Source organism: Schistocerca piceifrons, chromosome 5 (genome assembly GCF_021461385.2).
Source record: "Schistocerca piceifrons isolate TAMUIC-IGC-003096 chromosome 5, iqSchPice1.1, whole genome shotgun sequence".
In the NCBI taxonomy this organism is placed as follows: Eukaryota; Metazoa; Arthropoda; class Insecta; order Orthoptera; family Acrididae; genus Schistocerca; species Schistocerca piceifrons.
This window is the reverse complement of record NC_060142.1, coordinates 304,103,219-304,175,307: the sequence shown is the minus strand read 5'-3', so window position 1 is coordinate 304,175,307 and position 72,089 is coordinate 304,103,219.

The window sequence follows — 72,089 nt, the reverse complement described above, 5'->3', positions numbered from 1 at the left end:
AAACATTGTTACAATATTCCTCACCACCTTAGGCAATTGTCAGCGTTTTGGTCACAAATCATAGTTAGTACCACACTTGTGATGTTATTCTACCGTGTTAATAGCCCGATACATCTATAAATAACTGGAGATTCTGCTTCATTAAAATAAAAGGGTATCGGTCTTCTTCTGTACTTACTTAGTAAGTATTTGTAATCCAACCTATGTAATTTCCTTCTTTCTCTACTTCGCTACGTCGTCTTTAACGAAGTCAGGGATCTTATCTTCGTCTACACATCCTGATTAAGGTTTTCAGTAGCCTCCTTAAAGCACTTTGGCCGAAAGCCTAAAGGTTCTTTTGACAAATCAGCATCCGGTATTCTTTTCTGTCATTGTCTAACGAATTATTGTTTCGCCGCTGACAATCTTGGTATCGACAGGTCTCAGACCTTGCCTTTCCATTACCTCATTTTATCATATCTCGTCCCTCTACCATTCCCCCTGTATTCTCATTTAGGAATCAACCCAAAGAATTAGTCGCGACCATTTTTTCTTTGATGTTGGTTTCACGAGCAAATCATCCCAGTCTCTCTAGCCCCGTAAATTTCAGTTTATCACGCCACTTACGCAAGACAAGTTTCGCACATCCTGGTGGCGTCCGGCGTCACCGTGGTTGCATGAACAAGGGTCGCGATTGTGTCAGCGGCATAGCCGGCGCTATTCTTCCCGGCTGCAAAGCTGGGGAGACAAATGTAAAGGCCCTTTGAACTTCAGAGGCGCCCGGAAGGCTGGCGGTCTGCCGACGCCAGTAATAGTTCCGTCACCGTGTCCGATTACAGGCCTGCAGCCCGCGCCCTCGTAAAACTCGCGTTCCACTCTTATGTGACGTCAATTCACGGAATGTAAACTTCACGACGACACGACAGACACAGCTGGAAATACAGTTCGTGGGTAATTTATTTAGTTTCTTTCATAATAGTATCGCCTTTCATCGTTTTCCAGTTCGATGGATTTCCTTGACACTCCTAAAAGTATGGTTCCAATAAAATTTTCTTTTATCTTTCATCAAAAATATGCGTCCATTTACTTGTACTCGACAAGCCATCAGATCGTGTGTGACACAATGTACAGGGAGCTTTTTTGCCTCTTCCTTTTTCATACACGAGAGGTACTTAAGAAGAAAGCTTCATAGAAAACAGGCTGGGACAGAAAAGCAAACTTTTTAGAACTACCTACACAATTTTAAAAACAATCGCAATTGCTGATGACCAGGTGCTGCTTCCAGGCAGCCTACAATTGGCCACGCATCAAATCTCCAGTTCAGTTTTAAATTGCGATCTGCTGTTGTTCTTCGCGAAATTTAAGGTAATGGTACTTCAGGGAAAATATCCAGTGCTCTTGTGTATTGTTGGTGATAATAAAATAATTAAACAGGTTGAGAATGCTTGGTTTCCTATGACCAGGATGAATACCTGAGAAATGCGTTGAACAAGTTCCAACTGATATGTGGCACCGTGACCAGAACGATTACTGACAAAATAAAAGAAAGTTCACACAAATGAAATAGTACAAATTGTGGCAGCTTGTGTAGTATGATTGTGAGGACTGGGCCGTAACAGAAAGGAGAAGAGAGCTATGGTAAAAGAGATAGTGAAATTTATAAGAAAAACGGAATTGAAGAAATTGAATATAAACGAATATATAGAAGAACAGAAACGTAGCAGACCTCTCTTGAATCTTTAGGGTGGTCAGGAACAGTCTGGAAAGCTTGTCAGGGTTTTGCAGTGGCAGAAATAATCGTTAAGAAAAAAATTCGCCCGTGCAACGACATGATTGGCTAACCCCAATGATACATAACTCGGAAACGCCGCAACGTATCGATTTTTTTCCTTAACAATTATTTCTGAGCACAAGTTCGCCTGTAACAACCTTACAAGATGTTCTGACTGTTTCTGAGCACCCTCTATAATATTCAGTCTCTGTCGGTCCATTATGGCCAGGGGACATCGGCTGGTACGTACTTCTCAATTCAATAAACTTTACCAACAGCTGTATACTTTAGGTTAGGTTATTTTATTTCGAACGCAATCAGTTTCGGCAATTCATTTTGCAATCTTCAGTCCCCATACGCTTTTTTCGAATCAACGATCTTATCGTATAGCGCCATAAAACTGGATACCGTGAATCCCAATCGTTCTGTAACTGATTCATACGAAAGGTGTCACCCTTTTGTATGAAACAGTTGCACAACGATTGGGATTCACGCATTGATGCGTTTGAGCTTTGGTGCTGGCGTAGGATGCTACGCATAAAATTGAGCGAAAGGAGAACAAATGTGTCCATTATTGAACAACTCGATATCTCCAAACGCCTTTCTTTTCGAGTCACCGAAAACCTTCAGCAGTTCTTTGGCCATATTGCGAGAAAAGATGCAGAAAATCTAGAGAAAATAATCTTGCAAGGGAAGATCGAGGGCACGAGACCAAGAGGAAGAGCATCGAGCAGGTGGATAGATCAAATCAAGAAGATCTCCGGTCTAACTCTTCAGCAGGCACTAAGGGAAGCTGGCAGCAGTCCGGGATGGAGACGCTTGGTTCATGGGGTCAAGACGCTCAGCAGTGAGCACAACGACTTATGATGGTGATGATTTTAATAATAAAAGTGCTGAAAATGCTATATTTTTAAAGAGATGCTTAAAAATTGAGGTGCGTGTTGTAGTCCGTAAAGTATGGTATATGTCTTGAGGCAGCGTAAGTCACAGCGCGCAAATTATGCAGACTTTCATCCAGTGCTTGATAATGAAAGCACTTAGCGTATTACAACAAACTTTACATATAATTTCAAATCTTTGCGAAACTTTTTCTCGTTGACACCCTTCTTCCTTCCACACGTGTGCGCGAGCACACGCAAGCACTCACACACACACTCTAAATGATGAAAGGGAAAGAAGTTCATCGTTTACTACTTTTTCGCTTTCATGCAGTAAAAAACTGCAGCGTCAGGCATGACGTTTTATTTGGAGAGGATCTCCGCCTTTGCAAGACATCTTTTGTTTTCACCACGTAAATAAGAAGAACTGCGACATTCATAAGACGATTATGACGCTTTAATTTGTTACTTGTTTACTACTAAATTTATTCGCAACACATTTTGCCGTCAGTACTCACATTTACCACATATCATGCAAAATTATATCATTTTACGACACATAGTTCGGGGTGAACTGGCTTTTCTAAGGGGAAGTTCGATTTTTTAAAGAATCAGGGCTGTGGATTTACTTGTGAAAGGGTAAAAGCCTGCAAAACAGACTTGCTGTAAAAATCTTGTGGTTTGGGTAGTTGGACGCGCGTGGAGGAGGTAGGAGGATAATATTGAATTCCTGTGTAAGCTGAACGGCCTGTACCGTCTGTCATGATGATGATGCCGGCTAAAGAGATCGGTGACCTGGCGAACAGCTCTTTTTTAAACCTAGGTGCAGTACTCAAGAACTTGCCGAACACATGTTTTGTGAGGTGCGCTTCCTCAGAATTCTTCCAATAACTCCCAGTCTGTGATCCGCCTTCCCCATGTCTGGATTACGTGATACATCCACCTTACATAACTCTGAACACACTGCTAGATATCTGTTGGTTGGAAACGAAATTTTTGATAAGGTCCTATGGGACCAAACTGCTGAGGTCACCGGTCCCTAGGTTTATACACTACCTGATCTAACTTACGCTTTCGACAACAAACACACCCATGCCCGAGGGAGGACTCGAATCTCCGACGGGGGGCTACGCGCATAACATTTCATTTATTTATGTCGAGATTCAACTGCAAGTCTTTGCATTAAACGGCCGGCCGAAGTGGCCGTGCGGTTCTAGGCGCTGCAGTTTGGAACCGCGAGACCGCTACGGTCGCAGGTTCAAATCCTGCCTCGGGCATGGATCTGTGTGATGTCCTTAGGCTAGTTAGGTTTAACTAGTTCTAAGTTCTAGGGGACTAATGACCTCAGCAGTTGAGTCCCATAGTGCTCAGAGCCATTTTGCATTAAACGCTGAGCATATTGAAATCGCCGCACATTTATCGATTACTTTTGTAACCTACTTTCCAGTGTACAAAGTCAGAGAGATGAAAGTGCTTCCTAACACGTCAGGGATAACATCATCAATAATGACGGTCTTACTACACGTCACCGGAGTATGCTCGACGCTGGATTAGTTTGTGACAATGTCTTCCGTTAAGAACGATGCACTAAGTTCTGTTTTAATCTTCAGATTTCTCTGTTACTTTTCAATGTACTCTTCTCTGCCAACTTTCCTGCCACCACTCTGTTCGTATATTTCCTTAGAGTAGAGGTCCTTAGCATCTGCCGGAAGACACTGGCGCACCGCTTTCAAGATATCATCCACCTTGCATTAGCTCTATACCAGAGTTTGTCAATCGTAGTGGCTGGTGAGTGGAGCCTTGCCAGTCTCTACACAGCCCATGACTACATATTTTCAGTGACCGAGAGATCTGTAAGAACGTGCTGGCCAAGGCAACAGCCGAACAACTTTTATGCCAAGTTAGAGCAGGATAGCACAGGCAGCTTGCTGTCTCGCATTATCTTTCTGAACTACACTCCTGGAAATTGAAATAAGAACACCGTGAATTCATTGTCCCAGGAAGGGGAAACTTTATTGACACATTCCTGGGGTCAGATACATCACATGATCACACTGACAGAACCACAGGCACATAGACACAGGCAACAGAGCATGCACAATGTCGGCACTAGTACAGTGTATATCCACCTTTCGCAGCAATGCAGGCTGCTATTCTCCCATGGAGACGATCGTAGAGATGCTGGATGTAGTCCTGTGGAACGGCTTGCCATGCCATTTCCACCTGGTGCCTCAGTTGGACCAGCGTTCGTGCTGGACGTGCAGACCGCGTGAGACGACGCTTCATCCAGTCCCAAACATGTTCAATGGGAGACAGATCCGGAGATCTTGCTGGCCAGGGTAGTTGACTTACACCTTCTAGAGCACGTTGGGTGGCACGGGATACATGCGGACGTGCATTGTCCTGTTGGAACAGCAAGTTCCCTTGCCGGTCTAGGAATGGTAGAACGATGGGTTCGATGACGGTTTGGATGTACCGTGCACTATTCAGTGTCCCCTCGACGATCACCAGTGGTGTACGACCAGTGTAGGAGATCGCTCCCCACACCATGATGCCGGATGTTGGCCCTGTGTGCCTCGGTCGTATGGAGTCCTGATTGTGGCGCTCACCTGCACGGCGCCAAACACGCATACGACCATCATTGGCACCAAGGCAGAAGCGACTCTCATCGCTGAAGACGACACGTCTCCATTCGTCCCTCCATTCACGCCTGTCGCGATACCACTGGAGGCGGGCTGCACGATGTTGTGGCGTGAGCGGAAGACGGCCTAACGGTGTGCGGGACCGTAGCCCAGCTTCATGGGAACGGTTGCGAATGGTCCTCGCCGATACCCCAGGAGCAACAGTGTCCCTAATTTGCTGGGAAGTGGCGGTGCGGTCCCCTGCGTAGGATCCTACGGTCTTGGCGTGCATCCGTGCGTCGCTGCGGTCCGGTCCCAGGTCGACGGGCACGTGCACCTTCCGCCGACCACTGGCGACAACATCGATGTACTGTGGAGACCTCACGCCCCACGTGTTGAGCAATTCGGCGGTACGTCCACCCGGCCTCCCGCATGCCCACTATACGCCCTCGCTCAAAGTCCGTCAACTGCACATACGGTTCACGTCCACGCTGTCACGGCATGCTACCAGTGTTAAAGACTGCGATGGAGCTCCGTATGCCACGGCAAACTGGCTGACACTGACGGCGGCGGTGCACAAATGCTGCGCAGCTAGCGCCATTCGACGGCCAACACCGCGGTTCCTGGTGTGTCCGCCGTGCCGTGCGTGTGATCATTGCTTGTACAGCCCTGTCGCAGTGTCCGGAGCAAGTATGGTGGGTCTGACACACCGGTGTCAATGTGTTCTTTTTTCCATTTCCAGGAGTGTATAATTTCACTGAGATCACGTACATAGTACGTAGCCACACCATTAACCCTCGCAATACCAGGAGGGGGGGGGGAGAGGGTACTTCATGCACACCTCTTGAAAATATTGTAATATAGTTAGTTTTTTTATATCTTAAAGTTTTGAAAAATGCTTATTATTTTTAATGAATTATTGTACCGGATTCCATGCATGTTTTAAATTTTTCAGGTTCAGGGCCTTACTTACATATCAGTATCTCATTAAAATGTTTGTTTAGAGTAAAAGTCAACAACACTTAACTAAATCTGCATTTTAAATTTTTTTTGTGGTGCTCATGAATCGGTAGTACACATTATTGAAAGTAGGCTGATACGGCTAAGAGTGTGCTGAAAGGTATTTTCAGGTTATGAACGCTACTTGTACATTAATAGCTCATTAAAAAGTATGTTGTTAATATAATTCTGCAACAATTCTTTTTTCAAATTTTTTCAGTGTGGGTATAAAGTACCTCCCTCGTTATTAAGGCGCGTTATGGAAAATGGCTTGGTATTGGTAGCGTTAAAGCGTAGAAATGCTGCAGCCATTATCCACTAGCAATACAAACCAGAGAAGATCGTGTATCATGTTGTGTGCCCAGTAGCACCCACATACCGTCATGCCATATGACAATGACAAGTGCAATCTGGCTACATTCATTCTCCTTGGAGCTTCCACTCGCACTACTTTCATCATAAAGCTGTACACAGAACTGGGACTCCTCTCAAAAGACGACGATGTATCCAGTGTTGTCGTCTGGCACGCTGTTATCGGGGCACACCACTCTCTGCTGCCACTCCAAGTGAAGTGACAACCACGGTTGTAGCACTGACTGCCCGAGGTGTTACAGACTTCTTTTGGACTGTCCATGTCTATACGTGTCCAACTGCAAACAAGTCCATTTCCTGAGTCAAGTCTCGTGATATGGCTGTACATCATGCACGGCCCGGCGAACAATATGCAGTCCTTTAAGGTGTTAGCTGCATGGGGTCGTTCAGCTCTTGCGCGGCGTTGAGCATTTTTCTACCGAACCCATCGATTCTACGCTCATGCTCATAAATTAAGGATAATGCTGATACACGGCGAAACAACGCTCTTGTGGGCGGTTTGCGGGTTTAAATCACCTCGGAGTTTGACCATGTGGTGCATTTGACCTGCGGTCGTCGCTCGGTGGCGCTGGCAGCAGTCCACATAAAAAGAGGTGTGTTGGTGCATGTCAGAGTATGGTGCAGCGAGTAAGCGTGCAGACGTTTTCAGACGTGCTAATGGTGACTGTGTGTTGAGAATGGCTCAAAGAACACATATTGATGACGTTATGAGGGGTAGAATACTATGGAGACTGGAGGCTGGTCAAACACAGCAGGTCGCAGCACGAACCCTCTGTGTGCCACAAAGTGTGATCTCAAGTTATGGCATCGATTCCAGCAGACAGGAAACGTGTCCAGGCGCTACAGTACGGGTCGTCCACAGCGTACAACACCACAAGAAAACCGATATCTCACCATTAGTGCCCGCAGATGGGCATGGAGTACAGCAGGTAGCCTTGCTCGGGACCTTACCGCAGCCACTGGAACAGTTGTCTCCAGACACACAGTCTACAGACGACTGAACAGACATGGTTTATTCGCCTGGAGACCTGCAAGGTGCATTCCACTGATCCCTGGTCACAGGGGACCCTGTAAATCCTTCTGTCAACAACACAGTACATGGTCATTGGAACAGTGGTCCCAGGTTATGTTCACGGACGAGTCCAGGTATAGTCTGAACTGTGAGTCTCGCCGGGTTTTCATCTGGCGTGAACCAGGAACCAGTTACCAACCCCTTAATGTCCTTGAAAGGGACCTGTATGGAGGTCGTGGTTTGATGGTGTGGAGTGGGATTATGATTGGTGCACGTACACGCCTGCATTGACAGAGAAACTGTAACAAAAATGGTTCAAGTGGCTCTGAGCACTATGGGACTTAACATCTGTGGTCATCAGTCCCCCAGAACCGTAGCAGTCCCGCGGTTCCGGACTGAGCGCCTAGAACCGCTAGACCACCGCGGCCGGCGAAACTGTAACAGGTCAAGTGTATCGGGACGTCATTTTGCACCAGTATGTCCGCCTTTTTAGGGGTGCAGTGGGTCCCACCTTCCCCCTGATGGATGATAACGCACGGCCCCACCGAGCTGCCATCGTGGAGGAGTACCTCGAAACAGAAGATATCAGGCGAATGGAGTGGCCTGCCTGTTCTCCAGACCTAAACCCCATCGAGCACGTCTGGGATGCTCTCGGTCGACGTATCGCTGCATTTCTTCAAACCCCTACGACACTTCAGGAGCTCCGACAGGCACGGAGTACAGCAGGTAGCCTTGCTCGGGACCTTACCGCAGCCACTGGAACAGTTGTCTCCAGACACACAGTCTACAGACGACTGAACAGACATGGTTTATTCGCCTGGAGACCCGCAAGGTGCATTCCACTGATCCCTGGTCACAGGGGACCCCGTAAATCCTTCTGTCAACAACACAGTACTTGGTCATTGGAACAGTGGTCCCAGGTTATGTTCACGGACGAGTCCAGGTATAGTCTGAACTGTGAGTCTCGCCGGGTTTTCATCTGGCGTGAACCAGGAACCAGTTACCAACCCCTTAATGTCCTTGAAAGGGACCTGTATGGAGGTCGTGGTTTGATGGTGTGGAGTGGGATTATGACTGGTGCACGTACACGCCTGCATTGACAGAGAAACTGTAACAAAAATGGTTCAAATGGCTCTGAGCACTATGGGACTTAACATCTGTGGTCATCAGTCCCCCAGAACTTAGAACTACTTAAACCTAACTAACCTAAGGACATCACACACATCCATGCCCGAGGCAGGATTCGAACCTGCGACCGTAGCTGTCCCGCGGTTCCGTACTGAGCGCCTAGAACCGCTAGACCACCGCGGCCGGCGAAACTGTAACAGGTCAGGTGTATCGGGACGTCATTTTGCACCAGTATGTCCGCCTTTTTAGGGGTGCAGTGGGTCCCACCTTCCCCCTGATGGATGATAACGCACGGCCCCACCGAGCTGCCATCGTGGAGGAGTACCTCGAAACAGAAGATATCAGGTGAATGGAGTGGCCTGCCTGTTCTCCAGACCTAAACCCCATCGAGCACGTCTGGGATGCTCTCGGTCGACGTATCGCTGCATTTCTTCAAACCCCTACGACACTTCAGGAGCTCCGACAGGCACTGGTGCAGGAATGGGAGGCTGTACCCCAGCAGCTGCTCGACCACCTGATCCAGAGTATGCCAACCCTTTGTGCGGCCTGTGTACGTGTGCACGGGGATCATATCCCATATTGATGTCGGGGTACATGCGCAGGAAACAGTGGCGTTTTGTAGCACATGTGTTTCGGGCGGTTTTCTCAACTTATCACCAATTCCGTGGACTTACAGATCTGTGACGTGTGTGTTCCCCATGTGCCTATGCTATTAGCGCCAGTTTTGTGTAGTGCCACGTTGTGTGGCACCACATTCTGCAATTATCCTTAATTTATGAGCGTGAGTGTATGTTCGCGTGGCAGTTGTGGGATCCTGACCAAAGTGAGTAGCAATATGCATATAACAACAAATCACAGTTTGTATTGGCCACGATCCTGTCGCTGGCCAATTCTAACACTTGCTGGTAGGCGTTTATACTTTTATATGAGGCCCAGCTTGATCTCCTCAAAAACAACGAACATTTAAATGCGATTTCTGAATGAGAAACCAGCTACGTAATCCTTTCTTATGTGATAAAATGTATATGTCGTTACTCCTAGTATTTCTTGCATGCCGCCTTCTTGGTGTTGCATTTTTGATAGTGTAGTATCCATCATCCAGGAGGAATCATTGTAAAACGTAAGAAACTATTCGTTTCAGAGTTTCAGTATCAAGTACAAGTATTCTGTATTCGCCATCCAACTACAGACTCAGTAAAGAATGTAAAGGAGTTATCTCAGTTGTGCGGTATTCGTGCAACATGCCATGACATACCGACAATACTATCGCTGTGTCTTCTGAGGGGAAAAGAGTGGTCTTCTCGCGTGGGGTTCTGAGTTCCAAAGGCGCAAGTCCTCTACGCTAGTAGCTTAAAACGTCACCGCATCGTAGGAAACGACGCGGTTGAGATAACTATTATCTTCCTCACGACATAATATCTTGGCTACAGACAAAGGAAGGAAGTACACCTAAGATTAAAATTTAATGTCCCGTCGACATTGTCGTCATAGAAGTAGCACAAGCTCGGCTTCGGCATAGATGGGGAAGAAATCGACCTTAACCTTTTGAGGAGAACTTTAATGCTTTACAGGATTTGGAGAAACTACAGATATCTTACATATGGATGAGGATTTTAATCTCATTCCTAATCCGCACCTAATTCCTTAACCAATGCACCACCTCACTCGGTAACTGCAAAGCCTGCAAAGCCATACTGGAGCATGTTGTCATTCGTCAACAAAGCATTAGGTATTTGCACTGTATTTGAAGAAAACTAGACATTTGTATGGACAGACCTATTTGTAAACTGTAATTCTCATTAACTCGTGCAAACTAATTTGTTGCACAAAGGACTAGCCCATTGGCGCCTCAGTTTTTTTATCTTATCTTGACGGTCTGCATGTTTTCATTAATGAAGTAACATCCAGTATTCATCAACTTTAATTCCGTGACTTAATTCTCAAGAAATCAGAAAGCATCTTACCACACATTGCACGATATTTACACTAGTATTGCTGACTAAGTCTCGTTATGGTAGAAAACAAATGGTTCAAATGGCTCTGAGCACTATGGGACTCAACTGCTGAGGTCATTAGTCCCCTAGAACTTAGAACTAGTTAAACCTAACTAACCTAAGGACATCACAAACATCCATGCCCGAGGCAGGACTCGAACCTGCGACCGTAGCGGTCTTGCGGTTCCAGACTGCAACGCCTTTAACCCCACGGCCACTTCGGCCGGCGGTAGAAAACACACTGAGTGTTCTTTCTGATTTGTGAACATTATTTTCCAGTACATACAAATGCTACTTTATAAGATTCATGTTAGAAAAAGATACAAAAACAACTCTGTGACTTTTGGATGAGCAATTTTGTACTCTATCAACTGTAGAGCCCAAAGGTCTGCAGTTTAATTCGTTGTCGCTCCCAAGATTTTTTTTTTTTTTCGCTTAACGGTTCTTTCACTTCTGACAATTATTTGTGTGCATGAAGAACGTCAACTGGCTTGGAGTCAGTGTTAAATTTTAGGTCACTCTGTAACTGGCTGGGTAAGCCAGTTCAAAGGTCGGAGGAAGATCAGAACATATCACGTCCATACGACTACACTTAGTTAAGCACTGTCATGTTCTAAGCCGGCCGAAGTGGCCGTGCGGTTCTAGGCGCTGCAGTCTGGGACCGTGGGATCGCTACGGTCGCAGGTTCGAATCCTGCCTCGGGCATGGATGTGTGTGATGTCCTTAGGTTAGTTAGGTTTAACTAGTTCTAAGTTCTAGGGGACTAATGACCTCAGAAGTTGAGTCCCATAGTGCTCAGAGCCCTTTTAACCATTTGTTATGTTCTAAACAATCTTCTGGCTTCAAGAGTCTGTGGTACGCAAATCGGATCAGAATAGAAAGCAGAAAGTCACAGGGAAGTTTAATGAATAACGTAAAGCTGTAATTTTAAGGTGGATGTAGTAAAAAAAGGTGGATGTAGTAAAACGTTTGTATTAGTTTAGTAACAAAAGGAAGATACTTTCCGAATTCCGTTGCTCACCGAGAGTCTAGCAGTTATGATAACGATTTAAGATCTCGTTGATGACCTATTCATCAGAGACAAAGCAGAAGATCTATTGGACAAGGATGATACAGGAAATCACAACTGGCCTATTAAGAAAACGCCCCGGCGTCTACCTCAAGTAATTTAGGCAAACTGTGGAAAAATGATTTAGCGAGGAAATGATTCTTACTGCTCTGAATGGGAGAGTCATGCCGTAAATTTATTGCTGGCCATTAAAACTGCAGCATGACGCAGGCGACGTTCAACAAACGTTAAACTAGGAATATATGAGTTCTGTGGCTGGACGTGCAAATAATTAGCATTTAAATGCAACGGACAGAGTATGTAGAAGCAACGCCATCTACTTTCTGTATACGGGGTGAATTAGGAGGAAAAGTACATGCTTTGAGGAGCGATAGTATCAGTGATTCTGAACAAAAAACCTAGTAATGAACTTATGCCTTTTTCTTAACCATACAGCTATTTGAAAATCACGGTTGTCAGTCGCATTCAAGAAGGGCTCGTGCCTACACTGACACGTCGAAAGTCATGGGATAGCGATTTGTACATATACCTTGGCTACACAGGGTATAAAAGGGCAGTGCATTCGCGGAGCTTTCATTTGTATCATGTGATTTATTTGAAAATTTTCCGACATGATTATTGCCGCACGATGGGAATGAACTGACTTTGAACACGGTATGGTAGGTTGAGTCAGGCGCATGGGACATTCCGTTTCGGAAATCGTTAGGGAATCCAATATTCTGAGATCCACTGCGTCAAGAGTGTGCCGGGAATTCAAAATTTCAGGCATTACCTCTCACTATGGACAACGCAGTGGCCGAGGGCGTTCACTTAACTAGCGGCGTTTGCGTAAAGTTGTTATTGCTAACAGACAAGCAAGGTTGAATCAGTTAGTCCAGTGCGACCGATCCATCGTTCAGTAACCCCTTGATTTAAAAATTCCCGCACTTCCAGATGCCAGTGTGGCGTTACCCCATCATGTTGGTAAATGGAGTCGTTCGAATCAGTCTCCAACTATGGGAAAAGAAAGTTCTCAAACGTACCGAGATATGTGCTTCCTATAACTGTGTTCTCGGCAAAGAAAAATGGACCATTCCCGTGAAACTGCACGAAACACATTACATTTTGGAGAGTCCATCTCATGTTGTACAACTTCATATTGTTCCGTACCCCATATTCTCACATTGTGACAATTTATCTTTCCATTTAAATGGAATGTTGCCTTGTCACTAAACACTAAGCGCGGAAGAAAACTATCGTCCTCCATCTTGTCAAGAACGAAATTACAGGCCTCCACGCGTTGTTGTTTGTCACTTTCACAGAGAGCTTGCAGTAGCTGAATCTTACATGGTTTTATGTGTAAACGTCGACGCAATACACGCCAGACGGACATCGGGGGCATGTTGAGCTGTCGAGCTGCACGGCGAACGGATTTCAGCGGACTCCTTGTGAAACTATGGCGGATGCGTGCGACCTCTGTGTCAGACACTCAGGGACGGCCCGGCGATTTTCCTTTACACAAACAACCTGTGTCTCGGAATTGTTCAGGCCATCGTCTAATGCTCTGTGCTATTGGAGGATCCACACCATACCTAGTACGAAGTCACGCTGAACATTTGTTACTGACCCTTTCTGCGCAAAACGTAGAACACAAAACCCTTTCTGTTGTCCTGAAACCATTTTTACTAGAACTGATGTGGGCGCACGCTGCTGCTACGTAGCTAGAACCTTGTAAAACTTGAGAATTTGCTCTTTCCAACAGTACGTTGTTCACGCACATATCGCAAATAACATAATAGTTATGATTTTTTTTAATCGGATGATTGTTTTTGATACACCCTGTATTTCAGCAGTGGATTTCCAGCGACTTGTTGACTCCATGCCACGTTGAGCTGCTGCACTACGCAGGAAAAAGGAGGCCCGAAACGATGTTAGGAGGTATACCATGACTTTCTTCACCTAAGTGTAGGTATTAATGCGGTACTAAGTTATAAGTACACATTTCAGCCATAATTACAGTAGTTCATAATGGAGTCTATTCTTTCATGGCGACTAACTTAGTACCGAATACGCTAATTGCGTACGATCGGAAGTGCTCCAATCAGCAACTCAGCAGCTATCCACAAGAGCTGCAGAATGTATTCAGTTGACAGTGGGCTTTTTTGAACATCTTTTGTGAGGAAATGCACACAATTAAACAAAACGTTAGCTCACAGTGTTTCCTTTGCTATCATATTTGCTGTCACCTGCATTTGTTTCCATTAGTTTCTTCGGAAACCGACAAGAACAGGACATTTGTTAATATGACTTTTTTTTTCAAAACTACTAGTACTATCATCCCTGAAAGCATGTACCTCTCGTCATGTTTCATCCTGTACAAGAAATGATTAAGCAGCATGTTTCACATTCAAAAATCACTTCAGAATGGTTTATTTTATTTTATTTTATTTTGCTATGTCGCGTGTAACAAAGGGCGAAACCTAGTAACAGGTGTCGGAATTCGTCAGCAAAAGGATCGATACCCATCGAAAGTGTGGTTTATTATTCGTCAGTATTGCTATTCACGTTGGTCGGCGTCCCACGACTGCCATGCGAATATGGAATCGATGGGTTCAGTAGGGCCATACTCAGAGCTATGCAAGATGCCAACAACTCCGAGCAACTAGGGCCCGGGAGGACGTACATGTTGTTCACTTTAAAAAGGTTGTGCAGGGTCGTGGGAGGACATGCACTTGTTTGTAGCCGGACAATCGTGCACACCAATATTCCAACGACCTCCTTAGCAGCACGGATAATCAGCATAACAGCCGTTGGTACGCTTTTTTTGACATGGCAGCAAAGACAGGCTGTTGCTACTCACTAGTATGTAAAGGAATTCAGCACAGTAACTTCAGCTAACATAGTTATTCACAGCGTCCATTACAGTTTCCGTTTCAATTATATAGGCATGCTGCAGAGGGTAGCAGAGTCTTACAATTTTGTGTAGAAGACCAACAGATGGCGTATGAGTCTCTTATTCCCCAACAGAGGAGCGTCGACAGCGGTTCGACAAACAGTGACAGCGACACAGGAGTGACACAACTTAGTCTTTTGAGACGAGTCCCATTTTAGCGTACAGATTTATGTTGGACGCATCGGTACGTAGAGGCTCTGAGGGGAACGAACGCCGCCACATTGCGTTCGTCATTGCCATACAGGCTCAGCACCTAACCTAATCGTATGGACCCATCACGGTCTATTCTGATCTGACATACCTCGACACAGTGTGCGTTCGAGTGTTGGCCTTACCAACACGCTCTCCAGATGTCTCAGATTTTGTCATGTGTAGCCGAGAGACTGGTAAGGCACCACTCGCAAGCCCCTGCAGTTCAGGAACTCTGCCGTAAAGCAGCATGGTATGACGCTCAGTTCAACCTATTATCCAGCCAGTTTAGAACCATTGATTCTTGTTGCTGCTAGAGAAGCGAGCTCTGTGTACTAAATTGTGCCCTCCCCCCGTCTATCCGCAGATCACCTACGAAGTTAATCATGTATTCTTTTTATTTCCTTATGCTGTATACGCCCAATAATTAAAATGTCGTTATTAGACGACTTTCCTATTTTTGCTATTTTATTGGTCTGCGTTGTACTACACTACTTTGTGTGGCGCGAATCTGCAGACGGCACATTTCGAGGCATCTTGTACTCATAAGAAGTTACTCATAGCTTCGGATCTGAAAAGTTTGTGAAAGTGCCAACAACGAATTTCTGTATGATTGCCCTCATAATAACTCCAAGAATATTTTAACCAGGAGAGACAGTAGATATTAAGGCAAGAATGCAGAGTAGAGGGTAAGGTTTGCTGGAATTCTGTGAGGAATATTCGACGGTCATATGAAACACAATTTTTGAAACACATTAACAACACGCTATAAATAGATCTGGTACTAGTAAGAGAATATACAGGAATATGATAAATACCAAGTTATTTGTTTGGGATTCGATGTGGACGGTGTCACATGCATGCTGTGGGTAAATGCACTATAAATTTTAGTATGTAAATCCGCTGATGGAACAAAACTTGACAAAAAGCAACATGAGCACCATTTACTTTGTTAGGCAGGAATGAAGCAACCTACTTTGAAAAGCTGCTCGCATAATTTCTGTCTCTCTCTCTCCCTCTCTCCGTATCTGTCTCTCGGTGTAGTGAAGCAGGTTAAATCACTTAATAAAGGCAAGACGTCCGGTCCAGATACTGGTGAGGCACCTTTCAGAGTAAGCTAATACAATAGCTCCTTACTTAGCAGTCATATCAATCGCTCGTTCGTCGAAAGATTCGTACCTGAAGTCTGGAAAGCTACACAAGTCACAACACTGCTGTAGAAAGTAAACAGAAGTAATCCTCTGTATTACAGTCCCATATCGCTAACGTCGATTTGCTGTAGGATTTTTATCTCAAAGAAAACAATTTATTGACAAACAGCCAACACAGTTTCAGAAAATAGCCATCTTGTGGCCACAAATAACTCTTTATTTTCACGAAGTGTTATCGACAAGGAATGTCAAATTGATTCCTTATTTTTAGATTTCCAAAAGGCTTTCGACACAGTTCCTCAAGAGCGACTTATAATCAAATTGAATGCCTAAGGTCACCGTTCGTAGTAACTGACGGGAAGTCATCGAGTAAAACAGAAATAATATATGGCGCTCCCCAAGAAAGCGTTATAGGCCTTCTGCTGTTCCAGCTCTAGATAAACGATTTAGGAGACAACCTGAGCAGCCCTCTTAGATTGTTTGCAGATGATGTCTAATAAAGTCATCAGATAATCAAAACCAAATGCGAACCGATTTAGACAAGATATCTGCACGGTGCGTAAAGTGGCGATTAACTCTAAATAATGAAGAATGTTAAGTCATCCATGTTGTTGTTGTTGTTGTCTTCAATCCTGAGACTGGTTTGATGCAGCTCTCCATGCTACTCTATCCTGTGCAAGCTTTTTCATCTCCCAGTACCTACTGCAACCTACATCCTTCTGAATCTACTTAGTGTATTCATCTCTTGGTCTCCCTCTACGATTTTTACCCTCCACGCTGCCCTCCAATACTAAATTGGTGATTCCTCGATGCCTCATCACATGTCTTACCAACCGATCCCTTCTTCTAGTCAAGTTGTGCCACAAACTTCTCTTCTCCCCAATCCTATTCAATACTTCTTCATTAGTTATGTGATCTACCCATATAATCTTGAGCATTCTTCTGTAAAGTCATCCATATAAGTATTAAAAGGTATCCGCTAAAATTCGGTTACACGATAATTCTCACAAATCTAGAGGCTGTAAATTCAACTAGATATTTAGAGATTACAATTACGAATAGCTTAAATTGAAACGATCGTATAGATAATTTTGTGGGGAAGGCCAACTAAGACTGCGTTTTACTGGCGGAATACTTAGATTATGCAATGTATCTGCTAAAGAGACTGCCCGCCCTACGCGTGTCCGCCCTTTTCTGGAGTACTGCTGCGTGGTGTGTGGGATTCGCTTCTCACAGGATTGACGGAAGACATCGAACAAGATCAGAGAAGGGCAGCGCGTTTTGTTTTATCGCGAAATAGGGGAGAGAGTGCCATGGATATGAAATACGAATTCGGGTGGCATCCATTAAAACAAAGGCGTTTTTCCTTGCGGCAGGACCTTCTCATAAATTTCAATCACCTAGTTTCTCCTCAGATTGTGAAAATATTTTGTTGATGCCGACCTACATGGGGAGAAACGATTATCGTATTAAAATAAGGGCAATGAGAGCTCGCACGGAAAGATTTAAGTGTTCGTTTTTTCCATTCGCTGTCCGAGAGTGGAACGGTAGAGAAATAGTGTGAAGGTGGTTATATGACACTCGCTGCCAGGCACTTAACTGTGAATTGCAGAGTAATCTTGTAGATGTAAATGTATCTTATTCTCTGCGTCGCATATGTTGGATATACCGAGGCCGTCTATATGCCTAAATTTCATTGCAAGGTTATATCTCCGCAGACTTAAATGTGAACCCGTTTATAGGGTGTCGCTTATAAATGGCAGCGAATGCTGCGGAGCGGCGAGTTGCCGCTGCCGGCTGCCTGGCCTGGTGGCGAGCGGCCAACAGAGGACAATGGTCTCCCAGATGTCAGTTGCGACACTGTGACCACGCATCGCCCACGGGTCGGTGCACATGCCGCAGGAGGCGTCCGCGGAAGCTGCAAGTCCAACACGATCGGGAGTCACTGGACCTTATACTTCCAAACAGTCATTCTCTATTGATGCCACTATGCAGGGTTTCGCTTTAATTTGAGACGATTAAATATTTCGAAAAGACACATCGTACGAAAAAAATTTGCAGATTAAAAGTTCGTGCAGGGTATCCCACTTAAAACCGGTACGGTTCACGCCCGAGATTCAAGTAACAATGAACTAACTAAAAAAGAATAGATAATTGTAACCTTAAAAAAAATTTGGCTACCTGAATGAGATTTTCACTCTGCAGCGGACTGTGCGCTGATATGAAACTTCCTGGCAGATTAAAACTGTGCGGGACCGAGACTCGAACTCCGACCTTTGCCTTTCGCGGGCAAGTGCTCTACCAACTGAGCTACCCAAGAATGACTCACGCCCCCTCCTCACAGCTTCAATTCTGCCAGCAGTACCTCGTCTCCAACCTTCCAAACTTAACAGAAGCCCTCCTGCAGACCAGCACTTGCCCGCGAAAGGCAAAGGTCCCGAGTTTGAGTCTCGGTCCGCCACACAGTTTTAATCTGCCAGGAAGTTTCATTTGGCTACCTGTTTACAAGAGATGCTGGATGTGGTTACCATAGGCATCCAGGCATTTCACAAGCAATCTGACTAGAGATGATTTAACTGGTACGTGAGGAGTATGTGTTTTATGTGGGACACACTGATTAGTACAGGGGACATCAGTCTGTGCTACAACTGGCCACCTAACCACATTTCCTATGTGGGCAGGGTCAGCCTTGCATTTTCAGATGGGAACCCCCTCAATTTTATTGTATATTGAGATTCTGCACCAAAAAATACGTACGGTTTACTCAAACCATAGTTTGCCATTCGTGGTAGATGGCGCTATAATCGATAAATATCAAGTGTGCCCGTTTTTGCACTTGGGACCCGAGGCATTTGATTTTACATGTCATTTACGATGTAAATGTAAACCTTTCTGTCCTAGCCATTGATATTTACGTTCGATACTTACTTTAGTGTTGCAAATTTGATTCTACAGTACATGGTTAGCTGTTTCAACATTTGATTACAAATTACATTTAGTGTGGTCCGGGAACAACGACATGGACGTTATACTTTTCTGTTCCCATCGGGATGTTTGATCTGTGACTCCTCCTACCTCTCACCACGGAAGTGCTTGATTTCGATGAGTGCCCTTGCCTCTTACCAACGGGGTGTTTGATGTCGGTAAGTATCTATGACAGGTGCGCCTGTCACTATCACTTCATGGACATTTCACATTATTCTAGTGGTTGTGGTTTTTATTCCACCAGTAACCGCGTAGCGGCCAGCACAAGAGTCACGGCGGTTGAATGGAAAGACACACAGATCTCAGTCACCCTGATGGCTGGATTCAAGGGCGGCCATCTGCAGCAAGCATACCAATGCTTTGGGGACTCACTACAATGAATTCCGTAGGGAAAAGAAAACTAGGTTACTGTACAAGTAGTTTATTTGCCAGAAATGTCATTGTCTAGCCGTATTATCTGTACTGTGCATGTTGTGTCTAGACAAGACAGCCTAGACACAATGAGAGGAAGCCGAAAGGCACGCGCTAATTTAAAGCAGGATGGCGTGAGGTCTGAAACAGGATACGTAATGAATGCTATAAAGAAAAGTACGTAGCTTCTGGAATACTTAACTTTAATCCATCCTTTTGGTACATCTGGAGATTATGGCGATACAAGTGAGACTCTTTAGATACATGCAATGTTACTAATGGCGCCTTGCTAGGTCGTAGCCACTGACTTAGCTGAAGGCTATTCTAACTATCTGCTCGGCAAAGGAGCGAGGCTTCGTCAGTGTAGTCGCTAGCTACGTCGTCCGTTCAACTGGGGCGAGTGCTAGTCCGTATCTCGAGACCTGCCTTGTGGTGGCGCTCGGTCTGCGATCACACAGTGGCGACACGCGGGTCCGACATGTACTAATGGACCGCGGCCGATTTAAAGCTACCACCTAGCAAGTGTGGTGTCTGGCGGTGACACCACATTCCTCCCCCGCAAATCGGCGAACGGTCGTGTTATAAGGCTTCCGCCCGCCGTGGGGAGGACCCCATGTTGACGTATGCGAGGAGGTGGGGAGCCTAACAACAGGCGAGGCTGTGCCACCCGCACCCGGCCATTCGGTCCGAGGGGATCTAGGAAACGCCTGAAAACCTAGTCCAGGGTGCACGTCAACATGCGGTGTATGCGCCCGTAAAGAGACAGGAGGGGCCGAAGGGTCGACCTCCATTGCGTCGGGGTAGCCGACGCGCGAAGACGTCGTGTGGTCCGGAGCGGGCAAGAGTTCCATGGCGGAGGACAGCTGGCCACGGGAAGCGATCGGCGGCGCGTGACCCAGGGAGGCGCTTGGCGGCTGCAGCGAGGCGTCCACTGCGGGCGGCGCCGGCTGGAGGCGGCGGCGGCGCGTCGCCATGGGGCAAAATGGAATGCAGCGTCGGTAACACCTGGGGCGCTGACCGGACGGCACCGTCGCTGAAAGCAGACGGGGAGCGGCAGAACCCGTGCGACAACAGAGGCGCAGCTGATTGAGATGCCGACGCACCTCACCAGAGGCCCCCAAAACCAAATACATCGCGCGGCCGAGGCAGCGAAGAATGCGCCCTGCGAGCCAACGCCGTGAACCTCGATAGTTGCGATAGAATACAACGTCGCCTTCAAAGTCCAAGTCTACAAAAAGTTTATTGTCCTGCTGACGACAAGAGCGACTGTCTCGTGCAATTTGAACTGATACAGGTACAGCATCACTTGCTAATTGACGTGATTTCCGGCGACGTCGACGCACACTTTGTGTGGGACGAACACAGTCACTGTTAGAGACAGTGGCACTGGACGAAGTGGAATTAACTACATGAATGTCCATGGGCGAAGGTTCACCAGCCTGAGTATTCTTGGTTCGATTCCGGCGCGAAGCAAAGGGCCTGGAATGGTTGTGATTGTCTGATCTAAGCTTTTTCTGGCAAACACTTTGAACATGTCCTTTTTTATTACAGTAAAAACAAATAGCTTGGCGTGACGGGCAATTGTCACGTGAATGTCTAGTTGCACACCGCGGGCATGATTTCACTGCATTTGTATGCTTGCTCGGCACACCTGGTTTAGAGCGTGACGGCAGCTGCGTGGACGTGCGCGAGGGCAGTCGACCGTTCTGTGCAGCGCGCCCGGCAGGCCGGTTAACTTGACACACGGCCGGCGAAGTTTCAAATGATTCCTGTGCAAAGTCAAGTGTGTCTTGTCTATCTAATATGTCTATCACTTGCTGAATGGTGGGATTGACGAGTTTCAAAATCTGTTCCCGTATACGAACATCAGAAACGTTCTGCGCAATTGCATCACGTACCATTGTATCTGAATAAGGGAGTCCACATTCACACTCAAAAGCACAATCCCTGGTAAGGCCTTGCAATGTTGCAACCCACTCCCTATTAGTTTGACCGGCCGTATGTTTTGTACGAAAGAAAGTATACCTTTTTGCAACTACATTAACTGTTTCCTTGAAATAGGCATCTAAAGCAGACAAAATTTCTTCGTAGAACAGAGTTGCTACGTCGCGTCGGGGAAACAATTTCACTATCACACGGTACGTTTGCACCCCTACACACGACAATAAATGAGGCTGCCGCACGTTACCTTGAATTCTGTAGGCAGCGAGATGAAATCCAAACAGGCGTGACCACTCCGTCCATGATTCCCGGGCTGAATCAAAAGGCCGAAACTGGGGCGCAACTGCGTGTTGTGGCTGCGGTAGCGGTGAAGCGGCGGCTGCCGCATCGTTTTGCAGTGCACGTTGACCCTGGACGAGCTGTCCAAGGGCATCCAATAACGCCTGCGTCTGCTGATTCTGCAAGCGATAAAATTCGGACAGTACATCTGGCGAAGCCATGACAAGTAAATGTAAGCAATTAGAAAGAACAAGACCCTTTCCGTTGACTCGTCGCCAAAAATGTTGTGTCTAGACAAGACAGCCTAGACACAATGAGAGGAAGCCGAAAGGCACGCGCTAATTTAAAGCAGGATGGCGTGAGGTCTGAAACAGCATACGTAATGAATGCTATAAAGAAAAGTACGTAGCTTCTGGAATACTTAACTTTAATCCATCCTTTTGGTACATCTGGAGATTGTGGCGATACAAGTGAGACTCTTTAGATACATGCAATGTTACTAATGGCGCCTTGCTAGGTCATAGCCACTGACTTAGCTGAAGGCTATTCTAACTATCTGCTCGGCAAAGGAGCGAGGCTTCGTCGGTGTAGTCGCTAGCTACGTCGTCCGTACAACTGGGGCGAGTGCTAGTCCGTATCTCGAGACCTGCCTTGTGGTGGCACTCGGTCTGCGATTACACAGTGGCGACACGCGGGTCCGACATGTACTAATGGACCGCGGCCGATTTAAAGCTACCACCTAGCAAGTGTGGTGTCTGGCGGTGACACCACAGTGCAATCCCTTTGCAACACACAAGTAGCGACTGAACATCAGTGTCAACCATTAGAACGCAAAGGTTGATATTTACATCGTATACGAAATATACAATGAAATGAGTCGGGTCTTTTTAGCAAAAACAGACACACTTGATATTTGTCGATTACAGCGCCATCATCTACCACTAATGGAAAACAATGGTTTGAGTAAATTCATACGTATTTTTTGGCGTAGAATTCGAACATGCAATAAAGATGTAGCGTTCCCATTTGAAAACACAAAGCTGACCCCTCCCACGAAAATGATGCGGTTAGGTGATGGCCAGTTGTGGTCGCAGATAGATATCGTCTTTACTAATATGAACTTGTCACTAAAACATTTTTTGTACGATGTGTTGTTTTCGAGATATTAGTTGCCTCAAGTTAAAACAAACACCTTATATATTGTATAAAAAGATACACTGAAGAGCCAAAGAAACTGGTACACGTGCCTAATGTCGTGTAGCGCCCCAGCGAGCACGCAGAAGTGCCACAACACGACGTGGCATGGACTCGACTAATGTCTGAAGTAGTGCTGGAGGGAACTGACAGCATGAATCCTGCGGAGCTGTCCATAAATTCTTAAGAGTACGAGAGGGTGGAGATCCATTCTGAACACCACGTTGCAAGGCATCTCAGATATGCTCAATAATGTTCATGTCTGGGGAGTTTGATGGCCACGGAAGTGTTTAAACTTAGAAGAGTGTTCCTGGAGCCACTCTGTAGCAGTTATGGACGTGTGGGGTGTCGCATTGTCCTGCTGGAATTGCTCTAGGCCGTCGGAATGCACAATGTACATGAATGGATGCAAGTGGTCTTACAGGATGCTTACGTACGTGGCACCTGTCAGAGTCGTATCTAGACGTATCATTGGGTCCCATATCATTCCAACCGCACACGCCCCACACCATTCCAGAGCGTCCACCAGTTTGAACAGTCCCCCGCTGACATGCAGAGTCCATGGTTTCACGAGGTTGTCTCCCTACCGGTATACGTCCATCCGCTCGATACAATTTGAAACGAGACTCGTCCGACTAGGCAACAGGTGTCCAGTCATCAACAATCCAATGTCGGTGTTGATGGGCCTAGGTGAGGCGTAAAACTTTGTGTCGTGCTGTCACCAAGGGTATACAAGTGGGCCTTCGGCTCCGAAAGCCCATATCGATTATGTATGGGTGAATGATTCGCACGCTGACACTTGTTGATGGCCCAGCATTGAAATCTGAAGCAATTTGCGGAAATGTTGCACTTGTGTCACGCTGAACGATTCTCTTCAGTCGTCTTTACTCCCGTTCTTGCTGGAACTTTTTTCGGCCGAAGCGATGTCGGAGATTTGATGTTTTACTGGATTCCTGATACTGACGGTACACTCGTGAAATGGTCGTACGGGAAAATACCCACTTCATCTCTACCTCGGACATACTGTGTCCCTTCACTCGTGCGCCGACTATAACACCACATCCAAACTCAATCAAATCTTGATAGCCTGTCATTGTAGTAGCAGTAACCGATCTAACAATTTCACTAGACACTTGTCATACAGGCGTTGCCGACCGCAGCACCATATTCTGCTTGTTTCCAATCTTTGTACTTGTATACGCGTGCCTATACCAGTTTCTTTAGAAGATAAGAAATGTAGTAAAAGATTCACGTTTTTGACGGCGATATTCAGTATGCTCATTTTTGATGGCTGTATTCAGTATACTGCACCATGGAAGGTGGCACAGCGGTAAGACAGTGGATTTGCATGGGAGAGTATGGAGATTCAAATACTCGTCAGGCCATCTAGATTTGTCTTCCGTAGTTGTTTCCGTAAATCGCTCAAAGCGAAATCCACGATGCTGATTTTTAGAAAGTCATGGCCGATTAGTTTCCCTGTCCTTTTTGAAAGCGAGCTCGTGTTCTGTCTCAAATGACCGCGCCACCAACCCAAAACTTCTATCCTTTTTTCAGTATACTGTATAAATGCTGTGTTACGTTTACCTAAGCTTACCGAACAAACTGTTAGTCACCCCTTAACAGCACACCGCTCACTTCGGAAAGCATTAGACATAAAACACGCACCAGCGGTCGTGCGTTCCTGCAGCGCTGACGTGACTCATGGCAGTGAAGCGTTGTGTATGTGCCAGTCTGTTGTAAGGAATATTGGTCGGCAAGAGAACGTGACAGAAAGGCAGAAAGGAGTTGTCATATTTGGACGTGCCCATGACCGCCCGTGGATGAAGTTAACCGATTTATTGCAGTATCTACGCGAACTGTCCTCCGTGTCTACAGGTAATGGTGTACCACTCGCGACCATGTAACACGGAACACGAACAATGGCCGTTAAAAGATTCTAACCGACAGGAATCGGAAACGAGTGTCACGTCGTGTCACTGACAGCCGGTTTCAACCGCCACAGGAGTTGCTGATGTCAGCGAATATATGTCAGTCTGATAAAGTTTATCGTTGTGAACATTGCGAAGGGAACTATATCCAGGAATCGGGTATCTCGCGAAAGGCCATAGATCGCAACACTTCTGTGTCGGACCAAACAATGCAGAAACTATTCCGCAGCTGACTGAACGGGTGAAATGCGGTCCGACAATTCACGAATGTGTTTCTTTTTCAAACGATGCAAGTGTCGACTGCACCGACAGTCCAAAGAGACATGCCGTGGTCATGAACCAAGACTTTTCTTATGTATTTTTAAGAAGAGTATGCTGCAGACACTTACAAGGTGACAGCCGCCTCGTTCATAGAACGAACTGCATACTTCTCGATTTGACGAACACTCAGCATTTGGAGGCCCTTACCCGCCCCTCGAATGGACACTATATATCATGTGATCGTAATCTCTGAGAAAATGTCTAGCTATTGGAAACAATGGAAAAATCTTGTGAAATGTCAATGTTGGAATCGAAACATCAGTGAGTGCCTTTAACTGGCTGAGGCATATCTGAAAAAAAAAAAAAAATTGGAACCTTTTCGTCGCCGAATTGAGGCCATTGTGGAGGGAGGTGCGTGGTGGTGGTGGTGGTGGGGGGGGGGGGGGGAGAGTGGTTTACTTGATTTTAGCGTAATGTCTCCTGGGGGGGGGGGGTTACAAAATTTTTTGTTCGGTGTGCTGATCAAATAAACTGTAGACCCACCTTCACTTTCATTATTTGTGGAAAATGGTAAGAGCTCCTAACGACTTTGTTTGATTTTCTGAAAAAAAAAGAAAATTGAATGTGTCCTGGACAGAGTTAGGAATGTAAAAGAAGGGAACTAGCATTCCGACTTTCCTGGCAGCTTCCAAAACATTTCAATTAAAACATCTTGACATACTCGCGCAATTTTGCTTGTTACTATTAGTACCCATGTCATGTAATAGAATGCATCATGTCAAGTAAAGTAAATTGATACATGACGTCACGTTGTATAACATGACAATGCCAACGTGGCGTTTGTCATGTCGTGCAATATTGCACAACGTGTCATTAAAGCCTAGGATGCATGCATCTCCACTCTAGGATACTTCGCACATTGTAGATGCACCTCCACTCTCGCAAATTTCCTATTATAGAAGCATCTCACTCTCTAGAAGCACATAAATTCGTATCTGTTCTTAAACCCCTCACCATGCATGTAACAGGCTGTAGGTTTGTGGGAGAAATGGTCCCCTCAGGGAAAAAAATCAACCCCCCCCCCACCAAGAAATCAAAACAATGTTTCATGGGCTCCGCAGGAATGAACCTCCTCCTGGAATTTCATGTCCCCCCACAAAAACTTTTTTCGCTATTGCATGAATGCTCTTCAGCCATATGCTGTAGTATATTTTTTCCTATGGCTGGCGAATCTTCTGGAGTTTGGGCACAGGGTCAGGGACTTTATAAATTGCAAGATGTGCCAACTTCAAGCAAAGAGAGCTCACTGCGCTGGGGAAGTAAAGTTGACTAGTAAAAAGGCACGAATATGCCAAGATGCTTTGATTTAAATGTCCCTGAAGCTGCCAAATAAGTCGAAAAGCTAGTTTTCTAACTCTCCCCAGGCCATATTCGCCTTTTTTGTGCTATGGTAAGGGCATTTTACATTCTGGTTCCCCGACTTCAATCTACCAAAATTTTGATATTAGACCGCCATAGCTTGGCAACCAATGCAATCAGCGGTCTCATCAGTTATTCAGAAATACATAATGCGGAACGTACTCTTGGCTGCTACCCTACTGCTATAAAGAATATTGCTATGAAAACTACAGTTAAAGTAAGACGATTCTGCAGCATCCAACAAAGATGCAATTGTGATGTAGGCGACTCGGTATAATCGATATACACCACAACTCCAAGGATAGAGGGCACAACTATTACACCTTGTAGTTTACTGTTTTTATCTAAAATATAAATAAGCTGTACACATACTAACTATCTGTTAATCAGACATTTAAATGAATCAATTTTATGTTATTAGTGTATTTCCTACTTTTATACTTTGACGATGGCGTCATATTATGAACGCTGATTGGCAGTTGTGAAGTAGTGTGACAGGAAGTAGGCGGAGCCTCTGCATATTTAAGCTCGTGCTCAGCACTCATAACCATCAGTTGACTGCGTAGCAGCAAGGAGAGCTCCGCCTACCATCCTAAGGGAGCCATGGGTATAATTAATTTTATTTTATCTTGTTAAATTTTGACATCATTAGACACTTTCATTCTATTTAAAGATTGGTTTCTAGTATTTCCTAAAATTTATCCACAGGTCTGATGATGGTTTTGTAAAAAGAACCGAAACCGGTTACCTATATCATTAAAACATAAATGGTGTGATCAAGTCTGAACTTTAGTCAAAATACAATGCAAATATTTGTTGACTTGGGCGACGACTGATCGAGTATCGATCTTTTTATTGTCTTTTGCACCATATTGCTTGAGTTGGGCATTGTTAGTCTGGCTCCTCTACAGTCACCTGCTTGTTAGGGTTGAGCCTGTCCAATATAGCCTACTATGTCATCAGAGTACGTAAGCCTCATCACCACATGAAGACCACAACCCCGCAGTAGATTTTTTGTTATATTTTTAATTTTTTCATATTTTTTATTGTCTAATATTTTTATGATTTTGTTGTTTTATTTAATATTTTTAAATTTTCTAATTTTGTTCAATTTTTTATTGTTTTTTAATTTTTTTGTTTTATAGATACACATTTAAGCATGAGAATGTATACCTAAAGATATAAAAATAACCTTAAATTCTTAGTACAGTTCACAAAACTGCAGTCTGGAACCGCGAGACCACTACGGTCGCAGGTTCAAATCCTGCCTCGGGCATGGCTGTGTGTGATGTCCTTAGGTTAGTTAGGTTTAACTAGTTCTAAGATCTAGGGGACTAATGACCTCAGAAGTTGAGTCCCATAGTGCTCAGAGCCATTTGAACCATTTTTAGTTCACAAAAAAACAGGAAACATAATACTACGATACCAAACAAAATTTAAATAGTATGAAGCTTATGATAATAATGTATTTAAATAGTTTATATTACGTAGATAAACTTACAATATGACCATAATACAGTTACATAGATAAACTTACGATACGACCATATTACATAGATAGACTTACGATGCGAACAAAAATGTAGAATGGTTGTACAAAAAAAGACGTGGTCACGTGATTTGTATGAAATAGCAGATTCGAAACTTCGGAAGTTGTGCGAATCTCTCCATGCCCACATGCTGCTGTTAAGAAAGGTTGCTTGTTAAATGGGGTCTGGACCTGCTTCTTAAAAGTAGCTGCAGTGTAACTCACAATACCCATGTGACTAACCGCGCGAAAAAACAATACGAAATAATAGACAAAGTTATAATCGGCCATTATAAAATGTGGAGGTTTCTACAATGAATCACGAAGTGCGGGCAACAATGCGCTTGGATAGACTGGCCTTCGACATCCAGTGATTTGATGACCAGCCGGAAGAAGCATACTAAGGCACAGAGAACCAACTGACAGTTCAACTAATTTGACTAATTGATAATGTGTTTGACCTTTTAACTAGTTAAGGCGTTGACCAGTTAACATATAGACCAAATTATGCCCAACTTATTGAGAACCCTACCGATCTATGGTTAAATCTAACTTACCTATAATCTGAATGAACGTATCATTGCGAAATATTTGAAAATTTTCCCGCTTGATGTTGTAAATGAAATGTTACATCTGAAATAAAACAAGAAAAAATGACTGTGTATGAATCATGCACTACATGTTGTAACACCCCACCCGTCACTTATCTGGTTTTGGTGTGTGTTCACCCCAGGTAATTGACTAACAGATCAACAAAGAGTGCAAAACTGCCGCAATATCGGATAACGCAAAGAAAGTAATAAGGCCCTGTGACTCCTGATTGAACTGCGGTGGCAGTGTTGACATTTTATTCAGAATTGATCACTTTTAATTAAAACGGGGTGCACATTGATGTTATATTCAGCTACTGAACACCAGATGCAAATGCTGTACATAAAATTAATTAACAAAGTGACTTGGGATTTCAACTACTTGATTGAAAACAGATGCAGTCGATTAGCACAGATTTATTTTAACTCACGACCTGCAATCATCACATTACATGACTCTGCTAACAGGCAGTGGTAATAAATTGCGTTTGTGTGGAGTAAAGCACAATAAATCAAAAGTAATTCCTATCGACTGACCCAGGCGTAATGCGAAGTGTGAGAAGAATTCTGCAATACATGGCCCATGAAACCCTCATAGAAACTTTATCGACATGATCCAACAAATTAATCAGTGGCTGGAGCAGGTGCAATATCACCGAATTCAGCGTGGTGGGGAGTCGTCGTTACGCGGACGTCGGCCGACCTCGTGGTGCTGCAAGGCTGCGCTCGTCTATTCACTTCTAGCTATCTTGCTCATTACATAGCTGAACGAAAACTTTCTATCCCCAAGCTCAATCATTCCGTTTGCTAAGTCCTAAACTGCAGAGATGCTCACTCTCTCTCAGGCAAGCTGAGTAAAGAACGCCACGTCCGCACGCTAGGCAAGCTGGGAACGGAAAACCACTACGAAGACTTCTCCCAGTCCGCACTTTGCCTCGGTTTCCCCTCCAGCAAAATCACTTACGCCAATTGCAGTGCAAGTCGCGTTAATTATGCGTCGCTTTCCAGCGCCGACCAATGCCTGCTCTGGGAAGTGAACAAATTCCCACAAAATTTCCCTTCCTCTCAACTTCTGCTATTTAGCTCCTCCCAGGCCACCCATCAAGGTTAGTGTCTGCACAAAACACCAATTTTCCCGGAATTCTGACTCCCAGGAGAGTACTTCAAATTCCTTGGTCCTACGTTCCCATCGGAGGCTGGCGTATTTCATTCTGTCGCTCTTCACCTTATTTACTGCAGACCGTGAATTCAGCGTGAAGTTGCTATAGTCACGAACACGCATATTTTGGCCTCTGTTGACCGCTCCACTGTAGCTTTGCGCAGCTTTTTCGCATGTTTCACTGAAAACGGGATGACGGACATTTATCAACAGACGTACAAGTTCTCCGTCTGCTTCCTGGTCACCAGCATGGGGTCAACCACCCACTCACTGCCACTCATCTTAAGGTAGCTGGAGGCCGCACCCCGTTACCGCTTTCTCAGAGCTTGAGCTGCTCTAAGCTGCCTATTGTCGATTCCCTTCGCCTCTCCCCAGCTGGCCATGGTCAATTCTGAATACTTCCCTGGGATAAACTAGCCTCCAGTAAATTGACACGTTTCCACAAAGTTTTCATGTCGTGTGAATTATTTTAAAACCATCACCTGACGTTAATTATTCCAATACGTCCATACTATACCCTCTACAAGATGCATTGTGCCTTGTCAGTCATTTTTGTTCAGCCCTACTGTTCACTCAAAGTGAGTTGGGTGATCTTTAATGACTTCATGTAAGGGGCATAGTTCTTGCCATCTTACAATGTGAACCTGGATGTTTCGCACAACAGATAATAAGCTACTGACAAGTATACATTTTTGTTGTTATCTCACGTCCTAAAATGATTGTCACTGATTATTTAAGGGGTGCAATAATAGAAAAACTGAAAATATAGAAACAGCTGCTAGAAAAGCTCACGTGAGTAATGTTGTCACGAAATGTTGCAACAACGAATTCGAATGAAGTATGAGTATGATTGGCTGAAACAAGCAAAATAAAATTGTACGCATGGCGAAATACTATAAACTTTTCAATCCTATACGGAAACTGATACACTTAAGATGGTTTGGCCCGAAAATAAATTTTATACAAGGTAGTATAGTAGCTTTTGAAGAGAACCCAGTAACATGCTCCATTACACACTATTTGTAATACTAAATGTACGTATTCGTGTGTGTGTGTGTGTGTGTGTGTGTGTGTGTGTGTAGTTTAATGATTATGTTGAGAGAAGAGGGAGGATAAAAACCGATGCCGGCACATTGCCCATTCCTCACGAGTAGCAGCAAGGGGCCTCCAAGCGTAATGTCCCCATCTGGCGGACGGATAACCGTCACCAGTGTGACATGCCCTGCGGAAGGGGTGTTTGGTAAAGCTGGTGATCAGGGACTTAACGCCGCAACCTCTGCTCCACTTGCCGGGCAAATGCTTGCACTGACAATTTTTTCCATCAGGATTTATAAATAAGATGACCTTTTTCCTTATAATTGTTTTTATAGCAATTTTCGGGTTAGTTTAATCTTATGCGTGGTCATGATAATGTTTTACATGTTCGGTCAAACGATATGTCATTTTGTACAGGGCTGGGCAAAATTCTGGTTTGCTACGCGTATTGTTTTGCACGTCCGGTGATTTTTCTATGATATTAAGCCACCAGTGAATAAAATCTGTAATGCAAAAACAACGAAACGATAATTAACTATAACAACCAGTTTATTTTAACTATATCCAAAGGCAGCGCTTAAAATGCAACGCATTTCTACGAAACACTGTTTCATATGCAAACGTGTGATTTTTCGCACGTAAAACCCGAAAGATGAAAGATTTTGCCCGTATCTCGTGGTCGTGCGGTAGCGTTCTCGCTTCCCACGCCCGGGTTCCCGGGTTCGATTCCCGGCGGGGTCAGGGATTTTCTCTGCCTCGTGATGGCTGGGTGTTGTGTGCTGTCCTTAGGTTAGTTAGATTTAAGTAGTTCTAAGTTCTAGGGGACTGATGACCATAGATGTTAAGTCCCATAGTGCTCAGAGCCATTTGAACCGTTTTTTTTTTTTTAAAGATTTTTGCAAACGTGTCCTATAATTATACGGTGAAGGCTTTCAAGACTGGATGTTTCAGCTGCCGAGAGTTCTTTTGGGTTGTATGACCGTGGTCCATGGAACTCTTCTATCCCTGACGTTTCGTCCAAAGCTACGTTGGACATCTTCGGAGGTGCTCCTGGTTGTGCTGAGTCTTGCCGACTGACGAGTCGGACGTCGAGGAACGGCCTAAATACCGTGGAAAGTGGGCGTAGTCTGGATTTCACGTGATAGCAGAGATAAACCTTGTCAAGGATAAAGTATAACTATCTTTGACATACTATGTTCGATAGTTATAGAAACAGCCGGCCGAAGTGGCCGTGCGGTTAAAGGCGCTGCAGTCTGGAACCGCAAGACCGCTACGGTCGCAGGTTCGAATCCTGCCTCGGGCATGGATGTTTGTGATGTCCTTAGGTTAGTTAGGTTTAACTAGTTCTGAGTTCTAGGGGACTAATGACCTCCCATAGTGCTCAGAGCCATTTGAACCATTTTGTTATAGAAACAACCACAGCTAAACCAAGGCCAGGCAGATCTCATGTACAGACAGAGAGGTACTGTTGCGCATTCCGGAAGGTTATAGTACAAAAAGTGCAGGAAATCAGCAGGAGGAATTACTCGTGAGTTCCAAAGTGCTACCGGAAATGAAGTTACCACAATGGCTGTGCAAAGAATGGGTACAGTGGTCGAGCAGCTCCTCACAAGCTACACATTTCTGCAGTCAGGGCTCAGCGATACTTGAAGAGGTGTAAAGAGCGACTCCACTGGACTGTTTATGACTCGAAAGGAGTGATTTTCAGGAATGAATCATGCTATATCCTCTGGCAGTGCGACAGAATCGTTTGTGTTTGGCGAATGCCTGGAGAAGGTGTTACCAGCTATGCTGTATAGTGCCAAAAGTGAAGTATGCAGAAGGTGGTGTTATGATACTGCTGAGATTTTAGTGCTTATGGTAGTCTCCCCTTATTGCGCTTGATAAATCGCTAATTGCGGCAGGATTTGGACCCATTTCACTGCATTGTGTGCTGCATGCAGTAGCGGAACACTTCGGAAACGATGATTTTTTTTGTAGTAACATGAAAACGCAACCTGTCATGAAACAGCATCTGTGAGGCAATGCGTTATTGACAATAACGTTCCTGAAATAAAATGGCTCTGAGCACTATGGGACTTAACATCTGAGGTCATCAGTCCTCTAGAACTTAAAACTACTTAAACCTAACTAACCTTAGGACATCACACACATCCATGCCCGAGGCAGGATTCGAACCTGCGACCGTAGCGGTCGCACGGTTCCAGACTGAAGCGCCTAGAACCGCTCGGCCACACCGGCCGGCTCCTGAAATAGGCTCGCTACCCCAGAGTCCCGACTTGAGCCCAATGGAACACCTTAGGGATGAGCTGGAACGTCGACGTCACTACAGAGTCCAGCGTCCAACATCACTCCCTTTTCTGGTTTTGGCTCTAGAGGAGGAATAGGCTGCTATTCTTGCACAGACATAAAAGTGTCTCCATGACAGTTTAAGCTGTCACAAAGGCGAAGGGTGGACACACCCCAAATTAATGTCCACTGATAGGTTTTCATATACTTTTATCACATAGTCCATCGTGAACAGGAGAGTGACAGCTGCAATACTGAATGATTTTCAATAGCTTACATTCCAAATTTGTAAAGCCACAACAGCAACAGCACATTTTATGTGTTACATGGCTGTCACATATCACTGTGCGATATTGTTTCATTTTTGTGCTACAGGTTTGTGGTTATTGTATTGTGAGTACTGGACATGCAAGCCTGGGAGGAAAACTTTGCGTTTTTCTAGCTGGGAATGTGCACTCCCAGTGTGGTCTCAAGTTCATGTTTGTCTGCAGAAGCTGGTTACTGAATCTCATTAGGAGAGGCGATCATCCCCGGAGAGTTCAGTTGTTTTTGCGGAAGTTCCGCCGTGGCTAACTCCATACTTTTGTTGGCAGATCCAGTGCCTGTCCTCAGTCAGGGCAGTGGACGCCGTGCCGCCACTGCTGTCCCAGAGATAACTGAGCGCGATGTTTTTGTCTTTTCTGTACAAACATCAAACGATGATACACTGTGGCACAACCCGACCAGCGCGGGAAAGTCAGTTGCAAGTTCATCAAGGCAGTGTTGGTCTATATTGTCCCACTCCTCAAAGGCGATTCAGCGTAGATCCCTCAGAGTGGTTGGTGGCTCACGTCTAAGGCGTTCAGCCTGACCGGGTTGCCTGCAAACACGTCTTCGACGATTGTCTGGTTGAAAGCATTTGCGACACTCATCGGTGAAGAGAACGTGATGCCAATCCTGGGCGGTCCATTCGCCACGTTGTTGGATCCATCTGTACCGCGCTGCATGGTGTCGTGGTTGCAAAGATGGAACTCGCCATGGACGTCGGGAGTGAAGTTGCGCATCATGAAGCTTATTGCGCTCAGTTTGAATGGTAACAGGACGTCCTGTGGCTGCACGAAAAGCATTATTCAACGTAGTGGCGTTGCTCTCAGGGTTCCTCCGAGTCATAATCCGTAGGTAGCGGTCATCCACTACAGTATTAGCTCTTGGGCGGCCTGAGCGAGGCATGTCATCGACAGTTCCTGTCTCTCTGTATCTCCTCAATGTCCGAACAACATTGCTTTGGTTCACTCCGAGACGCATGGACACTTCCATTGTTGAGTGCCCTTCCTGGCACGAAGTAACAATGCGGACGCGAAGGAACCACCGTACTGACCTAGGCATGGTTGAACTACAGACAACACGAGCCGTGTACTCCTTCCTGGTGGAATGGCTGGAACTGATTGGCTGTCGTACCCCCTCCGTGTAACAGGCGCTGCTTATGCATGGTTGTTTACATCTTTGGGCAGGTTTAGGGATATATCTGAAAAGCCAAAGGGACTGTGTCTGTGATACAATAGCCACAGTCAACGTCTGTCTTCAGGAGTTCTGGGAATCGGGGTGATGTAAAACTTTTTTTGATGTGTGCATAATCAGCGAAAAACGCTGGCGAATCTTGACGATACATGTTTTTGTTCTCTTTCAGGAGCGTCAGGGAAGCAACTTGTTAAGATAACAAGATGTAACGTATTGTTGCTCTAAATTTTTTTTCACTTTGTCGCATGGTACTAGTGAAAGTTGTGGGATGTTGTCTACTGTGAAGTTGTTAGCTGTAATACTATGAAACAACACAAAGCCAGGGTATAGTTCAAGTGGAAATCTAAACAACCATCTCAGGACAATAAACAAATCTACATCACACAGGACTAGTGAGCGTAATGGTCGTTCCCTTCTCTGAATTTTTAAGCTACTGATCATTGAACTTGGTCGCTGTGACTATAAGAAAAAATTGCCACACTGATAACAGCAGTTCAGCAATACAACACATTGTATTTTCTGTTTGTGTGTCACGTAAACAGAGAAAATTTGTATGAAAGTAAAGGATTTTGAAATCAGTGAGTCAAAACTACCCGAAACAAATAACTTTGCTTGCCCATAATGATTCGTAAAATTAACTGAGAGCAAAGTTATCTAAAAGCTCAAATAAAATTACAAAATGACGTTAACACTGTGAGGAGGTAACAAATTTTGTGGAATATTGCATGGTGAAAATGCAACAAGATCCGCTCATCTGAGCAGCTTACGAATTAAAAGTTAATGAGACAAAAGCAATCCATAAATATAACCATTTAAGCAAAACAAAGTACATGGAGAAGTAAGTAAGTAGCGAGGTGCTCGGAATATGGATCGTGCTACTGCAACGCTTACATTTTTCCAAAATCAGCCAGCAGGCAGCAATCAACACCAGACGGTGACTGGTAGATCGATCCCGGCATCTTAGTTCAAAGCCGTTAACTGCTAACTTTCGGAGAAAAAAAAAAATCTCCTCATGAGGAGGACAAATCAATGCTATCGTCAAAGCGATGAACAAGAATATCACGTATTTTACGAAAAGTATGGGGACACAGCAGAAACTTGCCACTCTTGATGTACTAAACGCATATATAAAATGAGGAGGTTGGCACTGGCCTGGAGCAGTGTGTCCTCATTTGATCGGCCTCTACGCGCCAAACAACACGGCAAGAGCAAATCATTCGATTGAATAAACCAACGTTTTGTAGTGAAGGCAACAGACTTTCTCAAACTGGTCAGGTGGCACCATAACATCTCATCCTTCGATGTACATAGAGAAAAGGCATGCTCAGTTATACTCTGGGGATGGCATTGGTGGCACAACATCTGCTGTACGAGTGAGAATAGACACCGTCTCTGCCAACAGAAGTACAGACCAAGCCGTGGCCCAATTTCAATGAAATAGAAAGCACAATGGGAGAATACCTTCCCAGCTAGAAAAACGCCAAGCTTTGCTCCCAGACAATGTCCAGCACTTATTATAAAATAGCCAGAAAACACTAGTGCAAAAATATAACGATAATGCATAACAATATGTGACAGTGATATCACCTCACTGCTTCACACCCCTCTTTCAAAAAGAAAATAAATCTTACCAGATCCCAGTGCTCATTTGTGACATTATTTAGGCATCCCAAAAATGAACTAACTCAATTTCCGGAATCAGAAAACGACTCCTAGTAGTCTTCCATTAGGTTATAGCAAATGGCAAGGCAACATATTGTCTGTTTGATTTGTAATAGCTTTATCAAGTGAGAATAAACATGGTACCTCAAGCATGTATGGTTAGTATAATATGTGGTAGTAAAATAAAAGTACAGTAGGAGGAATCTCCGTAGCACGCGGCACAAATGTAGTATTCATAGAATTGTCTTTTAGCGTGGGTTTACAGTACAGGCTTGATAATAGGAGTATATTCTTAAGCGACTTAATTGGTAAAAGTACAGGTGAAATTGAACTTAGAACTACTTTTCTCACAGCAGGATGTCAAGGTTACAGTAACAGAGTTGCTTGTCTGCATAAATATGATACAAGGTTGATTTATCTTTAGTGACTTTGCAACAGAATGACAGGCTATGAACTTGTTGGTTTACGACAACCTATTAGCTTATGCCCTCTTATGAAGTATTTAGCGTCCCTTCGCTAGAAAAAGTCTGTTAAATTGTTTTACGATTTACAAGCTATATAATATATTATATGAGTGCAAAAGACAAAATGAACGCAGTTATCTCAAAAATGATCCTAGTGGCACCTGAATGGGCCAAATACTTTTTTTGTCTAGCATCTGTAACCTGGTGAGTAGTAGCTGTGAGCATATGTTCTCTCACCAAATAGAGATGTCTGCTATATGTTTATAATTCAAAAAGAATGAGCGAAAAAATTATTTACAGCTCTTGTATTTCTCAAGATTTTTTAAAATAGATTAACTAGGTTTGTACATAGAATTGTTCTGCACAGTTGATTTTACGTGGATCTAATATGCAGATTAAAATTAAAAACGTTTCTTACTCTGAGGCACAACTCATTTGCACCATTATGTCGTGCATTGATCTCTCCTTTCAAAGGATGGCTACTTCTGCGGCCTACAGTTCATCGATGCCCGATGTTTGCTGACACTTATAATCTGCTGGCTGACACTGCGTGAACAACACACGCTTGCCAGCGGCCCCCTGTAGCTTAGCACTTGGAGCGGTCGCTGACTTGTGCCATCCCAATGGGAGGGAATTCCTCCACTCTATCTGCTGGAGCCGGCCGAAGTGGCCGTGCGGTTAAAGGCGCTGCAGTCTGGAACCGCAAGACCGCTACGGTCGCAGGTTCGAATCCTGCCTCGGGCATGGATGTTTGTGATGTCCTTAGGTTAGTTAGGTTTAACTAGTTCTAAGTTCTAGGGGACTAATGACCTCAGCAGTTGAGTCCCATAGTGCTCAGAGCCAAGCCATTTATCTGCTGGATGATCCTCTTTTCCCGTCGGCACAGCCCATCTGCTTCTGTAACACTCGTAAGATTCTTCAGCAAGTTTTGTATCTGTACACAACATTACAATGGCATGTGATAATCCTGACATGAAATTTTCTTCTTGAGTGAACATTTAGAGTGAATGTCAATGTGCAGCTGTGAAAAATTTGATAAAAGAACTTAAACTTGATGTCTGTTGTTAATATACTTTATCACAAAACAAAGCAAAGCAAAACATTGTTTCCACAGTAAAATTAAGGTGCAGATCTAATGCAGACAATCTCATTAATCAATGTTAAGAAACCCCTGTTACCCCCAAATATGAAATATTTAACAACCTTCCAGTGCTCTCCCATAGATCTATCTGTGTGATGATCTTAGAGAAATGCGTACTATACGTAGCAAGTTCAGAACGGGTGGTATAATCGAAACTGAGCAACACATTTTAGCCCTACGGGCGGGCGAACGCATAGAAGTGATACAGTAGAATACAAAATCCCTAGTTCTCTATTGGCAAAAGCTGGCGTCTGACAAATCCACAAAACTTCTTGACAGATACCCCAGAGCATAATTTGCAGCTGGTGGTAAGCCAAAACAGACACCTCCTGATATCTTATACACTGTGTCTCATGACTACGCAGAACATAAAATCCATAAATCCTCCTCATGCCGCTTACAAAAAGTCAGCCTACCTGCCACAAAACAAATCGCTGGATCCTTCAAAACTCGAATGCAAGTGGCAGAAACTAATGGTTTCGCCAAAGAAAAATTGCACGTATCACAACAAAACAGACTTGTTTCACACAACGTTGGGCAAGACAACAAAACAAAGGAAGGGGAGGCGCCATAAAAAGTATAATTTTAGAGGAACTATACATTACGTTTTGTTACCTTTCAAGTAGCTCCTTTGCTGCTCCTGAAAGCGAACAAAAGCATGTTTCGTTAGGATTTGTTGACAGTTGTCACTGGTTGTAGCTGCACTTCATTATCTAACACATTCATAAAACAGGCATTTTGCTCATGCAGTTTTGGATTATTACACGATGCGATTGTGAGGCAGGCACGCGTGGATATACAATCATGTTCACCAAAAAAGGTCATTAGCGAGGCGCCTCTGTCTTCAGCGCCCTACGCACAAATCTAGCCCTGATGTTTCTTTTAGAGGCCAGCCAGAAGCGTGAAAAGTAAAATTACATAGAACGACGGAAAAAAATTTGCAATACCAAGTAGGAGTTCCGCGACACAAACGAAAATTGACAGACGTTTTTGTACATCTGCAAGATGTTGTCTATTTTAATTCTCGCCGTCACGTAAGAGTGTCGCTAATAGCGCTACAATGAGGATGCAAATCAGATTTGCTTAAAATAAACACGCTGTAACGGCCGTGAGCGTTATTTACCTTTGAAATTGGACTGGTGAGTTGACGTTAGTCAAGAATGCATTTAAGGCGACAAAGACGCCAAATGTTCTAATGTGTGTGAAATCTTATGGGATTTAACTTCTAAGATCGTCAATCCCTAAGCTTACACACTACTTAACCTAAATTATCCTAAGGACAAACACACACACACCCATGCCCGAGGGAGGACTCGAACCTCCGCCGAGACCAGCCGCAGAGTCCATGACTGCAGCGCCCTAGACCGCTCGGCTAATCCCGGGCGGCGACAAAGACGCCACTGAGTTTGAACGAGATGGTGTAACAGGGCTGCGAAAAGCTGGATGTCCCTTCTGCGATAAAGCCCTGGCAGGAATGTATTCACTGTACATGTGGTCACGAGAATGTACGGTTGCAAGAATGTCGGTCTCCGGACGGCCACTTGGCAGTGCTGAGAGGGAAGACCACCGTGTTCGGCGTATGGCTCTGCAGCATCGGCTTGCATCTTTAGTAGAAATTTGAGCAGTAGTTGGCACCACAGTGACACAACGAAATGGTGCAAATAGGTTACTTTGAGGTCAGCTCCGAGCTAGAAACCCTGTAGCGTACGTTACACTGACACCAACCTATCCCATATGCGACTTCAGCGGTGTCAGGCGAGAGCTCATTGGAGAGCGGAATGGATGTCTGTTATTTTTTCTGATGACAGCTGGTTGTGTCTCGATGCTAATGATGGCCGTGTGTTAGTTAGAAGTAATCCATTTGCGGGTCTGCAACTAATCTGTCAATGTGCTAGAACTCACTGGACCTATATGTGGAGTTACGGTCTGGGATGCGATTTCGTATGACGGCGGGAGCACTCTCGTGGTTGTCCCACGCACCATTGACTGCAAAATTATATGTCAGTCTGGTGATTCGAGCTGTTGTGCTGCCATTCATGAACAACATTCCTGGGGGTGCGCCGGCTGCTGTGGCCGAGCGGTTCTAGGCGCTTCAGTAAGGAACCGCGCTGCTGCTACGGTCGCAGGCTCGAATCCTGCGTCGGGCATGGATGTGTGTGATGTCCTTAGGTTAATTAGGTTTAAGTAGTTCTAAGTTTAGAGGACTGATGACCTTAGATGGTAAGTCCCATAGTCCTTAGAGCCATTTGAACCATTCGAACCTGGGGGCGCTGTCCAACAGGATAGTTGCGTTGCCTGCTCCATCACCAGATCTGTCTCCAGTCGAGCACATATGGGACATCATTGGACGACAACTCTAGCATCACCCACAAACAGCATTAACCGTCCCTGTATTGACCGAGTAAGTGCAACAGGCTTGGAACTCCACTCCACAGACATCCGACACCTGTACAGTACAAAGCGTGCACGTTTGCACCCTCGCATTCATCATTCTGCCGGTTACACCGCTTAGTAATGTACCAACATTTCACATTTTCAGTGGATTATCTCGCACTTAATTAACCTGTGATCTTGCAATGTTAACCACTTAAATACGTTACCTAGACAAATGTATTTCTGAAATTTCGTTACTTTACATTTGTGATTTCTTGGTGATGCGATTTTGATTTTTTTTTCTCTCAGTGTATAATCTTACCGCTGAACATAAACAGGACTTACAGGTAGAGAATATATAATAAAACAAACTACATATGTATCAGAAATTACACAACATAAACTAAATCAGCCCTGCTGTACAGCTGCATCCAGATTCAGCAAGTGCTGTTCCCCCGATTACTGTATTCAGCCGTAACGTCTCTAGAACGGTCTCACTTTCAGAAACTAGGCATTTTATGTGAAATGGCCCAAAGTATTGGGAGAATAACTTGCGCGATTTATTCTTTGCTTTGCAGAAGATGCGATGGGTCTTTTTACCACCACTTCACGCCCATTGCATTCCTCCTCATATGTTACAATGCTGCTCTCTTGATGTTGGCAGTTGCCTCTGCAATCACCTGTCTAAGCGTAGTCGGCTGCTGCGGTGGAAATGCAGCCACTTTTCTGATACCGTCCTCTGTTTCCTGATTCATTAAATCTTTGGTGCTGGCGTCTTTGTTGGGTCGTGAGAGACCTGATACATTACTAATACGAAATGCTTGATGTACTCATCCCTAGTGTCAGGCTTTTTGTTGTAACAATATGACAAAGCTTTCCCAACTCGCTTATGATTCTCTCTGGTGGGTTTGCTTGTGAGTGATACGTACAGTGTAAATACCTTTGATCTACCCCCTCCATAACATTCTCTTCCACATCTTTTAAGTGATATGTTTCTTGTTATTGGACAGCACGCCTTTGAAATAGAACTCCTGGTAGCCATTTGCAGTGGTGTCAGTGTGTCATATTTCGACACTAACTCTGTGGTTAGAGGATGGAGCGGTGACCGCCTTTTGGCCTCACACTCGAACCACGGAGGTCGACAGACGCGTAGTCACCTTACTTCTTAGAGACATTACGGGAAAACAGAAGGATTTTCTTTGTTGAAGAAAGCTTTGCCTTTTGTCGTCGGCTATCCATGCACGAATCACAGACAGACTCAAATTTCCATTTGTTGTGTCACAACCTTCATTCGTACATTATGCATATTCCTATCCAGGGAGGACATATTTACTGAGAGTCGATAGCCTGGTATTGACGAATGACGGAATAGTAGTGCCTGTGATGTTAAGAACTACGATGCAGTGTTCCTTTGCACACACATGCATGCTTGTCCGAAGGAACATTGCATCGATATTGTTAATAACATAGGCAGAGCTGTTTCCTCTTTCGTCATATTGTTAAATGCAACCGATTCTTTAAGTTTGCTATCGCATTTCCCTTGAAAAGAATGTGCATAGATCAGGTGGGTGCTCATGATCAGGTTATTGATCAACTTCTGTTTCACGCATACCACCCATGATGATCCGATTTGATTCCTGAAGCGGGGTAACACATTGTTTGGCAGCCAATAAAACTGCCTCACCACTGGGATATCCTTTTTTCCAATCTCCCTCTGGGTCTTTGTCTTGTGTTGAGAAATGCGTACCACTCACAAATATGCAACTCATTATTGACCCTCAGCCTACCCTCTGCTAGTGGTATTAAAGTCGGCGCATCCTGCGGTCGCTCAGTCTCTCTCTTCAGTCCCCCTAGACCTAGTTTCCTCTACAGACTGCACTCTTTGAGCTATTGACGTATTAGTTCCCATTACAGTCTGCAGCTTGGACACGCTGGTTTCTGCTGTTTTGTGTAACCTCGCCCAACTTTTCGTCGACTGATTTCAAACTGGAACTGACTTTTCTGCGTAGCTATATCATTCTTTTTCTAAGTTGTTTTCTATCCTCCTGGACTTCTTTTCTATATGCGTCAGGCTACCTATCTCTGTTGTACATTAGTTTTCTATCTGCTTCTGTTTTCCTCCCTCTCTCTCTCTCTCTCTCTCTCTCTCTCTCTCTCTCTCCTATGCTTCTTTTATATCTACTTCGGTTCTCTCTAGCTGCCCAGGTCGAAATATCTCCCGTAATTCCGAAATTCGAACTGCTCTATCCCACGGTCGACTCTGTTTCGCCAGCCACACTGTGTTTTGTTGTTGGTGGAGTTTCCTGGGTTTCAGGCAATGGATTTACTACTGACGCCTCCCCCTCAGAAAACTCCGACACACTTACTTCGGTTCTATTGAATCCTCCTGGCTAGAAACTTTCCTTACCTCTCTAGATCGCAGTCGACTAGCCCTATTCATGTTTTAAAAAAATAACAGAAACATTTCTCCCGCCCAGTGACCTGCTGCTATCACAAATTTGACATAAACAAATTACCCTAAGCACACAATAAAAAATCACAAGTAGAAACAGAGTCTTCAATCGCAATACAAATTTGTTGTTGTTGTGGTCTTCAGTCCTGAGACTGGTTTGATGCAGCTCTCCATGCTACTCTATCCTGTGCAAGCTTTTTCATCTCCCAGTACCTACTGCAACCTACATCCTTCTGAATCTGCTTAGTGTATTCATCTCTTGGTCTCCCTCTACGATTTTTACCCTCCACGCTGCCCTCCAATACTAAATTGGTGATCCCTTGATGCCTCAGAACATGTCCTACCAACCGATCCCTTCTTCTGGTCAAGTTGTGCCACAAACTTCTCTTCTCCCCAATCCTATTCAATACTTCCTCATTAGTTACGTGATCTACCCATCTAATCTTCAGCATTCTTCTGTAGCACCACATTTCGAAAGCTTCTATTCTCTTCTTGTCCAAACTATTCATCGTCCATGTTTCACTTCCATACATGGCTATACTCCATACGAATACTTTCAGAAATGACTTCCTGACACTTAAATCAATACTGGATGTTAACAAATTTCTCTTCTTCAGAAACGCTTTCCTTGCCATTGCCAGCCTACATTTTATATCCTCTCTACTTCGACCATCATCAGTTATTTTGCTCCCCAAATAGCAAAACTCCTTTACTACTTTAAGTGCCTCATTTCCTAATCTAATTCCCTCAGCATCACCCGACTTAATTAGACTACATTCCATTATCCTTGTTTTGCTTTTGTTGATGTTCATCTTATATCCTCCTTTCAAGACACTGTCCATTCCATTCAACTGCTCTTCCAAGTCCTTTGCTGTCTCTGACAGAATTACAATGTCATCGGCGAACCTCAAAGTTTTTATTTCTTCTCCATGAATTTTAATACCTACTCCGAATTTTTCTTTTGTTTCCTTTACTGCTTGCTCAATATACAGATTGAACAACATCGGGGAGAGGCTACAACCCTGTCTTACTCCCTTCCCAACCACTGCTTCCCTTTCATGTCCCTCGACTCTTATAACTGCCATCTGGTTTCTGTACAAATTGTAAATAGCCTTTCGCTCCCTGTATTTTACCCCTGCCACCTTTAGAATTTGAAAGAGAGTATTCCAGTCAACATTGTCAAAAGCTTTCTCTAAGTCTACAAATGCTAGAAACGTAGGTTTGCCTTTCCTTAATCTTTCTTCTAAGATATGTCGTAAGGTCAGTATTGCCTCACGTGTTCCAGTGTTTCTACGGAATCCAAACTGATCTTCCCCGAGGTTGGCCTCTACCAGTTTTTCCATTCGTCTGTAAAGAATTCGTGTTAGTATTTTGTAGCTGTGACTTATTAAGCTGATAGTTCGGTAATTTTCACATCTGTCAACACCTGCTTTCTTTGGGATTGGAATTATTATATTCTTCTTGAAGTGTGAGGGTATTTCGCCTGTTTCATACATCTTGCTCACCAGATGGTAGAGTTTTGTCAGGACTGGCTCTCCCACGGCCGTCAGTAGTTCCAATGGAATATTGTCTACTCCGGGGGCCTTGTTTCGACTCAGGTCTTTCAGTGCTCTGTCAAACTCTTCACGCAGTATCATATCTCCCATTTCATCTTCATCTACATCCTCTTCCATTTCCATAATATTGTCCTCAAGTACATCGCCCTTGTATAGACCCTCTATATACTCCTTCCACCTTTCTGCTTTCCCTTCTTTGCTTAAAACTGGGTTTCCATCTGAGCTCTTGATATTCATACAAGTCGTTCTCTTATCTCCAAAGGTCTCTTTAATTTTCCTGTAGGCGGTATCTATCTTACCCCTAGTGAGATAGGCCTCTACATCCTTACATTTGTCCTCTAGCCATCCCTGCTTAGCCATTTTGCACTTCCTGTCGATCTCATTTTTGAGACGTTTGTATTCCTTTTTGCCTGTTTCACTTACTGCATTTTTATATTTTCTCCTTTCATCAATTAAATTCAACATTTCTTCTGTTACCCAAGGATTTCTACTAGCCCTCGTCTTTTACCCCAATTTACCCCAATAAATTCCCTCAAAATACAAACACATACAAAAAGAAACAAATTACAAATAGCACACACTTCGCATGCACCATGCTAGCATGTGCTGTAGCTGCAGAATACTGTGCAAGCAGGTGCAAAATGATCACTACAATTTTTTGCATCCAAATATGAGACTCACTGAGATGTTGTAAGTCGAAGATATCAAAAGAAGCCGAAAGTAAGATTGGGTGAAGATCGACATGAAAGTTTGGGAAGTGGCACACCACACACACACTGTAATAACACTATCAGTCAAATTAATGTTCATATTTTCGGTCATGATCTCAGTATCCTACTACATTTGCTATGTGTGGTTTATGACTTCTTGCATGACGAAATTGTGGGCAGAATGATCATACAATTGCACGTGTAAACCGTAGAGAATGTGTACCCTTGAGGCCATAGTGGAGGCAGTGGAGAACAGGGAGCGTGATGGATTGCAGGCTATAAATACCGCGACAGTCTGTCACGAAGGTGACCAGTTGGCAGAAAGTGGGTGGGGGATGCCATTTAAGAGCGAATGCTTTCATCTGAGCTTTTTTTCAAATGGTGGGAAGGTCATAAAACTCCAATGACTCTCATGTTAGAAGCTGGGACGATACGGACAGAGCGGCGGGTGTACATGTTTAATGGAGGCAAGGCTGTAACTTCCGTAGCGCCAGGAAGTCGCCAGTTTATCTTAGCTAGCGGCAAAAACATATATTTCACGAACACAGCTGTCTGTGAACCTTGATAGCCTTTTTTAGAAATTGGAAATGGTCGGCTGGAAAAGATTAGTTCTCTCCATAAATGAGGAACTGTGGTTCTGTCCATATAGACGTTATTTGCCAAAACGTGGCCATGCTTACCATGAGAACGAGGCCTCCCTAGTCTTTTTTCAGGCAAGAGAGATTTTTGAGCCACTGATTGGCCCCTCTCAGCATATGCAAAGCAGATGCTTGGTCCCCCAGTGCGGAAGCCCAGTGCCGTGTCTGGATTAGCTACCAGGCCAACAGAACAGCCAAGAGGGGAGATTCAATGAGTAATTTGCTAATTCGGATCCTGTACTGAAGCTTGTGGTGGAAAGTGGTTGTGAATCTTTGTCTTCTTCGTCTTCAGGTCCTCCCCCGGTGGAGAACTTTAGGTCTTTCCCAAGTGCATGAAACTTGTGGTCTGTAATTTGTGGTGGTCTAAGAGCCAGCGGCAGTTCCCAAATGTACTGACAGTGGGAGTGCTGTACATGACTATTTAAAAAAAAACTGTTGGTGTGACTTACCATCTTCTGCAGTAGTGACATGAATTGTGTATTTACTTTCCAAATGTTATACGATTTTTATGTTTTAAAAAATATGAGTTGTAGATTTAATACAGTTCATGTCTCGATTTTCACCTAAATGGAAAGGATATTTATAGTTAATTTTCATTTTAAGTTATCTAAAGGTATACTCTTATTCTGAAGTCGAATTTTCAGTTCGTTTCCTCTTCTTTTCGGAACTTTTGCATTGAAACTGCCCGTTTTCTTACTTCCTTAAGACTTTGCTGTGTATACGTTCTGTGATTTTAATACATTTACTGGTTGTCTTCGTTGAAGTTTATTACGAGTATTATTGTAATATCGAGTGCAGGTATGTATTGTTCGTTTGATGACAGTTGTTTTACTTGTTTGTGCAGGTGTTGCCAGTGTGTGTGAGTTTCTGTAAATAGCCATTGTTTGTACCTACCGTAAATAACTATGACCTATAACTTCAAAATATCAGTGGGGCTACACTAATATAAATTCGCAATTATGGAGATATAATCAACAGTCAGATTCTTGACCCCAAAAACTCTATCCAACGTGTCTAATAGAAAAATAGGTATCATTCTACACTGATATGACTGATAATCTGGATTTAGATATCGTAGTCACAATCCGGAGGTTAAATATTAGACAGTCTAAGAATTCGGTCGTATCCCCACCTAGTGACGTGGTTTAAGTGCATAAGACATTCTCTGTGTACCTTGATCAATACTGGCTGGTCCTTTTCCGATTCTCTTAGACTCGCAATTCTGTACGGAAGACGATCAAGAAACTTGTGGTGAAGCATCCACACCTCCCTTGAATGGCTTGACATGCCCTACGAGAATAATAGAAGTTTCTGTCTCCATTAGTATTTCATTGTTGACAGGCGACGTCGTTTCCACCGCTTGGTATAGATTTTGGTATCGAGTTAGGATTTGCTTCGCTTTACCTTAGGTGTGTACAGATTATTACCAAAACCCATTGTCCAACCCTTTGTTGTGGCAATTTCCCCACACATTGTTCCATCCGTTCTTGACGCTCTAAAGCTTTGGTATTCGCTTTTTGGCTTTCTGCCAAATGTCGTGTAACCCTTTTGCCAATTTCTTTACCGGTTCGCCATTGGTTCCAAGCCTTGTTTTTGTCATTTCGGAAGCCGAAGGCATTTTCCTGCCATACGTTACATCGTACAAAGGCTAATAGCTGTATTCACTTTATAATCGTACGCCGTAATGATGTACTGAAGGTACACATTCCAGTTGTCATGATTATTGTTCACAAATAGCTTAACATCTGAGAAGTTGTGCGATGCACCCTCTCTTTTCTCGTATTTGCTCGAGGATGAACAGATTTTTTTTTTTTTTTTAGGCTTGCAATTGCAAACCAATGAACACATCTGTTTCATTAGATCGAACAAAAAGTTTGTGACCTGGTCCTTAATTAGAGTGTCTGGAATGCCAGATGTGAGCAACCAGTTATTCACCATTGCTTGTGCTGCCGTACTTGCTTGCTGATTAGGAATTGTAATCATTACTACAAATCATGAAAAATGATCTATTGTTGTCAGTGTGTACCTATTACCTGCTGATGTTGTATTAAATTGGGATCTAAAATACTCAGTCCTATCATTTCGAATGGTTTAAATGCACCATGCAGTCTGGTCAGTGACTCGTTGCGCACAAGGTTCATAGTTCCTAACATTTTGCATGACATTTTATTCCCTTGTTCTCGACCAAAACTTTTCAGCAACCAATTAGTAACTTGTTCTACGACTGCCATGAGCTGCCGCCATGTGGTCATTCGTGTGTTTCAAAAGTACGCACCTAAGCAGCACAGGTACCACCCACCATGCATGGTCTACACTTTGCAGTTGTACTCAATAAGCTGTAATGCAAGTACAACCTAAATGCCTCACAGTCAGTGTCAGCTTCCTGTGCTCTCTGTCATTCAGCAATTCTCTTGCCCACTGTTTGTAAAACTCCAGTTTCCCTACTTAAACTATCAGTATTACTATGCTTCTTCCCGTTTGTGTACTACCTCGTTATAGAATTCATTCTAATTTAATTTCCACCGTGTCAATCTATTGGAAAGGTCTTTCAGTCCGACACCCAATTCCATGTGGCAAGATCCGGCCCCTACTTTAAAATTTTGACCACACAAGTAACAACCGAAATCAGAAGTACCGTAGATAAGTGCTAACATTTTCTTCCCCACATTGGAATAATTCAGTTCTGTGTTATTTAATTATCCGGTTGCGCATGCCACTGGCTGTTCCCTATTATGTATAATCTGGTAGAAAACGCATCTCACCGTCACACTGTGTGGGACAAATTAATTCCTTTTCGAAGTAGCACACTGTACTTACATTCGGGGGGGGGGGGGGGGGGGGGGGGAAGACGGTTCAAACGCGCGTCTGGCCATCTTGAGTTAGGTTTTTCGTGATTTCCCTTAATCGCTTCAGGCAAATACCGTGATGATTCCTTTGAAAGGGCACGACCGATTTTCTTCATGATCCTTCCGTAAGCCAATGGGACAGATAACCTCGCTGTTTGGTTCCTTCATCCAAATCAACCAACCAACCAACCAATGTTTTCGAAGTTAGGAAATACTAACACTGGATCTCAGGCCAGTGCTTGCTTTTGGGCATCAAACGGCGTGTGACAGTTGGTAGATTATTTTACTTTTGCTCCTGTGTTTAACAAACTGTTCAAAGACTAGGCAATTTGAGAAAATTTTTTGACGAATTTTCTATAATAATTACAAACGCCTAAAAATGATTGTAGTTATTTCGCTGCCTGCGGTGGCAACAAAAAACGAACCGCCAAACGCCGATCACTGGTCAGTTTCTACACCTTCCTGACTCATTACATGCCTTAGATGTCTTCTGTTGCTGCAAAATGATTTATAACAATACACATCGTTATACATGCTGTTCATAGTCTCTTGAACACCTCTTCCTGTTGTTCTACATGTTCTCCTACGACCTTCGAAAACACTATGATGTCCAGATACATCATGCGTCATTTTGATTTTAACCCTCTTAGTGCACCATTCAAGAGCCTCTGAAAAGTAGCCAGTGCATTTTTGAGTCCGTACAGTGTTCGACGGTACTGGTAATGGCCCCATGGAGCCGTAAAGGCTGTCGTCAGTTGGTCATTTGGTACTAACTCCAGCTGGTGATAGACACTTTTCAAATCCCAAATCCAATGTCGAAAAATATTTACAGTGAATCAAGCTGTCCAGTGTCCTTGTTATGTTCGAATATGGGATATGCATCGGTAATAGTTCTTGTGTTATGGTCACAACAGAATCTATACCTTTTAGTTCCATCTAGCGATTTTTTTTTTTTTTTTTGAGGGGGGGGGGGGGGCAAGGATCACGGCTGCACCATGTTCAATAATCCCGTGAGCCAGCTGCTGATTAATAAACTCTTCCAACAATGGTTGCCAATATCTTGGAACAGTGTACAGTTTCCTCTATACTGGAGCATTGTTTCCTGTTGGTGTTCCATGCTGCGTGACTGGTGTTGCTGGTAGTGGACCACTCGGATTAAATAAGTCCGTAAATTGCAGTAACAATGTATCAATTGCTTTTCAATCGTTTGTATGTAATTGCTTCATTTTCTCGTGTAACACAGATGCATAGATGGTTTTCTTGCAGGAAAGGCCCTCCCTTGACCTATATATATCATTCTCCTCTAGGACATTTTAATTAGTAAACAGTAAAGTAAGACTAACAGGGACCACAAAATCTCCGTCCATTTTCCTGACGTATACTACACTTCTGTGTATAAAACTGTGTCACTAATCCATTTCCTCTCTGCTTTCCAGTGGCTTCACAACCGAAAATGCTTCCCTTTGGTATGTTTGTACCTACACTAACCCAGGCTACTTCCCTGTAATTTGCGGTATGCTGTTATGCGAATTGATCTTTAGTGTACGTGCCTGCAGTTCATTTGGTAGCCCCTTCATGACTGGTGAATCTTGCGACATTATCACACTTACACTTGGACGCCAATGTAAACAGTATCCCGAACTTTTAGTTCCGATTCTAAAACTGAGCAACGTCGTCCCGAATGACGTCACGTCATTGTCACCTACCCTACGTAACCTTCCTATCTAAGAGGTCCAGCTTAATGATCGACACACGAGCTCCCGTGTCCGCCAAAAATTTGTTATTCCTACCGTTTACTACGCGTAACAAGTATCATTCTGTCTGTGCATGTGTTTGTGCTGTACTTTAACTGGGAATGGCGTCAGGTGAGGTTGAGGCACCCCCTTTGGCAGTTAACAAACACTTACCCAGAAGCTGTTCAATCATGTACCTTATGTCCTACTTCTCCACACTTATAGCATTCTGGCTGGGGGCATATCTTCTCGATGTGACCCTTACGTACACATCTGTAACATTTTACCTCAGAGGAGAAAACACTACGGTCATTCTGTCCCCAAGTAGCAATTTCGGTTTCCTCCAACTGTATGGTGATCCTAATGGCAGCGGACAAATCTCTTAGATTTTCCATCGTCAATCTTCTTGAAATGTCGGTGAAAATGGCACTCGCAAACACATCCAAAACCCTATTTTCCGACTCACGCAGGATGACTCTCAGTCTCTGCATTCCGCATTAGCTCATAAGTCTGTGCGTTACCTTTCCTCGTCCTTTCAGAGAAAGACTTCACTGACTCATTGCGTTTTTGAGGCAAACCACTAAATTTCTCCCTAAAAAAACTCACCATGTTCTGTTGGCGATTTCAGTTTTAAGGGATAAAGTACATCGCAAAAGGTAATTTGCTGTATTATTTTTAGAGAGAATATCTTCGAAACCATTATACACTCCTGGAAATTGAAATAAGAACACCGTGAATTCATTGTCCCAGGAAGGGGAAACATTATTGACACATTCCTGGGGTCAGATACATCACATGATCACACTGACAGAACCACAGGCACATAGACACAGGCAACAGAGCATGCACAATGTCGGCACTAGTACAGTGTATATCCACCTTTCGCAGCAATGCAGGCTGCTATTCTCCCATGGAGACGATCGTAGAGATGCTGGATGTAGTCCTGTGGAACGGCTTGCCATGCCATTTCCACCTGGCGCCTCAGTTGGACCAGCGTTCGTGCTGGACGTGCAGACCGCGTGAGACGACGCTTCATCCAGTCCCAAACATGCTCAACGGGGGACAGATCCGGAGATCTTGCTGGCCAGGGTAGTTGACTTACACCTTCTAGAGCACGTTGGGTGGCACGGGATACATGCGGACGTGCATTGTCCTGTTGGAACAGCAAGTTCCCTTGCCGGTCTAGGAATGGTAGAACGATGGGTTCGATGACGGTTTGGATGTACCGTGCACTATTCAGTGTCCCCTCGACGATCACCAGTGGTGTACGGCCAGTGTAGGAGATCGCTCCCCACACCACGATGCCGGGTGTTGGCCCTGTGTGCCTCGGTCGTATGCAGTCCTGATTGTGGCACTCACCTGCACGGCGCCAAACACGCATACGACCATCATTGGCACCAAGGCAGAAGCGACTCTCATCGCTGAAGACGACACGTCTCCATTCGTCCCTCCATTCACGCCTGTCGCGACACCACTGGAGGCGGGCTGCACGATGTTGGGGCGTGAGCGGAAGACGGCCTAACGGTGTGCGGGACCGTAGCCCAGCTTCATGGAGACGGTTGCGAATGGTCCTCGCCGATACCCCAGGAGCAACAGTGTCCCTAATTTGCTGGGAAGTGGCGGTGCGGTCCCCTACGGCACTGCGTAGGATCCTACGGTCTTGGCGTGCATCCGTGCGTCGCTGCGGTCCGGTCCCAGGTCGACGGGCACGTGCACCTTCCGCCGACCACTGGCGACAACATCGATGTACTGTGGAGACCTCACGCCCCACGTGTTGAGCAATTCGGCGGTACGTCCACCCGGCCTCCCGCATGCCCACTATACGCCCTCGCTCAAAGTCCGTCAACTGCACATACGGTTCACGTCCACGCTGTCGCGGCATGCTACCAGTGTTAAAGACTGCGATGGAGCTCCGTATGCCACGGCAAACTGGCTGACACTGACGGCGGCAGTGCACAAATGCTGCGCAGCTAGCGCCATTCGACGGCCAACACCGCGGTTCCTGGTGTGTCCGCTGTGCCGTGCGTGTGATCATTGCTTGTACAGCCCTCTCGCAGTGTCCGGAGCAAGTATGGTGGGTCTGACACACCGGTGTCAATGTGTTCTTTTTTCCATTTCCAGGAGTGTATATAAGGACGTGTTTCCTAAAAAAGTTGAAATGTAATTAACGTTCTTAAAAACTGTGTAATCAGCTTTTGTAATAATTTGAAATTTTGCAAAATACCTCACCACGATTAATTAATGCCGAAAAATGGAAAATTTTGTTTTAACGTAAATTAAAGAAGCCATCACGCTACAGCCATCCAATGTCTAATAAAGATGGTTTTTGAAATGCCGTTTTTGGAAAATACGCTGTATACAATTGTTGTCACTGTATTTTCAAAATACCTAATTAAAATATCTAAATTGTTTTAATTAATGTTGTTTTATGTTTTAATTGTTTATATTCTTGTTCTTCCTTTCTTGTTAACCGTTTCACATATGCGTATGTTGTTATTTGAAAATAATGTGTATTGTATGAAGAAATTTCGCTCATTTTATGTGAATAGTGTACAAAAACGTTATGTTTGAAGCATGTCTTTACAGATAATAGTTATTATGAATATTTTGTATAATAAGAATGAGGTACCTATTATTTTCAACTAACAACTTACTTATTTGAAATGGTAAACTAAAAAAACATAAAGGATCATGAATTAAAACGTAAAATAATTTAAAACATAAAAGAACAGTAATTAAAACAATTTGAATGAAAATGAATGTTCAGATATTTTAATTAGAAATATTGAACATCCTCTGACAACAGATTGTGTACAGCTTATTTCCCTAAAATGGTATTTTAGAAACCAGCTTTATTACCCGTGAGTGGATGTGGTGTGAAAGCTACTTTTATTTGTGTTGTAAGATAATTCTTAATTTTTCAAAAGCAGTTAATGGTGGTGGCCTATTTTGCAAAATTTCAAAGTCCTGCAAAAATTGAATATACAGTTTTCAAGAACATTAATTACATTTCAACTTATGTTTGATACATTTTTTCTAGATATTGCCTCTAAACCAAATATGCCAATGTGCCTTTCGGGTTGTGATTTACCCTGCAAAAGTGAAATTGGGGAAAAAAAATGTTAAAATTTTTTGACCCCTTGACATACACGACAAGGTTAATCAAGATCGTTTATTTACACTTGAGAATGTTCCCTTGTTATTCGTATCGAAACAATAGGACCACTTAACTATAGTTGCCCAATTATGTGGCAGCCCTCACATCACTTATATATATAGACACATCTTCAGCTGTGTTCCCCGAAAAAGGAGGTTACCTGCTACGGCATCAATGGAAGGAATAGATATATTCAAAAAGCCTTTTATTTCTCCTGGATCAGATTGTTTTGTCCTCCAATGGGTTCCAACACAGGTACTTTCGTTAATAATGGATCATTCAACTCCTGTCCAGCTGTAGTTCCCAACAACGTGGTTATGTGCCCTTTCAAAGATTCAGCTGTCTGGTGCAAAGTCGCCACAAGTGTTTCTGGCATTTTTGTAATCTCCATTATAGAAGAAAAATGAGGAAATTGTACCCACAGTGGACAAACAAGAAACAAACTATTATTAGCAGATGACCTCCTCCTATTGGTCGACGGCCGAAGTCGCGAGGATATAGAACCAAAGACAGAGAGGGCTATGGCAAAACTACAACTGTGGTACCGTAATACTAAGATGACCATTTCACCCACTAAATCAACTTACCTTTTACTAAAAGGACAGCTAGTTAGAAATACAACCGTAAGAATTGAGGGCACACTGGTTCTTTGGAGACGGGAGACACGTTACTTGGGAATCATCATCGACGAAAGGTGGAACTTCGGAAGGCACATTGAAACTGTGACCCAGAAAGCTTTTCAAGTATTAAATAACCTCATTTCCATTAGACACAAAAGATTTCACCTTTCCCCTCATCTGATAAAATTGTATCATAACAGCATATTAACGTCAACAGTGGGTTACGGCTAGGGAGTCTGGGCACACAGGCTCACGAGGGTGATGCCCGCCATGACAGTGAGAAGGGTACAAAGGAACATGTTACTAAGATCTGTGGGGGCTTATAGAACATCCCCAGGGGGAGCTCTGTTAGTCATAATGGGGCTCTGTCCTCTGGACATCAAAATCAGGGAGCAGGCCGCATGGTACTGGGCTAAGAAAGGCAACATCACAAAAATAGAAGAAATTATGGGAGCACCTGTTATGGATAAGGGTAAGATAAGGAGGGGTGATTTATGGCAGGAGTTATGGGAGATGGACGAAACTGGCAGAAGGACTTTTCAGTTCTTACCAAATGTAAGGGAGAAAAAAATGGTTCAAATGGCTCTGAGCACTATGAGACTCAACTGCTGTGGTCATAAGTCCCTTAGAACTTAGAACTACTTAAACCTAACTAACCTAAGGACATCACACACATCCATGCCCGAGGCAGGATTCGAACCTGCGACCGTAGCGGTCGCACGGTTCCAGACTGTAGCGCCTTTAACCGCTCGGCCACTCCGGCCGGCCTGTAAGGGAGAGAATGGGAATGAAATATTTTGAGCCGACTCGGGGATTGTTCCACTTCCTCACTTGTCATAGCCCCTATCCGACATATCTATGTCGGTCTGGGAAGAGGGCGACGCCCGCGTGTGACTGTGGCGCATCGGAGGGTACTCCTGACCATGTGGTTTACGAGTGCCCCCTTTTCGATGATGTAGCAGCCGCACTACGACAGCAACTGCCGAGTAACAATACTTACGACCAACTGAGACAAGAAGAGGCTTTTCAAACACTGAATACATTAGCCAACGAGGTATCACGAAAAGTATTGACAATATTCTTGGGAGACTTTCGTGACTAGTTGCTAATCACCAATTGTGTCCAGCACCCCGATCCCGTGCGACTAAACAGTAGGAATCCGCCACGTGCAGGACTAGGGGGACTGGGGTGATCTATTTCACGGATTTGACACATGCACCGGATATGACGTAGATTAGTTTGTAGTTTAGTAGAATAGAATAGGATATTAGACCAGGAACCTGCAGCGACAATAAACTCCTTGTCTGCCTTGTGTCAGGGGCACGCTCATCGGGTTTAGCTCGATGAGCAAGGCACTCAAGTAGATTTACACTAACACTGGCACACATGTAACGCTGCAGGCAGTTTACACTAATCACCAGCAGTCATTAGAAAGTAATGCTAACATTAGAAATAGTCTGCCCATTAACACAAGTAATACTAGAATGAGATTTTCACTCTGCAGCGGAGTGTGCGCTGATATGAAACTTCCTGGCAGATTAAAACTGTGTGCCCGCGAAACGCAAAGGTCCCGAGTTCGAGTCTCGGTCGGGCACACAGTTTTAATCTGCCAGGAAGTTTCACAAGTAATACTGTCTGTAGTCTTGCAAATTAATATGAAGTAGCTGCAATTGTAAATAACATTGTAGAATATTAGGATCCACTAATCATTAAGGTGGTGGGTTATTATTGTATAATTATTATGATTGGAAATAAAGAATAAAAAAACTATATTAACTTTGCGCCATATCATGGCCCAGCAGGATTCTTTGCACTGCTGTGCTTCATGGCCAGACCTTCGACATTTGTTACATATAGCTGACAGCCCACATACATTGCATCTCATGTCCAGACAAATTACAATTTGGGCACCTCACCAGTCACAAGTAAACTTTCCTGTAATTGCCACAGGACTAAGAGAAGACTACAGGTTCCTGCAGTTTAACAGAGGACACTTTCAAGTTTATGTGGCGATCATTACACCCCACCGTGGCTGCAAAGAAAAGAAACACAAACAGGCCATCAAAACACAGTCACTCACCAGACCACATAGTGCCGAACTTCGAACTGTAGTCAGCAAGCTCCAGGACATCGAGTACTGATGTTGTAGATGTGTGAGTGTGGTACGAAGTGTAAACATCTCTACTGCTGGCGACAACTTGTTGACACCAAATATAGAGGACTTGAGCTGTGGTATCTATGTTGACAGGATGGCATGGAGCGGATTGTGGTGATGAGGATGTGTTGCACATCAGAAGTCGATGAGACATTGTTATCAGAATACACATTTATTATTCATGGAAACACAGTTGTCTTCCTTCTCGGCTGTCGGTAGCCAGGCGAGCAGAAGGATACTGGCCAGGCCAATACGCGCTGACGCCAGTGTTTCACGGTCTTGGCTGCCACAGCGAAGGAGGTGCGTAATCAGTGCTCCGTGATTTCACAGTCAGCACCAGAGCAGCACAATAAGCGTTGCCCGCAGTGGCTGTGGTAGCCAGCAGGCTATCACAGTGCTTTCATTGCTAACATGGACTACACCCTGAAAGACAGCCAACATCTCTGGAGGAAGAGGCCATAGGTGTGAAGTATACGTCATGACTCCTCAGCGAGAGAATTGCTACTGTCGCCAGTGTCTGTTCATAGACACAGGTTGGGGGGCAGAAGCTACTGTGCTACCTTGGGTCCACAGTAGTCCAGCAGCTCACCACGTACCATCAGCTAGACCTCCAGGGAGTCCGATAATAGGAGGCACCCAAAATGTTATCATTAATGAAGGCAGAAGTGAGACTGCAGGAGCCCATGGCAGATAAGTCCTTCATTCCAGACTGTCTGTCGCATCACAGACCGTAGTCGTCTATGTGGGTCATGGATGGAGCTTCACAGGGTCCACCCTGGGACTTGTTAGCTACAACTGAGCACTGTATTTCAGGACTGGTTAGCTACAACTGAGCACTAAGCTGTGGACGACAGGGTATTTGTACCAGCCAGTGTGCATCAGTGACGTTATCATGTAGCAAGAAGGATGGAATGTACCCCATTTTCTGAACCCGTCAGTGTTCTATACCACGGCACAGTGTGCCAACTCCGCTCTTCAGGCTTTTAGTTCAGTTATTCCTGCAGCATCTGTGTTCTGAAAGTCGTTCTTGCGTATGACTGACGTTATTGCTTCACTATATTTTGTCAAGAGAATCACGCTATGCTCCCTTCTTCATGAGGTCACTTCGCTGCTTGAGCACCTTGGTCCTCCAACTCAGGTGGCGCATGGGAATTTAGTTCGATGGGATGCTCATGCTGCATGCTATTTCAGCCATTCGTTAAATGTGAACACTTTAGGTTAGACTTTACCGTGACTGTTGCGGACATCAAATGAAACAACAAGTTTACTGTTACCAAGCTGAACAGTGACTAGTGTCGTGAATCACAGTAGAGCAGCGATTATCAGTCTAACAACACTTTATCTCATAGTCACAAAACATGCAATACAACATGTCAAAGATATACTATCCTAAGAGTAAACAAACAGTCTCTCACTTGCCCGAAGTACATCACTCTGTGACATCCTCCCCTCCCTGGTCGACCTCCAAAGGTACGGCCAGCTGCACAGGACGACTAATGATGTGACCTTCTGGTGTCCAGAGTATTATCGTCCTTACCCTGCCGTCTCTTCCTGGTAGTACCTTTTCTATCCTGGCCTTCTTCCACATATGTAGCGGACGAAGGTCCTCTTGGATCAGCACGATGTCGCCAGGGCGAAAGGGGATGACTCGTCCCGATAGGCGTTTAACTTCATGGTAGTTCCGGAGCTCCAATAGGTATTCTTTAATCCAACGGTTCCAAAAACTGTCACAGAATTGCTGTCTCAGTCGGAATTCCTTTGTTAAATTCGTATTCGCTGAAGGCTCTGGTCCCGTCGGAATAGTCGTAAGTTTTTCTCCCGTCAGAGAATGGGAAGGTGTGAGTGCATCACAATCATCTCCTGGTGTGATGGGCCTGGAGTTCACCGCGGCTTCAATATTGATCAAGGTGGTGTTCAGTTGTTCCTCAGTGAGCTTTGCGAGTCCCAATACCTTCCGTAGGCAACGCTTTATAGCGCCCACCATTCTTTCCCACCATCCTACAAGCCGCCCGGGAGACAATGAATTTCCAAGTAATACCGTCGTGGGCGAGGAACTGATAAGTTTTTGTGGTGGTTAATGCCTTCCAACGTTGGGCTAGTTCCATATTCGTGACGTGGAATGTTTTCGCGTTATCTGTATATATCGTGTGGGGTCGTCCGCGTCTTCCGGCGAATCGCTGAAGTATCATAAGAAACTTGTCCGTTGACAAGTCTGTACAGAGTTCGAGGTGTATAGCTGGTTCGATCCCGGGTTTCGGCACCAAATTCTTATGTCGTGAATCACACTAGAGCAGCGACTATCAGTCTAACAACACTTTATCTCATAGTCACAAAACATGCAATACAACATGTCAAAGATACACTGTCCTAAGAGTAAACAAACAGTCTCTCACTTGCCCGAAGTACATCACTCTGTGACAACTAGTAACAGTAAACCTGTTGTTTCATTTGATCTCAGCTATTCTTGCAGGTTGTCATTCCAATCTAGATGTTGCACACTAGGCTGCCTTAACGTTCGCTGAAGCTTTTGCTAATAACATCATTTCTGCTTCCTCTAGAGATGTTGTAACTAATATTCATATTACTCATATACTGCTTTAATATATTGTGTATTATGTGATAAACTGCTAATAATTGCTACTGCTTTTGACGTAACTACTGCTATAGCGGCTGATGCTGTTCTTTCTGCTGTTATGAATGATTCCATGCATATAGCGGGTGTATCAAAAAAGACTTTACAAATTTGAAAACTCATGTTGCTTTTGAGGTGTCACCGCCAGACACCACACTTGCTAGGCGGTAGCCTTTAAATCGGCCGCGGTCCGTTAGTATACGTCGGACCCGCGTGTCGCCACTATCAGTGATTGCAGACCGAGCGCCGCCACACGGCAGGTCTAGAGAGACTTCCTAGCACTCGCCCCAGTTGTACAACCGACTTTGCTAGCGATGGTTCACTGACAAAATACGCTCTAATTTGCCGAGACGATAGTTAGCATAGCCTTCAGCTACGTCATTTGCTACGACCTAGCAAGGCGCCATTACCAGTTACTATTGATACTGTAATCATGTACCGTCAAGAGCGACGCTCATCATTAATGGATTAAAGTTAAGTATTCCACCAGCTACGTCCGTTTTTCTAAAGTCTAATTTCCTTGTCCTGTTCCAGACCTCACGCCAGCTTGCGTGAGCTAAAACGCGTGCCTTTCGGCTTCCTCTCATAACCGGTGTTGACTCTCCTGCCAACCCACAACAGCTTTATTCATTTAACTTAAAAACATGGCTTTGGTGTCATTCTGTAGCAAAATACATCAAGTTTTTTACCGTATTTCTAAACAGGTTCAGAGTGACTTCAGTTGGTAATGTCGCACGCATCCCATCTGGAGTCGATTTCTCGCCACACTCGTTGCAGCATGTCAGGCGTGACTTGTTCACTTGCTATGTGAAAGAAAGGTACCTAACTTTTCTCTTGCTCAATATACAAAGCACATTCAATTTTGGGCTCTCATGTTCGTGTTCCAAGGGCTTTGGTAGATTTTCCCTGTCCCAAATCCCATGAAAAATTGACTCATCGCTAAAGATAATCTTTTCAATGAAATCTTCATCTTCAGACAACCGATCTAACATTCCCACATAATAGTCCTTACGAGCAGTCCAATCAGTATCTTTTAGTTCTCGCGTCGTTGTAAACGTTGAAATGCAACCGTTTTCTTAACACGCGCCAAACAGTCGTATGTGGTACACCTAGCTCTCGAGAAGCAGGCCGGGTCGATTTTGCAGGACTGTTCCGAGAGCTTTGTGCCACTTGCTCTACGAAATCCTCAGAGGCATGGGGACGACCTGAGGATTTGTTACATCTCACCAAACATCCAGTTTCAGTAAAACACACATGCCACTCGTAAATAGTTGGCCAACTAGGAGGGTCCTAACAATACTCTCTACGAAATTTACGTTGCACAGTTGTCACATATTCTGATCCTTCAAACCAAAACACACAACGAGCATGTTCGGGACCGGTAAAGGCAACCATCTTTGCTAAACTGACGCTAGCGCCGGCCGCGGTGGTCTAGCGGTTCTAGGCGCTCAGTCCGGAACTGCGCGACTGCTACGGTCGCAGGTTCGAATCCTGCCTCGGGCATGGATGTGTGTGATGTCCTTAGGTTAGTTAGGTTTAAGTAGTTCTAAGTTCTAGGGGACTGATGACCACAGATGTTAAGTCCCATAGTGCTCTGAGCCATTTGAACCATTTGACGCTAGCGTTTGCGATACCGTAATTCTGTACTAGGGTGAGTAACCTGTAGTTCACAAGACATCGTGCAAACGTGTCGTCATTTCTACATCACACGCTGGATAGAAGACGAAGTGAGATATGTATGGACTTTCGCGATCGTTTGGTTCATAACACGCGAATCGAACATGGCGTTCAAAACGAAAATATTCACCTCAGGAATAGACTACTGGAGGTTACTCTTTTTCTTTACTGCAGGGTACGCTCGTCTCGAAGTTACATCGTTTATAAATTTGTAAAGTTCTGCTTTCATGTGGACTGCGCTGCGGGTAAGGGAGAAAGTAAAGCGTTGGTAAGATTTAACTCCGAAACTTGCTGTAAAAGTTGTAAAACTGTTTTTCCTAGTACGCCACCACAACGCAGAAAGTGAGACGACTTACTGATTTGCAAGCAGATAGAAAAAGAAAAAAAAGGCTGCATGCAGCCAGCCAGCACTGAATCCGATAAGGTATACGTTCAACAGTGTTCTTTAAGGTGTCTCAACAAAATCAACTTTTTTTAAAAAAACTCTGAAAACTAGTCAGAAATTGTTCTATAATTAGAAATGATGGATAGCAATTCTAGCAGCTACGAATTAAAGCAGCAGTTAATTTATATATCTTATGTCCAGTGAATAAATGTTGTTTGTAAACACCAACACATTGAGGATCTCTCGAAAACGCTTCGCTATTGATAAAATTTGTTGTAATAAAATGATGAAAAGCTTTATATTGGTGACTAATGATGTACCGTACTTTAGTTGAAAACAAGTTTCCTAACAGAACTAGCTCGTTTGTAGATTGCCTTTTGTACACTTTATAGATGGCTGAGACTAAGTTACCTTTTAATTTTGTAGCCAATGTATTAGTCTTCTCTGTGCTTTTTATTCTGAATGTTAGTTCGCTTTACCAGATGATCAACGCATTTGCGTGTTTCATACTAGATTTGTAAATTACTGACAACGATAACCCACGCCTGAGAGAGAGAGCAAGCTCACTCTGTACACAGAAACGAATATTACAGGAGGAACATACTTGCATTAGCTTCATGACGAAGTCCCATAAACTTCCAGAAAAGCCAAGGCGGAAAAAATTGCTTCTAGGTGGATGCGAACCACCTTCAAAACTATCCTACAGTTCGTAATTCATCGCTTATAACCACTACACCATGATGAACTAGCCGTATTCAACCTTTCGTACTGCAAGTTGATCTTATGAAGGCTTTAACAGCCGATGCGTCACTACCTGACAGACAAATATAAAAAATCGCACCAAGAATGAGGTGTTTGTATAAATCTTCAATTTGCCGTCGCCTTGAAAAGGCATACTTTCGTAACATGCGGGTTACGATACGAAATTTCGGAATCCATTATGGTGTTTCCCAAACACCAATCTTCCAATGGTTAGCGGAAGTCGATAGCAGTTCCTGTGGTCTTCGATAAGTGCGAGTGATGTACCGAGTGAGTCAAATTTGATCTATTTTTCTTCTAGTCAACGCCGAGACTAAGTCTGTAAGTCGTATGAATAAGTTTGGAAGAATTTTCAAAGTTGTAAAGTCCTTTTTGAGACACACTGTCTATATTTCCACTGCTTTTATAGCAGATAATGTCTCCTGGCTCCTAGTTTTTAATTCCATCGGCAGGTCAGGGAGGCCGTCAAAATGCTCAATAGGCAGGTCTAAAAATTAGATATCGTTAATTTTACTAACGAGAACAGTTGAGAGGCGTCCTTTGAGCGTGGTGGCATTATCGGCATGTTTGTCGCTGATCCATTTGTGTCTGCAGCGAGAGGGAAACTTTGGGAAGCAGCCAGGTACTGTACGGCCGGCTGTTTAAACTTCCGGCGAACATCCTCCCGCACGCAGGGCACGAGCGGGCCGCCCACCGCTAGAAACAGCCGCGTTGCGTCACGCCACGCACGCAGCGCCGTGGTGAATCGCAGAAACTGTTCGGCACGCGCCGCGCCATCCTTGAGAGATGAATGGCCTCCGCCGCCGTACAATGGGGACACGACTTGTGCCTCGCGCTCCGACATTTCGGCCGCGTGTTTGCCTTGGCGCTGCAGCCGCCGCCAGCCTTCCATCCCGAATGTCGGGCGCCCGAACTGGAAAACAGGTCGCCGATATTTGCGTGGCAGGTGCGCTCGTTATATTCGGGCCGCCTCAGGTGCTCGGGTACTTGATATACACCTAGCGAGCCCTCCTTCGTCGTTAGTCCACCGCTGTGCACATTCAGAGGCACTGACAAAGGATCACTGCAGCTACAGTATGTTCTTTCGTTACAGTACATGCTGCCTTGAAGTGCAGTGGTAAATCGGTAGTCTATATTACGTGGCTGTATCATTTCTTCGCCTTTCTATTCCTTTCGGAGGTGGTGCAAGAGAACTACCTTCGGAACACCTCTATACGCAGAAATCTCTCTAATTTTACCTCTGTTACATGAGGCGTAGGAATGAAGAAGTAATACGTATTTTAATTCGTCTTGGAACTTAATCTCTCGGTATTCTGAGATAGAGAAATAGTTCTTCCTTGCAGAGTTTTCAGACGAGTTGAGAATTTGTCTGACGGTCTCGGACGGACTAAAAGAGCCCTCGACGAAATTACAGGCTCTTCTTTGAATCATACTAAGGTTTCAAGGGCGGTTCTCTTAGCCGCTGATAAATTTTCCAAGTTGTATGGTCTATGTTCGTGAAACATTTTCATTGCTTATGTTTCGTCCACAGCTGCGTTGGGTATATTCACACGAGGTCCTAGTGCCTATGAGTCTTGCCGACTGACGAACAATGGTCCAGAATTGACCAGTCACCTATTTTGTAATGATATAATTCGTGGATAAATTACGCTTTTTATGAATCTTAATCTCTTATTTGTCTTCTTACTGATTACATTTATATTGACGTTCTTCCTTAAAATTGCTACAGAACGATATTCGTAGATTTTGTGCGATTGTGACTGGCTCCAGGGCTTGTGTGATTACTGTATGGTCAAATAGTATGGTGTCTTTTCTACTACTTTCGCGTAATTAAATGTTTTCTTGAGGTGTACTGCCAGTCTTGAAGACACGCATGCAACACATTAAAGTCTTCCTACAATTCGCAACAATTTATAATGATGCGTCATCACTGAGCAAGCTCATGTGGGTAGTTTCCCAATATTATCTGTTTATTACATCGGATCAGCACGTATTGATTGAATGTTTATGTCAGATGGCTGTACAGAGATGGTGTGATTTTGTACTTGTGTATGTTACGGCCGTGCCGAACAAGACGAAGTGGGAATCAATAGGTGATGGATTTTTTTTTAAAGTAACTGACTCTACTAGGAGCGTGCTCACAATGAATGTCAAGTATGTGAGGGTCAGTCGTTGAAATGATAGTACCTCAATGTTTTATACCCACAAATATACTTTTCTCTCATACTGCAAGCTGCTTGTGATTATAGTCAACTGCTTCGCTGTCATGAGCGTCGAAGGATATGCAAAGAGTTCTAATTCTTTTGTCTTCATAAATACGGAGTATGGAAAAAGTGCTCCAAGTAGAAGAGCTATATCCTCGACAAAGGAAGGGTTAAATTACTATCTTTCTACAACAAGACGCCTTACTGGATGTACCTTCAGAATATTATTCAGTAAAGTAGAGAGGATATAAAATGCAGACTGGGTGTAACAAGGAAAGCATTTCTGAAAAGGAGGAATTTGTTTATCATCGATTATAAATTTAAGTTTTTTTTAAGGGTATTTGTCTGGAGTGTGGCCTTGTACGAATGTGAAACTTGTACGAAAAGTAATTCACACAAGAAGAGGAGAGAAGCATTCCAAATATGGTGCTACAGAAGAATGCTTATGATAAGGTGGGTAAGAGATCCAGACTCGAATTGGAAAGAAATGAAACTCATGGCGCAACTTGACTAAAAAAGGGACCTGTCAGTAGGACACATTCTGAATTATCAAGAAATTGCTAATTTGGTAATGTAGAAATGTGCGTGGGGGGGGGGGGGGGGGGGAGAGACCAAGGAATGAATACAGTACTCAGAATGAAACAGGTGTAGATTACAGTAGTTAGTGTGAGACCAAAACATCTGTCTCCCTCCATAAAATGTTTCTTTGTGCTTCACAATTTTCTCTGCAGTCGAGGCAGAGTAAAGTTTGAAGATACACTGGAGTATAAAGATTTACAAGATACAGATTTTGTTGCGATGTTAATCTGCAGATAGAATGAATGTATTGAAGGGGAACGAAAATGGCAGTATTTTCGAATGTAAGCATTAAAAGTTGTTCAGATCAACTAAAGTGACGTGTATCCTACTGTAGTCAGTCTGAAAAAAAGTGCCGCAGAGTAGGTAAATACGGTAAATATCTAGGTAAAAATTAATTTTCTTTTTTACAAAGACTTACTTTTTATTTTCTTCTCCAATAATGGCAAGGTATCAAAATCTTTGTTATATTTGTGTACATTTTATTGAAAATGGTTTTTTTATTTTATTTGAATAAGCGAATGTGGAGGAATCTCACGCTTCCACGGTGAAGCTCTCAAACGTCAACAGTCACTGTTTTCTGCGTCGTTAGACATGCGCGGAAGCCCTTAAGTAATAACGAAATTGATGTTGCAGAGAGATAGTTAAGCTATTGACTGCGTGCAACAGCATTGTGCGGGAAGGACAATAAGCAGAGACACACTGCAAGTAGCAAGCACAACACTGAACAAACTACATGACGGCTGCAGAGTACGTATAAGGTTCAGTGTGAATGCGGATCGCTCCGGCTAGGTTCTCCTGCATGCATGGCCTACCCTAGTATTTACCAAATCTGAAAGAGCGGTAGCTAGCTGTTTTGAGCCGTTCGTCAGCGTAGCGTTCGTTATCGAGAGCAGGTCTATGTTTCAAGTTAATCTCTTGTGAAAAGCCCCTGTGTTACTTTTTTTGAATATTACTTACCGGCAATGAGTTAAATAACATGTACAAGCTGGAGAGGGACTACAATTAATTCAAGTTTCCAGAATTCAGCTCCAGATTCGCCAGAGCAATACATGCATCAAATGTTCGCAGCGAGATAAACATGAATTAATAGCAGTCCAAGTGGAGCGCCACAGTCTCGAATGCCGGCCGGAGTGGCCGAGCGGTTCTAGGCGTTACAGTCTAGAACCGCGGACCGCTACGGTCGCAGGTTCGAATCCTGCCTCGGGCATGGATGTGTGTGCTGTCCTTGGGTTAGTTAGGTTTAAGTTGTTCTAGGGGACTGATGACCTCAGATGTTAAGTCCCACAGTGCTCAGAGCCAGTAGTTGAACAGTCTCGAACAACAAAAATCGCTGACATGAGTGCCTCCTCGCACGTGGAGATGAATTTTTAATTAGTCGTTATTGTGTTTATATGTCCTGTAGACAGATATAAGTTGTCAGCAGTTGTAAGGATCGTGAGTACAAACAGAGCGAGCAGACACTGATGTGGCGATTGTAAAATTTGAGTGGCCATAGGCAAAGAATAAAAACTACATTAAAAAGCTTTTCATATGAAAATAGTCATGATTATGAAGGGCAGTTTACCAAATACCTCCAGAACATCCCTACTGATGTCCATTTCAGGAAGCTGAAGTTGCGTGACTGAACCAAAAGACGTTTACTTCTATATCCATGGGTAGTTGTCACTCGCTTTCCTACCAACAGCGTTGTTTAATTGCTAACGAGTAACTATAAACGCTAAATAGCATACGGTGTTTCTTTATAGCTGACGTGAAGACCATTTTTACACTTGTCAAGTTTCTTTGTTTCTTTTTCTTACTTTTAGTCGCTAAGGCAAGTAAGATAGTAGCGTCGAGGAAGGTATTGATACCAGATGGTGGATACAGAAGAAATAGCAGTACACTGCTAGAAGAAAATTGACTTAGAGAAACTGCGTAAAAAAAGTCTTTATCAATAGAATAGATACGTTTATCTTATAACTAAAATTTACGTTGTACATTTACAATTTCAATTAAAAAACTAATTATGCATGTTAATCAATATTTACCTATCTTGTTAACTTGTTTTCAACTTACAAAGCCATTCTCAAGACAGCCGTCAAAGACGACAGGAAGCTGTTGTCTGACAACAACTTCTATTATTTGGCCACGGAGTTGCTCGACAAAAACTACTTCATAAGATAAATAAATATTTTGTAGCACACACAATTTGTGTTTTCATTGATAAATATAGATGTGTTCTGCCATGAGCGAACTGGAGAATTTATCGGCATTAATCGTTAGTCTGTAAGTAAAAGAGAGTTCTCAAAAACAACAGAGTTTTCAAAACAACTAGATACAAATTTAAGGTATTAGAATTTTTGTGAATTACCAACTTGATACTTTTCACACGCTTTATTGATCGAGTTTGGCGCTACCAACGGTAATCTATTATACTGATGCACACCAGTGTAAGAATCTAACGAATCGGTAGTCTGGCATATTTTATGTCTACATTGTTCGTATCTTAGTTTTGTAACTGTGGTTTATGTTTCTATAAGGTAATGACTGTTTTTTTTAAATTTTTATTTTATTTAAAGAAAATAGACTTTAATGTACGGAGTAGTGCTGTTAAATATTTTTAGTTCTTTGAAATGTAGCTGACATGATCCTGTGTGTACATGTCACGTAATTTTCTTGACTGTTTCCTTTGTCACACTAGCCCAGTTACGCACTACGAGCGGTGCTTAATAACAATAGTTTTAATTTACGCAACAATTGAAATACAGAAATAATTGTAATTTGTTTCTTTTATTTATCTTTGAGTTTTTCCTTTCGCAGGATTTTACCTCCATTGTCACGCAGTTTAATTTAAATTCCATGTCAGTTTTGGGCATAAATGTGTTCCTTAACATTTAAGATAAGTTTGTTATTCTGAACTCTTTTTCGACTGTTCTTTCCTTTTCCATTTCTTCGTAAAGTAGAATGATACTCAAGCTACAGGTTTCCGAACCAGCAATCATTGCATTTTACTTCTACTCACTATCAGCACGCCTGGTAAGAGCAAACTTTATCATATCTCTTTCACTATTATCACGCTGTCAGCAGGGCTTGATACCGCAACACAGTGCGCTCGTGTTACCTTAGAGGATCACACACACACACACACACACACACACACACACACACACACACACAAGCATCCACGTTTGCGGCGCTTTTAACTGAGTGTGCTTACTATTTGGTTGAAGAGAACGGCAGGCCCTACGGAGTGCAGCTCAGTTTAAATGAATACTCACATGCCATCTGGTATATTTTTGGAGGGCCTGGCTGTGACTTTCTGGCTGTATTCTCGTAAGTCTGTGAGCGTGCTTATCCTGCCTCAACTTTGTCCACTAAATATAAGTAATTTGGTAATAACATTCTCAAAATGTATCTGCAACATAGTAACGATTCACTGTTCAGAGTATTTTAAATAAATTTCTGTACAGTGTCATATCACTCTGTTTAATTCTGAATTGATTTACGAGACTGTTGTTGAATGGTCAGTTCTGGTACCCTAAAATTTTGTGGGTAACTATTTTTTTACCTGATTATGTTTGAGGCACAGTTAATCAAAAGTTTGTTGCAATGTTTGCTGGAGGAGGTAGGCCTGTGGCGGCAGACCAGTGTAGCTGACAAAGAAAAACCGCATTTCAGAATGTAAAGATTTGTGTTTAAATAGAGAAATCTACCCAGAGCCGTTTAAAAGAACCACTTTAACGACGCCGTTATACTGCCGTTTAATAGTTGTAGGTACTTCTTTGGATCAGCGGTAACGTTATTTGCTGCAACACCACGTTTTCAGCGTTGTCAGCGAGGCAAATGGCAGTTCGCGGTTTTTTCTGCGAAGTCATGCTCTCTAGCGCTTTCTGATGTTTAGCTTTGTCACTGATAATGAGTGACGTCCTTCTCCGTTCCCTTGGCAGAGTCTGGTGCTGTAATTCCAAGCTGCGCTATCCATCTTATATTGTGATGAGCAAGAGCTTCATCAGAATCGTGCGGGTAGTTGCTCTGTGGTTGAGGACATATTTTAAAATTTAGTTTTTGGGACACGCAGGAAAGTCATTTTAGAATATTTTTAGGGAATTTTATGTTTTATATGATATGACAATCTATCGGCAACGGTTGTGATCAATTATTCCGCTCGCTCGTTTGAGTTTTTAGTACTTCTTGTGGACTGAACGTTCCCTTTTCGCACCCGTGCTTTCTATTTCTCCGTGGCAGTACCACTCAAATAATGTCAGCATCATAATGGTTAGAAAAATATTAGCCATGAGCTCGCCGTTTATTCTGAATACGTTAATGCTAACATGATTGTATCGGAGATGACATGACCCCTAAACCAGTGCTCCAGACCAATATACAATACTGCAAATATGAAAGCCACGAGCAAAAACAGAAAATATCTGAGAACTAACTGGGGATCTGAAGTTGTTCCTAAGAATGTAAGATGTAACAGTTACCTACCAACCTGCATTACGGTTATGCGTTCCGTAATCCCTATGTTGCTTCTAGTTTTCCCGAGCTGCAGGGGTGTTAAAAACTGTCTCCTGCTCTCTGTTGCTCAGCCAGGGTGACATCTTCATGACCTGCAGGAGTACATTTAAAAGTTAAATGCAACGGTGGGAATTTACGTGCGAAATTGTGTTTGTCCAACGATTCCGACTACGGAGACAGCATAGTAAGCCTACGTAGATAGATTACCTACCACGAATAGCAACTTTTGTTGCAAGCCCGGAAGTCAGTGCTTGAAATCAGACTACTTATTATTTCAGGATGTATCGGCTTAGTTTCTATTAGCTTTCATCGAATCGATAGCCAGGCACTGACTTTCAAATGCTGTAAGTATGAAGGAAAACAGAGAAGGTCACTCCTTTAAGGTCCTCCTGTTAATGGCGTATAGAAGCGTGTCCTCCATGATGAGAGGCTGCAAGGCAATACGTAGTTTCCTTTTTTTACTTTCCAGCAGGGTGGGCAGGACTACCTACATCCCTCCGTAGCAGACATCGACGTTGCATACGAATCGACATTATCTCTCGTTGCATACGTAAATTCCATGGCTTTTGCATTATGTCAGCACGACATAATTCGGCCGATTGCTATGTGCCTACATAAACCACGATCCAACGTTAGCAGGTATAAAATAATATACCATCAGTTACGCTGATCTGACGCGACAAGAAAAACGAGGAAGTTATATCCAGACAAAAAACTTATTTATCTATAATATAAAGGTTTTTTGTTTGGTTTTTGTTGTATGATATTCCCCCGAAGAAAGATTTCATTGTTTTTATGGTACATCGTCAAGTACAATTTTCAAGGCGAATGGTCAAGAATAGACAGAAAATCTTATATTAAGATTCTATGGCTTAATGATCGGGTCTTAATTTCATTTCTTCTATATTTGGTCTCTGTCATATGGCAGCGAATACACTGCCGAATGCATTTTCAAGCCTAACGGCTATTCACTTCTCACGTGCGCCGGGATAGTAGGCGAACTGCAACGCAGCCAAGCGGGCAAACTGTAACACAGCCATGACGCAACCTAGTGGTCGTCTGTAGTTAGCTGGTCGAGAGGAGTTGTAGCGAGAAACATGAAGAACCACAATTTGTACATATTGTTTTGTGTTCGTAATTTAACCTTTATCGTAGATACCAATTGCAGCCTCGTTCTTATGTGATTGTCTTTGGCTCAAAGTCTTCAACTTAATTATAATTTTGTTGTGAATTCGCAGAGAACTACTTTCTACGCCTGATGTTCGGTGTTTATTTATACAGCCCCAGAGAAGGAGGCCATCGTGAAGATTCATTCAGTTTTCTCCTAATTTGTGGAATTTTTGGCGTTGCAAAATTATATTCCAGTGTGAGTTGTTGACAGTACGATTTGTATTAACGTGTTAATGGCAGTGTCAAAGTAATCAACGTTGTACGAAATGACGCAAAATTAAGAAGTTACGGTAGGTGGTTGACAGTTTCAAGTGTAAATAAATGAGATTATTAAAAAACCTGTTTCTGGAAATATGTAAAGTTGACTTTTGATAGTTAATTCTCACATTTGAAATGTGTGTAGTAAAATATCAAAACAGTAGTCCCAGCTCTGCTTTTGGAAAACTACATTAACAAAGTCGCCAGATCCGTATAAAAGGTGGTGAAAGTAATACACTTATAAATTTCCAATATTTTATCTGGGGAATGGACAACCATATTGGACGTAATTCTCGTTCCTCAGTGCCGATCCAAGGTTTCGGGAGAATTCCCTTAACTGTCGTGAAAGCTGCAGCAAGAAATTTAAAACAATTCATCTTTCGTGGTTGTCGGCTTTCGGTGAATGTATTAAAACATTATAGGATTGCAGCTGAGTGAGTTAGTTCTAGTTTCTCTAGCTATCGACAGCGTATCCTGCTGTTATCATCAACTGGTAGCACTCATTAGTTGTCACCTGGTAATGATCAAGAAGGTCTCGGCTGTAAATCGTGTAGTTTGAACCACTACATGCGATTTCGTTCTTTATCTGAATGTTTGCTGCAACAAATCTTAATTTGTTTGCATGGAAAGAATAATACGCATGATATATTCAGTAACATTAATAACTGATCCACAGATTTCCGCAACAAGTAAGGAGACCCGCCGGTAATGCCGAGGTCATAACATCGTATCGGGGATTCTGCTGTATGGGGTCTTATTAGAACGTAACGGTTTTCAGTATCAGAACTATCGTGTAACGAGTCTTCAGCCCCGTTTAGGATTTATCTGGGAATAAAAAAGGCAGAAAATCTATTTCGAAACAAAAACATTACGAAAGTACTTTTCCTCGTTCATGACCTATCTGAGGGAAGTCCTCAGTTGTTACTGACTTCAGTATCAGTGAGATGCCATTTGCTGTGTTTACCAAGCTTCAGGAAAATCATTCACTATCGTTTGTTGTTTGCAAATATTGTATTTCGGGCTCCTAATGTGTTGCAGTCGTTGTAACGGACCGTTATTTTGGTGAAACGTTTTCTGTAAGTTTAACGTATGCTGTTGATTCTTAAATGCTGTTCCTTCTTATGCTAGAATCAAAGTAAATTATTTTTACCGATGGTGCTGAATTGTCCTCGCAGCACACGCTACAATGTAAAACTAAATATTCCTTAAGTGACCTTAAATCGTTTGAATACGTCACCAGTCTCATCAAAGAGAAGTTAGGAAGCGTTTGCGTCAATCTATAAAGTTTTTGAGTAACATTCTCTAGTACAAAATTTTGAAATGCTGATACCTTTAAGTATAAGAGTTCAGCATACAGCGAGAAAATGTACAACAACATGCACCTACGTAGGATCTGTGGCTTCATGGCGTTGATATCTTAGAAACAAAAGAGAGCGCGCGTGATCTACAGTTCACAATTACGTGCAGAACATTTTATTCATTGACAATCTGTGAATTAATTTCTTTTTATAATTTTATAACAATCGCAATGCCATGCTGCACTTCTGTAGCTAGAAAAGCGTAAATAAACACAGATTTCACAGTCTTACCGTCGCTGTGAGGGAAATAATATAATACTTGACTATAGTCAACGTATCAAACAATATTGCATTAACTTCGCTGGCATGGACGTCTCCGAAACGTAACCACGATTTTTAAGCACTTTCTTTAGCTGGCGTTTTCTTAGGATTGTTAGGTTCACATTTTGTTCTCTGACAGCGCAGAACAACAAATCCTTCAATTTGTGGTTACAGAAGAGTATAAGACGGAA